Below are 60,948 nucleotides of genomic sequence, written 5' to 3' on the forward strand. Positions count from 1 at the left end.
TCGAACCATTGTGTTTTTGATAGAAGAAGGAGGATAAGTGTGTGAGAAGAATGTGATGGAAAGACTGATGTGAAGTGGTTGCTTATATAGGCAAGAGAATGCCAGGAGACGCAAAGATATTTAATGCTGACAGGTAGAATTAATTCTACCTCGTCTCCCTAGACTTTGAAAAAGAATAACAGTCATTGGAAAGAGGAAGCATGGTCTAGACCGCACAAGACACAAGAAACAGTGGACTGCTCAAGTACAAATACCATTAATCCTAATCATAGTGACTATTAATCTTCCACTTCAACATATTCTAGTTCGAACTGAGACTGTTATCAAATTTTATTCACAGATAAGCCAAGTAAAGGATTAGACTGAGAAATCAGAACTTAGACCTATACCAGAACTTAACAGTCATCAGAACATAATTTCTTAACTCGAAAAAGGAATGCTCATCTTAGTAAATACTCATACAAGTTCTGAGTTATGGACGTCAGAACTTAATCATCAGGACGTGTAACTTAGAACTTGTCCTCAGAATTTGTGCAATAATGACACAATGACTGTTTATCTAAAATAACACAGACCACCACAGAAATTTTCATCATTCAGATGGAGTGATTAGTGTGTGCATTAAGCTAAAAACAGACAAAGAGTAAAGTCTGATTCACTTCAGTACATCTTAGAAATAAGGCATAACTAAAATTTTGTTAAAGATCTGTCATTGTCCTGAAACCTACTGATGAATGAGTTCATACTAGAGTCCATCTCAACTGTTTTGTGCTAATTTTATGCATCTTTTGCAATTCTGTTTTACAGTGGCTTCTCAGTGTAAGTGAGTCACGACTGTTTATCAGAATTTATGCTATTTTCAGAGTATTTCTCCAGTAATCATGGAGTGTGAAAAGTCACCAAGAAAATATTTTGCTTTTCTGATGCATATTTACTTAATACCAGCAATGCACTTGGGTCGTCCCTTCCACATTTTTACTCTAGATCTCAAAGGAGTACCTGATTTTAATCTTTGATCTTTTTGCTTTTTCTTTTGATAAGAGAGGTTTATCAGCACTTAGTACATTCAGCAGTTTTACTAGTATCAGAACTTAACAGATGAGTAGCATTATTCTAATTTGTGACTTAGTAATAAGATATACAAAGTAAACTTAACTAAGCTCAGTTATCAGAATTTGCTAGTGTCATAAGATTTCCACTGAAATAATTACTTCTTCCATGGAATCATTTGTTTATTGAAGACTACTAGGTCAGTATCTAGCACAGTTATCCTCATAGGATTGAATAGGTACTAGAACAAACATATCACTTATCATAGTTTAGAAACATATATCAGACAACAGTCAGTACTTAAAGACATTTATCAATTAAGCACAGAATATATAATGAGATTAATTCTGTAAATACTGAGCATAAAGTCTGATTCATAGAACAAGTCTAAGCAGATTTAGAGAAAGAACCTGAAACCATTCCAAGTTCATTTACCAATCTTGTAAAAGTAGCTTCACATAATGGTTTTGTGAAGATATCTGCCAATTGTTGATCTGTGGGAACAAAATGCAATTCCACTGTACCTTCATCCACATATTCCCTGATGAAGTGGTACCTGATGCTGATGTGCTTTGTCATTGAGTGTTGAACTGGATTACCTGTCATAGCAATAGCACTTTGATTATCACAGTAAATAGGGATTTTGAAATATGTTAACCCATAATCCAGTAACTGATTCTTCATCCAAAGAATCTGTGCACAACAGCTTCCTGCAGCAATATACTATGCTTCTGCAGTTGATGTGGAAATTGACTTTTGTTTCTTGCTGTACCAAGAAACCAATCTGCCTCCAAGAAATTGGCAGCTTCCACTTGTGCTTTTCCTGTCAATTTTGCAACCTGCAAAATCTGCATCTGAGTAACCTATTAGTTTAAAATCTGATTCTCTAGGATACCATAATCCCAGAGCAGCTGTTCCTTTAAGATACTTAAAGATTCTTTTTACAGCTGTTAAGTGAGGTTCTCTTGGATCTGCTTGAAATCTTGCACAAAGACAGGTAGCATACATGATATCAGGTCTACTAGCAGTTAGATAGAGTAGAGAGCCAATCATACCTCTGTAGTCAGTAATATCTACTGATTTACCGGTATCCTTATCCAGTTTTGTTGCAGTGGCCATTGGAATGGATGCACTTGAACAATCTTGCATTCCAAATTTCTTTAGCAAGTTTCTGGTGTACTTGGTTTGACAAATAAAAGTGCCTTCCTCATTCTGCTTGACTTGAAGGCCCAGAAAATAGCTAAGTTCCCCCATCATACTCATCTGATATCTTGACTGCATTAGTTTGGCAAACTTCTTGCAAAGTTTGTCATTTGTAGATCCAAAGATGATATCATCAACATAAATCTGGACCAGAAGTAAGTCCTTTCCATGGTTGAGGTAGAACAGTGTTTTGTCTATTGTCCCTCTGTGGAATCCACTTTCCAGAAGAAACTGAGCTAAAGTCTCATACCATGCTCTAGGAGCTTGCTTAAGTCCATAAAGTGCTTTGTCAAGTCTGTAGACATAGTCTGGATGTTTGGTATCTACAAAACCTGGAGGTTGTTCAACATATACCTCTTCCTCCAATTCTCCATTTAGAAAAGCACTTTTCACATCCATTTGAAAAACAGTAAACTTTTTGTGAGCAGCATAAGCCAAAAATATCCTTATGGCTTTTAACCTAGCAACTGGTGCAAATGTTTCATCATAATCAATTCCCTCCTGTTGAGAATATCCTTTTACAACCAACCTTGCCTTATTCCTTGTAATTATGCCATCACTTTCAGTTTTGTTTCTGAATACCCACTTTGTACCAACAACAGATCTATTCTTTGGTCTTGGTACTAGGGTCCAGACTTCGTTTCTTTCAAATTCATTCAACTCTTCCTGCATTGCTTGCACCCAATCAGCATCTTAAAGAGCTTCTTCCACTTTCTTTGGCTCAGTCTGAGAGAGAAAAGAATTGTAAAGACACTCATTTGAAGTACCTGTTCTAGTTCTGACACCTGCATCAGGATTTCCAATTATCAAATCAGGTGTATGTGATTTTGTCCACTTCCTTGCAGATGGAAGGTTTTCTCTAGAACTGGATGCTCCCCCATGATCCATGCTATCTTCATTTTCATTTTCTGATGCTCCCCCTGAAACTATGCTCTCTGAGTTGGATTCTTCAGTATTTAGATTTTCAGCACTATCAGAACTTGGCTTATCAGAACTTGACGAATCAGAACTTGAAGAGCCAGATGCATGTTCGGATGTTTCTTGAGATGTGGTAGGATCTTGAGTATGCTCCCCCTGCATAGGTGCATCTTCCTTTAACGTAGTCACCACAGTTTCAATAACATCAGAGTTTAATCCATCAGAGTTTGCAGTATCAGGACTTAGACTGTCAGGATTTTCAGTATCAGAATATGAATCTTCATTTTCAAATCTCAGCTGATCATGGTCAATGAAATCTTTAAGACCAGTGATCTTCTTGTCATCAAAAGAGACATTGATAGATTCCATGACCACTTTTGTTCTCAAATTATAGACTCTGAAGGCTTTTGTGGAAAGTGGATATCCAACAAAGATTCCTTCATCAGCTTTTAGATCAAACTTTGATAGCTGTTCAGGATGAGTCTTGAGAACAAAACACTTGCATCCAAATACATGAAAATATTTCAGATTTGGCTTCTTTTTCTTCACCATCTCATATGGTGTTTTTCCATGCTTGTTAATGAGTGTTGCATTTTGAGTAAAACAAGCAGTCTGCACAGCTTCAGCCCAGAAATAGGTTGGAAGCTTTGCTTCTTCAAGCATTGTATGTGCAGCTTCAATGAGAGTTCTATTCTTCCTTTCAACAACTCCATTTTGCTGTGGAGTTCCAGGAGCAGAAAATTCCTGCTTTATTCCATGGCTTTTGCAGAACTCTTCCATTATCAAATTCTTGAACTCAGTGCCATTATCACTCCTTAAAATTTTCACAGAATCTTTGACCATTTTATCCAGCTGTTTGACATGATCAATCAAGATAGATGCAGTTTCACTTTTTGTGTGCAAGAAATACACCCATGTGTATCTGGTGAACTCATCCACTATGACCAACGCATACTTCTTCTTTGCAATAGACATGACATTTACTGGACCAAATAGATCAACATGTATAAGATGATAAGGCTCAAGAATTGATGAATCAGTCTTGCTCTTGAATGAAGATTTTCTTTGTTTGGCTTTCTGACATGAATCACAAAGACCATCAGGAGCAAATACTGTGTTTGGCAATCCTCTCACAAGATCTTTCTTGACCAGTTCATTTATATTGTTGAAATTTAAATGAGAGAGTTTCTTATGCCAATTCCAGCTTTCTTCAATTGATGCTCTACTTATCAGACATATTGCAGAACCATCAGTACTTGTTGAAAGCTTAGCTTCATAAATGTTACCACGTCTGTATCCTTTCAGAACAACTTTGCCTTTAGATTTACTCACAACTTCACAGTGTTCTTCAAAGAAATCAACATGATAACCTCTGTCACAGATTTGACTTATACTCAGTAGGTTGTGTTTAAGTCCTGAGACCAGAGCTACTTGTTTAATTATGACATTTCCAAGATTGATATTGCCATATCCCAATGTTTTTCCAATGTTGCCATCTCCATAAGAAACACTTGGGCCAGCTTTCTCCACAAAGTCTGATAGCAGGGCCTTATTTCCAGTCATATGTCCTGAACATCCACTGTCCAGAACTAGAATATTTTTCCTGTTGCCCTGCAATCACAAAGACCACTAATTATTAGTTTTAAGGACCCAGACTTGCTTGGATCCTTTGGCCTTATTAAGTTTGTTAACATTTGCAGCGGATTTAGCATCAGAGTTTATGTTAACATTTTTCTTATCAAAATTTACACTATCAGACTTTGAATCAGAATTTACACTAGAAGGAACAATAGAAACTTTCTTCAAAGAAGGTTTTATTTGATAATAATCATAGTACAAACTATGATATTCCTTACAAGTATAAATGGAATGCCATAAACTACCACAATAAAAACAAGGATTTTGTGGTTTGTATCTAACAGACTGACTCTTAACTCCTGATTTTGAAGGTAAGGAGTTAATATTCTTATTTTTCCTGCAAAAAGAAGCCAGATGGTTAGAACTTCCACAGTTATGACATGTTTTCCTAGGAGCATCAGGAACAGGTTTATAATCATTGCTTTTATTCACACCTTCCTTTCCATTCCTATTTTTCCTAGGTGATTTTACCTTGTTTGCATTCTTGACATCTTTCAGCTTATGCTTAAGCTGCTTCTTTGTCATTAAGCCTATGTTCACTTCAGCTGTCTTTTCCTGTTTTAGTTTGTCAGAAGTTAATTCCTCTTTAACTTCTGATTTCTCATTTTCAGACTTTACAGTTACAAACTTAATAGGTTTAAACTTTGGCTTTTGCTTAACAACAGGCTTAATTTCTTCAGTTCCTTTATCATTCTTATCTTCTCCATAACCTAAGCCCTCTTTCCAGTTTCCACTACTTAGCAAATTTTGAGTTGTTTTTCCAGAGTTAGTCCAAGTCCTGATAATCTCTCTTTCCTTTTCTAACTCAGTTTTTAGAGATTCATTTAATTTTAGCACTTCATTCCTAACATAAAAAGCATCATCTCTATCCTTCTGAGTTTGATGGAACATGACTAACTCTTTTTCTAAGAAATCATTCCTTTTCTTAAATGCAAGATTTTCAGAAGTTAATCTTTCACATGTTAAAGTTTGGTCTCTATAGCTAACAAACATGGTTTTAAGATATCTTCTCAACTCATTAATATCATCAGTATGAAAAGCATAAGTAGTCTGAGGTACCTTTGTTTCAGCAGCTTCAGAACTGCTCTCAGCACTTTCTTTATCAGCATTTGCCATCAATGCATAGTTCTCCTCACTTTCAGAGTCTGAGGTGTCTGTCCAGCTTTTCTGCTTTGTGACAAGAGCCTTGCCTCTGTCACCCTTTACCTTCTTGCAGTCAGGAGATATGTGGCCTTTCTCACCACAGTTATAGCATTTAACATTGGTGTAATCTCCTCTGTCAGACTTTCCTCCTCTGCCTTCAGATCTTCTGAAATTCTTCTTATCAGAACTTATGCTTTTCCTGGAAAACTTCTTTCCCTTCCTGAACTTCCTGTATGCAATCTTTATGATTCCTTTCACCATAAGAGCACACAGCTTCATCATCTCCTCATCAGCATCAGTCTCAGGCAAGCTTTCAGAATCTGAGTCATCATCACTCTCAGAACTTGATGACTCGGTATCAGACTTTATGAAAAGAGCTTTACCCTTGTCTTTCTTTGAGGAAGCTGCTTTGGGGAATTCTTCTTCAGCCTTAAGAGCAACTGTCCTTGACTTTCCTCCTTTCCTCTTGCTTCTTTGTTCCATCTCCAGCTCATGAGTCTTGAGCATTCCATAGATTTCGTCAAGAGTTGTTTCATCAAGATTGTAGTTGTCTCTTATTGTCGTTGCCTTCAAATCCCAGCATTCAGGAAGAACTAACAGGAACTTAAGGTTTGAATCTTCAAGATCATACTCTTTATCAACCAATGACAAATCATTCAAAAGTTTGACAAATCTATCATATAAATCATTCAATGACTCATTAGTCTTTGAGTCAAAGTGTTCATACTCTTGAGTGAGTATTGTCTTCCTGTTCTTCTTAATTGTGTCAGTTCCCTGACACCTTGTTTCCAGAGCATCCCATATCTCCTTAACAGTCTTGCAGTTGATTACCCTGTTTGACATTACATTATCAATGGCACTATGCAGTAAGTGTCGTACCTTAGCATCCTTAGCAATTGATGCTATGTCCTCAGCAGTATAATCACTCTTCTCCTTTGGTACGGTCGATGCTGCTTCACCTGCAACTGCAACAGCGAGTTTGGTTGGTTTGTGAGGACCTTCCTTGATTCTATCCAGGTATTCTGGATCTGTTGCTTCCAGGAACATGGTCATCCTTACCTTCCATATGGGATATTCAGATGGTCTCAGTATGGGGACTCTGATGGTCTCATACCGACTCTGAATTTGTGTCTTTGGTGGTTCCTCAGTTGTGGTAGGCTTAGTTGGAGTTTCTGTGTCCGACATGATTGTGTTTGGATCTTTAACTGTATGTAAGTTAACAGATAGGCTCTGATACCAATTGTTAGGTCACACACACACTATAGAGGGGGTGAATACAGTGTATAGTACACTCAAATCGAACTTTAAGATCTTAAGTAACAGAAAACAAACTTTATTGAAACAATAAACTCTGTTACAGTATGGAACTGTTACCTCTCAGTGATGAACAAATATCACGAGAGCTGCTAGGGTTACAATGAATAATCTTTTCTAATAATGATAACACTTATAGTGTAAACCCTATGTCTGTGTTTATATACTACACAGTTACAAGATAATCGCTAATTGATATGGAATATAATTCTGCTTCCTAAAATATATCAATCAGATATCTTTTCTTCCAAGTATTCCATTCTTCACGGAATTCCTTCTTCATGCATATCTCTTCTTATGTTTATCTCGATCTTCTTTCCTTTAATCAGCTACTGTCCTTATCTGATTGTCCTTCAGCACTTAAGTTCTGATATCTATCTTCTGATGATTATCTCCTGATAATATAAGTACTGATATCCTTAAGTCCTGACTTCCAGTATAAGTACTGATCATCAGTTAAGTACTGATTTATCCTGTTCACGTAACATCTGAAAGCTAAACATAAAACATATTAGCCATGACATTATCAAATATATCTAACAGAGTAGTAGGTAGTAATTAATTAGTATAAATCTCTTAAATTTCAATTATGCACTAGTGATGGTGGTTTTGTTTTGTAAATCTTACCATTTAAACACCAATATTTTTTTTTAATTCTAAATATTTTTTTTGAACTAGGTACTTAATATGAACATTCTGTTGTTGCTGACGAGATTGGCGATGAAATCGGATGCGTTGCAGAGACAAATTAGGGTTTTGTCGGAGTCGATGATGGCCATGCAGTTGCGAACGCCGTAAGTGTAGATTTTGAAGTGGTGGTTGGCGACGCGCTTGCCGAGGTGAGCGTTGGTGGAGAGGAGCTTTTGGATTATGCCGAAGCGGATTGTCATGGTGGCGAGATGTGGAGGAGATAGATACAGGGGTTTTGTGTGTATATAGTAGGGGAGGTGGAGACTGAGGAGTGAAATGAGAAATGTGATTTTGGTTTACAGCAATCAAATTTAAAAACAATCGGGCTGCACTGGATCCATATGATTGCTATCATAATTCACAAAGACATTCTCAAATCAACTATGTTCTCCTGCTAATTGCTTTCATACAAGAATTAATGCAAAGTCTGTGTGAATGAAGTCTGCAAATCAGGTATAAATTCTTGAAACTATATTCTGTATCTACAATTTAATTATTAAGAATGAGTATCTTTGCTCCAGTGACCATTAAAATTGTATGTTGTTACTTGGATTATTTTGTTCTAATTTTGATACTTGGTTGTTTTATGATCCTGTATTGAGATGGATAGAATCAATCTTTAAACTTGACGTGGGTATAACAATAATGTTTTAAATCTTTGATGGTTATTGCTTCTTTGGTTTAAGTGGTTGCACTGCTGTTTTATGAATGTGTCATGTATGTACAGAGACCAATTCTAGTGATTGGGGGCTTGGCTGAATAATAGCATATTACAATTTTCTCAAAATGCTCTTATTGATTTTACAATATGTTATTTTGTTTCTGTCATGTTCAATGTATTCAAGTATTAGATAACTCCCGGAGAAAGTATGAGGTATCTCATTTGGGTGTTGTCCGGTTGTTCCTCGTACTTCAGTTTTATAACCATAGTCATTGATTTGTAGTCGCTTGCTAATACAATATTTTTATTGTTATTGATTCTTGCTAATACAATATTTTTATCGTTATTGATTCTATGAATGTCATCTTTTCTTGGTAAGTTTTGATTTTAATTTTGATTGCTTTAATTATGTACGGTTACCAAATTGGTGCTAGTTTGTTTATTTCAAATATAAAACTTATTGTCCTTTTATTAGTTTTTAGCAGGGGCATTTAATTCTCAGTTTTAATTTTATATATTATAATTGTTTTTTAATGAAAGGTTTTTGTTTTCAAATTTTGAATATGAGTATTAATATTTATTTCTTTTATTGAGTATTGATTGTGTTATCTCCTAGTTAGGATTTTAAGTGATTGACTTGTTGCTATAATTTTGATCTAATTGGTAGTAATTGCTCAATTTAATTGTTGATATCATAATTGTTAGAGTAATTTTGGTATTTACTTAAAGAGGGAGTTACAAATCTAGAATCTATTTAATTATTTGTTAGATATTTTAATAAGTGTTTTGATTGAATGCTTTTATGGGTGGCCTATTTGTGGGCATAATTTTGGCCTTTAGAGGAAATCTTGTGCCAATTTATCGGGCGTGTTTTGTACAAATTTATGGGGCTTGTTTTGTGTCAATTTATCGGGCTTGTTTTGTGCCAATTTATGGGGCTTGCTTGTGTCTAACTAATATTTTTGGCTAGATTTTATGTTATTATTATGTATTATATATTTGTAGTTGTTTTATAATTTTAATAATCATTTTTTTAATTTTTTTTTGTCTCCTTGGTTTTATTTCCAGGATGGTAAGAGATTTAATGGGGGTTCTCATATCAGAGTTAAAGCTCAATTATCAATCAAATTTTCGGATTACAAGATAATGTTGAAGATATGCGAAATTGGCCGCGCAATATCAGATTATAGTTTATACTTAGTATTGTATAATATATTTTTTAGTGGTTACTATTTTTCCTCTCATGAGTTTTTTTCCAGTGGGTTTTAATCTTGAGGGGTTTTAATGAGGCCTAACTGTGGGTTATCTGATCGGACATTGAAGCGATATTGTCTAAATTTTCGGGAGCACTTGCTTGCTTTTCGGTTAGATAATATACTTTGATGAATGAAGGAAAATTATGTCCCTCCGAATTGTATTATTGATTTTTATCAATAGAAATATTTATATTTCTGCAAAAAAAAATTCAATATTGAATTAATGATATGTGATTTTATTTTTGTAAAACATATGGAATGCTAGTGACATTTAAATATAATTATTTATTATTATTTATTAAATAAATTGCTTTCGATTAATCACTGAAAGGTATTTTCACCGAACAATCCCGATTCCCGCTTTTCGCTTTTTAGAACAGTGCTTATAATTATCTTTTTTTTCTACGAGATTTTCTAATTAAAATTTTAGTATATGACGTGAACTCACTAGTTTTCTCTCTTTTTTATATTATATTTTAATGAAAAAATGCGCTTTTAGTAATATAATATTGAATGAGGATCGAGTATAAGAAATATATCTTAAGTACTAAAAGATATTTTTTATATTATATATAAAAATGAATAAGAATGTGTTGGACTTGTTCTTGGTAAACAAATACCCTATTGGCCCGTTTGGGAAACTAGATTTAATTTGAAATTCTGGATTTGATCAAATAAACTTTTTGGTAATTTGAATTTTATTTGAAATCCAAAACATTCAAATATTAGTATAAACATAAGAATTTGAAATAACAACTCAAATCCTGTCATTTGAAATCCCTCATTTAAAATGAAATTCAAATTTCCAAACGCCCTCTATTATTATTCTCAAGGTATTACAAATACTCTATTTTTATATTATATAAGAGAAAAGGGAGATTATCTCATAAAACTTAGACATATGTGATTTTTAGTATAAAATATTAGTGGCATTTTTATAAATGTACGTAAATTTTTACAAGTACAATAATGTCCTCATATTTTATATAATTTTTTTTTCCTTCCGAAAATTTAGATGAGATAACCTCATAAACATTATTCTCTAAACTATTATTAACTGTATATTAATATTAAACGGTATTCCTTTATACAATCGACATTAAGTGTATTAAGATTAAAAAAATATCTTTCTGTGATCCGTATCTTGGCAAGTAACAAAGCAACAAAGTAGTTCTGAAGGGGAATGGAATACTAAGAAATTGTGATCAAACATCAGCATCTCAACAAACAATTGGCAAGCAATTTCAATTTTCAAGATCAAGGGCTAAGGCTAAAAATGACATATATGTATTTCTGAAGGTATGAAAATTACTACTACTCCTATGTGGCTGTAGATGAAACCAATGTGCCACCTGAATTCTACTCTAGAAATTGTACAACAGTCTATATGTGTATGAGCCCAGTATGCATGTAGTTTTCATTTTTCAAAATACCAACAACAATCAGTACTATTGGTTTAGAAATACAAAGAAACCTACTCCTGGAATTACGACCTTCTAACTCTCAGATGTGAACATCTCTCTTACCGTCTCTTCTTTCCTCTGTACGTTTGCCTTGTATACTTTGCTCAGCTGTGACAAAACCCGTAAAAAACATAATTAGATGAGCATAATGAGAGTTCGTATTATTGAATTTCATACTAAAGGAACTACTCAAGCACACATAATCTTTAAACGTATATCATCTGTAACGAGTTATACACAGAGCAAAATCACAACTGCAGAAAAAATTATCTATTGCTAAAGTTATTTTGCGTAAAATAATTCTCTAGTTTTCTTCGCATTGTCTCCAACAAACAATGACTATATGCATGTCTAGGTATTAACTTAGATAACTAATACTCAAAAGATAATTTCACACTTCACATTATCTGAAAGAATTGAACTGTTTAACAAAAAAAAGGACAAGTTAGCAGTCTCTATTATCAAGTTTTGAAGATTAACTGTATCAAGCCTTATCCTGTTATCCACATTCCTCGCCATCTTCTCTGTCAAATTTCTCATAACCGGATATATTAAAGCAACATAATTTATAGAGAAGATGATGTGAGTACTCCGTGTCTTATAACTGATATTGAGGACCAACATGTGCTATGCCTTAATTAGGTTGTGTTGGTCTGGATATATGAGGTTATATGATACAAAGGGAAGAAAATTACTGAGAAAATAAGAGGATTAGCAGAGGAAGAGAGTAAATTTTGGTGAAGCGAGTGATGTGATATCGCAAAATGTCCATTAAAAATTTGTGAAAGTTTACCAAGAATTAACCAATAATCTAGTCAAAGTTTCATTCCATCCTTTAAGCTCATTAATTTACAAACAAAGCATTATTATGGTAATTACATTTAAAGAACAAAGGAAAATCAGAATTGTTTCTAGATTTTTACATTGACAAGAGATGCATGTATATAAGATAGAACTTCTCAGTAGTTATTTTGAAAGCTTTCAGTATCGCATTGACTAGTTTAGCTCAAGAAAAATGTTGCATTTAAGATACCAGCATCTTGATCACTTTAATTGCAAAGGAAGCAAAAGATAAGCAAAAATTGAATATTGCATGCAGAAGCGATAAATAGGGAATCAGGATTATCATAATTATGTTGAAGGTGTGTATCTAGACAGTAAAAGAACCATAATTCACTACAGAAGAATAATACTTAGTTCAAGTTAAGAAATGTAATACCAAAATCTTATTCCATAAATACAAATCCCAGAGAAAACAATCCTAATGCAGTGACCAATGTGGGTCATTAACTTTTAGAGGGGAACATTTTTATGAGCTCATGTGAATTTATGCATTTGCATTATCCAAACAAATATGTGGAAGGTAATTAAAATGCACACAAGAAAAGTGACTTGGTGAGCTTACCTAGTAGTTAACCAAAAAAAAGCTGAAATCTATCATGAAGGATCAGAGCTTCCAACCTCCTCTTCACTTCCATCTTTATGCTGCTGCTCCTCCTGCTGGGGTTCCAACTGTAGTGGTTGCTCCAGCGTCAAAGATTGATGTGGATCCAACTGTAGTGGTTGCTCCAGCGCCAAAGCTAAAGCTTGCAGCTCCTGTTCCTCGAGCAAAAGCTGGGATGTGGCCTGAAGTTCATGGTCGTGCTGGTGAAGATCAACTTGTGCATGTTGCTGAATCTGATAAGGGCTTTCCGATGAACCAAATGCCAATGCAGGCGACATACCAGCTTGAACACTCATCTGTCTCGACTCACCACAGGGAATGTGACCCTGGCCCTGGCCTGTGACATCATATCCCACCAGAAAATCAGATTGAGGTCCTTGCTGTTGCGACAATAACGCCTGTTGCTTCTCACCATAAGTCCTAAATATCAGTTCATCTTCTCTAGCAGCAATCTGTTGTGCCATATAATTCTTATAACGCTCCTGTTTTCTAGAAATCTCCACCTCTTCTAGTTCGTTGTTCCTTAACAATTCCTGTTCTTTAGCAGTGGCTTCCTGGCCCTGGCCCATGATATCATATCCCAAAAGATCAGACTGAGGTTCTTGCTGTTGCGCCAATGCTGCATGTTGCTTCTCACCATAAGTCCTAAATATCAGTTCATTTTCTCTAGCAGCAATCTGTTGCGCCATATAATTCTTATAACGCTCCTGTTTTCTAGGAATCTCCACCTCTTCTAGTTTGTTATTCCTTAACAATTCCTGTTCTTTTGCAGTGGCTGCCTGGCCCTGGCCCGTGATATCATATCCCAAAAGATCAGATGGAGGTATTTGCTGTTGTGCCAATGCCGCCTGTTGCTTCTCATGGTAAATCCTCAAAATCACTTCTTGTTCTCTTTTAGCGATATGTTGTGCCATAAAATTCTTGTAATATTCTTGTTCTCTAAGAATCTCCAACTCTTCTAGATCATTATTCCTCAACAGTTCCTGTTCTTTAGCAGCAAACGCCTGTTGGGCCTCATAACTCCTCAACATTTCCTGTTCTTTGACTGCTGCCACAGCTGCTGCTACTTGCTGAGCCTCCATATATTGCTGATACTGCTGCTGCTGTTGCATCGCCAACAGATTCGGGTTAGCCACAGTTTGCTGTAATCCCCCCATCATCTGAACCTGCTGCACATTATTAGGCCTCATCTGAGACTGTTGTATATAATCTTGAGGCCTCATCTGACTCTGTTGCATACGATAAGGTACCAACTTCTGAGACCGTTGCATATTATAAGGCGGCATCATCTGAGACTGTTGCATATTGTAAGACATCATCTGAGCCTGAGCTTGAGCCTGAGCTTGAGCCTGAGCCTGAGCTTGAGCCTGAGCCTGAGCCTGAGCCTGAGCCTGAGCCTGAGCCTGAGCCTGAGCCTGAGCCTGAGCCTGTTCCTGTTGATACCGGGGCAAGAAATTCTCCGTACCCTGGATTATAGGTAACATAGCAGAAGGCCCAATATAACGTGCGAGTTCTTTCTTAGCAATATACAAGTCCCTCTGAAGATGCTCCAGTTTATTCTGCAGGGCCGAGATTACTCCACAACAGCCATAAACAGGGTCCCTAATACGAGCATCAGCCTCGTACACTAAAGACTTAACAGCGGCCTCACGTTGCTCCACAGGCAACTCATTGAGTAGTTTTGATACATTACTAGCACCAAAAATTTTGTGAACACTAGAAAATTTTTGAGGCTGGTCAGCTCGAAAATACGGTGCAAACACACAATCTTCCGTACATTTTCGACGAAGCATCTTGCAGGCTGCACATGGGGAACTAGATGATGTGTATGAATACATTTTTTTTAACCCTGTCCTGCATACATTAATTGGTTTCCATTAAAGAAAGAACAGATAATTAAATGTAATTAGAGGGTAATTAGAGGGTGCTAGAGTTGACCCCCAAAATATATAAAAATAGTAAAAATACAAACATTTAATCAAGAAGAATTTATATGTGCAATGCAATCAAATTAATAAGCACCATTTTAACCTATTGCAGAAACAAAATAAGCACCATTTTTACTATTCTTGAATCTTAATAAGTCAAGTCAAGACTGTTGCGCGCACACACACACAAAATAAACTTATGTTCATATATAAACATGGTGAATATATAAACTTGAAATGCAAGAAACATGGATTTGTGCACAGAAGAATAATGTAAAATTAGAAAGAAATATAAACGTCTCAATTCTCATATATTTTTTTTTACAAAACAAGATTGGAAAAATGAAATAAAGCGGTGAAAGATAATGACCTTAATATTACAAGTTCATCTGAATCTTGATTAAGAGAATGAAGCTAAAACGACGACGTCTCTCCGGGAAGAATCTGCAGAAAACGGTTATTTAGATATTACATACGAATATTGCGTAAACGTAACTGTAATGGACGCTAAATGAGAGGAACAGAGTTAAACCTTTTGTTTGGAGAGAGAGGGGGGAGAGAGAGATAGAGAGCATGAGAGGGAGAGAGAAAGAGAGAGAGAGGGAGAGAGGGAGAGAGGGAGGGAGAGAGAGAGAGGGAGAGATAAACCTTTGGTTAAGACTTGGGAGGGAGAGAGAGTGCAATGGTGCTTGATCCGATATTTTAACAATTTATGATCCCAATACACAGACGAAGAGAAGAAGCAAATGAGTAAACTCCTGTGATTCTATTTGTACGTACTAAATGGAGAACAAGGACAGCGAGAAAGTTGAAATTGAGATTTTTAGTAACAAAAACCCGACGCCAGATCGTGTGTGTATTTATAGGCGTGTGTGTGTATTTGTTTGGGGATGATGGGATAGTTATTATGAAATGAGAGAGAGAGAGAGAGAGAGAGAGAGAGAGAGAGAGAGAGAGAGAGAGGAGGGAGAGAGATTGTGTGTATTATACACGTACTGTCCAGATAGAAATTAAAAAAGATGAGTACAGTACTGAGTTTGTTGGCCTCTCTCAAATATCTGTACATTCTCAACTTCCTTTCCAATTTTAAGTTGCATTTACTAATTTTTTTATAAATAATAAATGAGAAAAATAAGTACTAATAAATTTAGTCAAAAAGGTGTTATAATGGAGGCCCTCTAATTTATTATCGTAAATATTAGTATAAATATTTACATTGATTAAAAAATTCGATTAGTAGCCATGGACACCTAGATTTTGGTGATCTTTGATTATTGATGAGATTAGAATAAGATCTTTGTAATGTTAAGTATGAAATGAGTCACCACCGTATGTATAAAGATCTTCTGATTTAGAAATCCGGTCTCTATATTTTCTGCCAAATTCTTCATCTGAAAGCAATGCCCAAACTCTATGAAATACCCCGAAAATAGTTTCAAAATTTTTTCTCAACTGACAGGTGACGTGTTTTTAATTACGAGTTGGGTCTATCGCAGAAAAAATAAGAGAAGGTCGATTGCGTTGGTTTGAGCATATTAGGCGAAGAAGAATAGTTGTTCCAGTGCGCAGGGTGGAGAATTTAGTAGTATCGGGATCGAGAAAGAGAGGGAGGCCAAGGCGGACTTAGGTTGATCTGCTCATGCTGGACTTAAGGGCCCTAAACCTCAGTGATGACCTCGGATAGAAGATCTTGGCGCAAGAGAATTAGGGTGACAGATTAGTTTGGACTTTCGTAGTTTACATGTGTAGCTTGTAATTTAGTCCACTTTTTGGTAACTTGTAATAATTTTCTTTGTCTATTACTTATGCTTAATAAGTTTGGTAGTTTGTTCTCATAGTTATTAATAGTCTTAGTTGCTGATGCAGGTGCTACAATTTCGCTTTTTAAATCCATATGGCTAATTGCATGATATGGTAGATGGGTTGTGTTCTATTTTAGTTTTTTTGACAGGTTTGTGCTAATTCAAATATTTAGTTTGGAGAGTGATCTTTAAGGGAAATATTGAGTTTTGGTCATCAAAAATAGTGCAAAATGAGAAATTGAAGGAACTTACGACAATGAATCAATGAACGAAATTTTTTATGGTAAGTCCCATGTGAAAAAGACCATGGACTGAGGTATTGTATCATTATTTATTATTGTCTCGCTTACTGTATTTACTTTTATGAATCATTATTTACGCGCACACACGTCGGGGGTCTTTTCAGGAAACAGTCTCTTCATTTTTTGGAATGAGAGTAAGTTTGTGTACGAATTACGATATACTCTCCCCATACACTATCCTAGGCGGTATTATTGCATATGATTGATTGATTGATATTTATTGAGGAAGGCTCATGCCAGTTCTTATGAAAGAACCAGTAATATTGATAATTAATCATTTGGGAACGGTTTTGAAAACTATTTTAGGACTCTTGCATTTATCTTTTATGTGTACATCCTTTTCTGAAATTAAAAGACCAAATTATCTTTAAAGTAATATTAGGTAAATCAAAATTTGTACCAAAATATTTACAAAATTACATGACATGACACGTATTTAAATTTAATTCGTGGGCGCATATGAATGCACGCAGGTTCTCATATTATTACGAGAAAATTTATCCTTTATAAAATATTTGAGAAAAAAATTCTAACAATTTTGTGGTTTTTAATATTTTTATTATTCTTATATATCTCAGAATAGTCTCAGTGCGCATCCGAAAGGTAGCGGCTTAGGCTTATTTATGATAAAAATAATAGTTTAAAATTAAATATATACATAAAAATGTTTTAGTCACAATATTAAAAAAATTGCGTACGAAGCTGTGTACATATCAACTCTCAATAATGTTGTTAATGATAAGCATGGTTATATATGATAATTGATTGAGTTTGTTGAAGAACCAACATTTTACTTTGGATAATTCGATAAACAACAGGGAAATTCAGTCAACGTTTCGTTCAGATGACCACCACAATATTTTGTTAAGACTTAAGGTTGACTCTAATTTAGATAAATAAGCACGGTTTGATATTTGAAGTGTTTATAAATTTATTTTATCATAGTTTATTTGAAAATTTTATTAAAATAAATATTTATTAATAAAATTATAAATGCTATTTGTCAAAGAAAATATATTAAAAAATAATAAGTAATAATTTTATTATATTAAAAGTATATTGGTAATTATTAATAAGTGTTATCTCAATCATCTAACAAAAGTAGTTCTGGAACGGGTTAAATCTGCCAAATTATGTCAAAATATTAGGGTTCTACTGTTTTTATAAAACTTTAATTTATATACATGAAATTAAGTCAAAATGGGCTAAGGTACTGTGACTAAATTTTTGTTTGTTTCTAATTCTTTCTTAGTTCTTGTCGAGTATTTAATATATAAATTTTTTATTTTTTATTTATCATATATACACAAGTCGAGGGTATTTATAAAAAAATAGTCTTTTCATTTCATGCTATGGATAAAAATAAGATTGTATACATTTTACTCTTTTCGAACTCTATGTTTAATTACATGCTACTCCCTCCGTCTCTATATCATTTTTCCCATTTATTTTGGACACGTTTACCAATGCACACTTTTGATTATTATAGTATTTTCAATACTATAAACCCTTATCTAAATAATTTAGTTGCATTTAGGTGTCAAGTATGTGGCATATTTATATAATATGTAAAAATAATTATACTCCAGCCATGTATTCCCTAGCAAAAATCATAGACAATCATTTTTAGTTAGCTATATTTGGCCAACCAAGAAAACCCTTAAAGTATCTTCAATGGTGTTGGTTATAATTGGACCGGTAGAATAATATGTAAAATTTGTTGAACCTATAAGATATTATACTTCGATGATATTGGCTATATTAATTAGCTATATTTTAAAAATATTATGTTATTAAAATTTATGTTATTATAAATAGGATATATTATTTCGATATGCTAATAAATTATTAGAATTTTTTTTACAAATTCATTACAGGGTTCAACAAATATAGTTGGTTGACTATATTTATAAATAAGGGGAATGTAATATTGGAGATGGATTTTTTTTTACATAATCTCTATATTTTTTATTTATAGTATGTATTAATGATTTTTAGTTAAGGGTTTTACATGGTTGAAAATGCTATTAGGTATAACTTTATATAATCATAATATAGATAATACTATTGGAGTATATATCAAACCATTTAGCTAAAATTTTACAAAATGGTGATAGCCAACCATTATAGTCAACCATTTTGCATTTTGCCATTGAAAATACTCTTAATATCTTTAATTTCGTATTAGTATTAAATATAAAATTTTATTGTATTAAAGTACTCGTAAATATTAATCCAACAATATCACTCATAACTATATTTGATCTTATAGATTAGAAAATTATACGTAAATTGGTAGTTAATCGTTAACCATGAATAGTGTAAAAAGTCAAAACGAAAAAAGTTTTTAGGGACGGAGGGAGTAATATATAACCCGTGTGATGCACATTAATTTTTATCATTATATATTGAAATTTATAATTTTAATTTGTTGTTGGTTAGATTCGAACATTATACCTCTTTAATAATAATTTTAAGTCTGTATCTAACGGTTCTCATCAATTTAATCTAACTATTTTAAAATTGAATGACCAGGAACCAACAACCAAATTTTTAATATTTCGTATTTAATATAACATCATGCATACATAAAATTGTGCGGCTCATTTTGGTGACATAAATACTAGGAAGGTGACTCAACCTTGGTTTAAATAGACTCCACAAAATTTGGCTTAATAATAGGCTTTAGATTTTGCCTATAAGATTTTGTTAAAAAATGAGAGAAAGGAGCAAGTCTTTGTCTTATCCAGGCCCAATTTGGGAAGCTCCAAAACGATTTGAAATACTAATTGGGCTAGGCTGCTTCTTTCCTCTCTCCAGCACCTTCTTTATCTGTTATTACAATCTTCTTTACAAATTTCAATCTCCTATATTTTTAAATTTTATCATTTTATAAAATTTATAAAAAAAATTGAATCTTAAAACATCATCAAATTTAATTAAAATCAAATATGAATATTACATATTTTAAAATACATATTAAAATTTGTTGAACTCCATTTAATTTTAAAAGAAGTATTAAATTTAAATTAAATACAAAGTGCTAAAAATCTAGAATTATAATTAAATAAACAAGAATTTTCTTTCGAATGCATCCCTAAAAAAACATCTGATGTCCTTTGATGCTCCGGCTTACAATATCGTCAAAGAATATTACTACTATTTTTAAATCAACTCTCGGGATAGCTATAACTTGAACATGGAAAATATTTTTCTTTGACATTTTCTTAAAATTTATTATATGTATATTTTCGGTTATGCTGGATTATATGGTTTAGGAGTAGGCTGTAAACGGATAATTCGGATATGCTTATATCCGTATCTGTATTCGCAATCATCGGATTCAAATACGGATAATATCCGCATTGATGATGATTTTAGATCATTTTTTACGATTAAAGTCAAATAATATATTCATATATGTATAAAGTATTTGTACAATCATATAAATTTGTATAAATGCATTATTTAATGCATATACACACAATATAAACGAATAGAATAAATTTTAAATTATATATAATTATACATTTATATAATTTAAATATCATATATGTGTTTTAATTCAGCTTCAAATATTCCAGATTTAAATACTGTTAATATTCGTTTTATTTCAAATATGAATAATATCCGTTTTTTCTCGGATACGAATGCGAATTTTCCGAACGGATATCAGATTTTTTGAATTTTTTTGACAAGCCTTATTTATGAGTTTATCTAGTATGTAATTATTGGCATGTTAAGTATTAAATTTATGAATTTGGGTAATTTTAATGGATGAAATTATTGTGAATAGAGAAATTTACTATTATTAAAAACCGCAAACTAATTAAAATAAATTAGATTAATAAACTACTCCAGCCAGAACCCGGGCATGTGTGATTTCCGGAACCGGCAACTCTGTATGACTGTACTACATAAACCATTTTGCGTAGACTTTTTTTTCTTTTTTTTTTGGGCAAAAATTTGCGTAGACTTTAGGTGTATGTTATTCCAACTTTTTTTTTTTTTTTTGCCAGAAAGGAATATGATTTTATTACTCTTTCAAATCATCAAGCAAAACATGAAGCAAATCGGGATGGACTTTTTCCCTATCCCAACTACGATCGGCTATTGAACTTGAGTATCTCGCTAAATAGTGAGCTACCATGTTCGCGGACCGTTTTACAAATTTTAAAGACACATTTCGTGACTCTAAATCATCAAGTAATTTTCTGCATTCATCAACTACTCGACCCAAGTACGAGAGATTTATTGATGAACACCTAATAGCCTGAATTGCTCCCAGACAATCAGACTCCACAACCGTCGATGACCAGTTTTTATTCTTTATCCAACTCAGAGCTTCCCTTATACCAATGATTTCTGCAAGTTCTGGATGTAAGCTTCCTGGTCGACAACTTGAGGCAGCCTCCAGCATTGTTCCTTCATGATCTCTAGCTACCATTGCAAAACTGAAACAGTTGGAATGCTCAAACAAAGCCGCATCAGTGTTCACCTTAACAGTTCCAATCTGTGGAACTTGGTGGCTGTGCATTATTATACAAGTTCAATTGCAAATCTTGTCTCGTCTTATATATTCAACATTTGGGGAAACATGTTCGTTTATTTGTTTTTTACGGAGTGTTGGATAAAATTCAATAATAATCACGAAATTCTTAAAAGTTGAAATTTTAACTCCCTGTAGAGCCAAAAACTTAAGCCCTGTACCGGAAAAGGTATTTAAATTTTTTATAATAGCTAGCTTTAAATCCCGTGCGATGTACGGATTTCCGTTAATATTTAAATTTTTTATTTATCCCGTCATATTATAATTTTAAAATTATTTATCTAAATATATAATAATAATAAATTTATAAAAATAGTAGGATAACACGTGGTCATAGTTTAGTAGGATAAGTATATTATATTTAGGAGTGTATTGAATTAGGATTCTTAGGGATTTTTTTCATTCATGAAATTTAGGTGTATTCGACTGAGATTTTAAAAATGTATCAGAATTTTATGGTATTCAACTAGGATTTTAAATTATGCTACAAAATCTGGTGGTATTCAATCGAGATTTTAAATTATGCTTAAAAATCTGGTCGTATTCAACTGGGATTATTTAAAATTCATATTCATTAAAATCTAATGATATTCAAATGCTGACGGATTTTTTTGGATTTCATAAAATGATGGATTTTGTGGCATTGTTCAATTTATTTTATGGTTTTTGAAATCGCACCATAATTCATGAGATTTTGAGGGATTGTGTTTAAATCTTAAAGACTCTTCATTAACTTTACGACATTTTATCTAGAATCCGCGTAAAATCAAAATCTATATAATCCATTAAAATTCATGAATTATATATAATACATTAAAATTTTAGTTAAATACACCCCCTTTGTAGTTTAAGGATTCAATAGTTTAACATATATATAATACTAATTTTTTTTTATTTTTTTAATAATAGGATAAGCTGTGACTATAGTTTAGTAGGATAAGTAGACTATATGAGTAGTAGTTTAATAATTTAGTAGTTTAGTGGATATATAATACTATTTATTTATTTTTTAATAATTAAAATTAAGGAACAACCGTTATTATAATACATTCTGGTTATTATAATATAGTATAGGTAGATTGTGTATATGTAAATACGGTTGATCATATAATATATTTTTAATATTATTTTTATTTCTTAATACAAGTAAAAAAATGCAAATTTTATCATCAAATCAATATTGAAATATTTTCATTTCTCTAATTCATTTTTTTTGTTAAAAAATTATTTTACTTTACAATTTATTTTTAACCTTTAATGGTACAAGTCAAAAATGAACTGACGTACATACTTGTGATTTGTGAACTGCAAGTGTACGGTCTAAAACATGTTTCCATGAACTCGGGGGTTAAGCGGCGGCAGAGGCGACCGGGAAGCAGTACAGATACGCATCAGAGTGTGACAAGTTGTCAATCCCCCAAGACCCTTCTTGCGACCCTTACAGCAGCTCCAATGTTGGGTCGCCTAATTTAACTTTTTCTGGGGTCCGCATGTACCAGGTCAAATTGGGTTGGTCAAGTGAAATAATTGGCCAACTTACTTCAATGTTATGCCCACTTCCTTTAATGTGTAGGATCCAATTTATTCATATTATATTATATTTCAAATAATTTAATTTTTATTAAAGTAATTAATTATTTTTATTCGAATTTAATTTAATTTTATTATGTTGCAATTATAGTAATAAAATTAAAGTAATTTAAAAACATCTCACACAAAAATATTAAATTTAAAGATTACATAATAATACCAAAAATGTAAAAACAACACATGAATGAAAAACATAATTATCAAAATACATCACACAAAGCACTAAATTTAAATGTTACAAAATAAAAATTAACGATTATTAGCGAACCGGGATATATGCTCAACCAAATCATTTTGTAGCTGACGATGTGCCCGTTTATCACGCATCTGTATAGTGTTTTAAATATACGTTTCATATGCGACAAAAGGTTCTTCGCCCAGGTTTGGTTGTGATAAACCATTTATTGCATCATCGTAAGTTGGCAGGGGACCAAATTGAGTGGCGTACGTGTTTCTCTCGTCTTCAACAATCATATTATGTATTATGATGCATGCTCTCATGAATCTTCCAAGATCGTCTTTGTCCCAAAAGTGTGTCGGACCACGTACAATTGCGAAACGGGCTTATAACACACCAAATGCTCGTTCAACGTTTTTTCGCTGACTTTCTTGAAATTTTGAAAATAATTTTCTTTTCTCACCTTGTGGACGTGGTATTGTTTTAAAATATGTTGTCCATTCAGGATATATTCCATCTGTTAAGTAATATCCCACATTATAATTATTTTCATTGATAGTATAATTTACCTCTGGAGCACGACCTTGCAGCACTTCGTCACATATTGGTGACCGATCTAAAACATTTATGTCATTGTTTGATCCAGCAACTCCAAAAAATGCATATCATATCCATAGATCGGATGAAGCAACTGCTTCTAGTATAATTGTTGCAACTCCTTTGTGACCACTCATGAACATTCCCTTCCATGCTTTTGGACAATTTTTCCATTGCCAGTGCATGCAATCAATACTCCCCATCATACCAGGAAAGTCACGAGCCTCACCCATTTGTAGTAGACGTTGCACGTCATTTTCGTTCGGCTTTCGTAAGTATTCACCTTCAAATAACGTATTTATATTGGAAACGAATTTTTTCAAGGCTTCAACCGCGGTACTCTCTCCAATACGAACGTAATCATCAACATCATCAGCAGATATACCATAAGCCAACATACACATAGCTGCAGTACACTTTTGTAAATGTGATAAACCTTTTCTTCTCACTGCATCAAATCTTTGTTGAAAGTATGGATCAAAATTTGAGACAACATCCACAATACGAAGAAAGACATGTCTCCCCATACGAAATCTTCGTCTCGAAATATTTCTTCTGGATATACTGGATTCGGTGAAAAATAATCATTCACGAGACGTTGATGACCTGCTTCACGAACTCTGTAAATACTTCTTCGAGGCGTGGATGTTGAGCTAAGCCCAAATATTTTATGAAAGAGCTCATCTCGAAGATTATTTTTAGTGTCATCGCAGAACTCATCAATAAATTCTTGAGTAAATTCTTCTGTGAAGCTTTCTCTTGTGGGTGTTTGATTCATGTTGGTGTGAATTGTAAGGACTGATACAACTAGTTTATATAGATGGTAAAAACGAATATATTCTAACATCCAACGACTAGTTTACAAACAAATAAAAACAAACAAGTAAAACAAGTACTAGCTTCTAACGGCTAGTTTACAAACAAATAAAACGAACAAGTAAAGACAAGTACTATCTTCCAACGGTTAGTTTCTTGCCCTAATTTTCTCGAGCATTGTTGCATGAATTCTCCGTTGAGCCTCATTCATTTTAGTAGTATCCGCCAAAATAACTTGTAAATCGAGCTCAGTTTGCTTCGTCTCAATCTTTTTTTGTCGAGTCTCAATTTTTTTTTGCTTCATCTCATTGATTGTCTCCATTATTTTCATTTTCCTCAAGTCATTAACTTGAATAGCTTCATACTCTTCAATTTCCGCAGTTGTTGCCTTCCCCTTGCCCTTCCTTTTAGCAGTTTTTGTACCTTGTGGACGACTAACTAGTTCAAATTCATCAGATGTTGGTGTTTCGTTATTTCCCTCTGATGAGTAAGCTCCGGAACTACTTAATTTTGTTCTTTTAGAACTTGCACTAGTTGTAGGAGTTCTCCATTTGGGATATCTACGAAGCTCACGTCAATGATTATCAAAGCTGATCTTCTTCTTGTATTGAGCGAAATGAAGACTATGAGTTTTCTCAATTATGTTATCCAAGTTTGAACCACTCCCGATCATTCGTTGAGCCTCATCATAACATGATCCAAATTTTTGAGCACCTTCATTTATTCGTTGCCACCTTTTTCTCATAGCGACAACTCCTCTTTTGATTACACCAGGATTATCTTCTTCACAATATTCCTTAATTCGCTCCCAAAAAATTTCTGCTTTTTGATCAGTACCGATTAGTGGATCGATTGATTCATTCAACCATGCACTTATTAAGAGCTTATCTTCAACCCACTTCCACTGACCAATACTTTCTCGTACATCTTCGACTTCCACACAATCATCATTTAGATCAACAAAATTTGTGTTGCCAAAGGCCGGCACTTGTGAATCTGGAGAATTTTGGGTATTATTAGGCGGTTGTTGGGTTTCAAATTGTGAATTTGAATATGGAGGAAAAGGAAAATAATGTGGAGAATTTTGTGAATATGAAAATGGAAATTGTGAATTTTGAGGATGTGGAAATTGATATTGAGAATTAGGAGGTGGAGAATTAAAATTTTGAGGGTTTGTAAAATATGGATTTGGATATGGATATGGAAATGGAATTTGAGGATTTGAATTTTGAGAATTTGGAGGTGTAGGTTTATTTGGATTCATTTTTTGGTAGAGAAAAAACTAAATTTTTTAAGAAGATGAAAGTATGAAAAATGGGATATGAAAATATAAGATATATATAGGAACAAAATATATCCGTTAAGTTATATAACCGTTGATTGTTTACGTTGTTAATTAAACGATCATATTACTGTAGTGTATGCATGCCAAGTTATAAAACAAAAAGTAACAAACACAATATAAACAACAAAAGTAAAAAGTAAAAGTAAGGCAAAAAGACATTAAATTATCATAAACAATTGAAGTGGCCACTGCCCGGGAAAGTGGGCGTGCCCATTTCATTTCAATTCCTCCAATGTATATATTATGTGCCCGTGTCAGTTTGCCTGGCCCAATGGGGAGTTGGGCACTCCATTGGGACTGCTCTTATTGTATTGCCTCTGCAGCTATTACAATACCCGCCGCCTGGTTTTCACCGGTGCGATTTTGTCGGGTTTTTTGCGATTTTAGTTTCGGTTTGAATTTTTTGTCCGGTTTTAAGAATTTTTGTATTGTGGAGTAATAATCCTTGTATTGTAATAAAATATTACAAATTTAATTAAATATAAATTTTAAATTATAATATTCAATATTAAAGTACATTTTTAATTAACTTTGCTCCTTATAAGAATATTAGACTAAAACCCGTGCGATGCACGGATTATTTTTAATATTATATTTTTTTTGAATTTAATTTGAAGTGAAAATTTTAACCTCTAAAATTTATTTATTAGATTTTTTTGATAATATGATTTGATAATTATTTTAAATATACATGTGTATAGTTTAGTAAAATTTTAGTTTTTAAAGAAATATCACTGATCGTAAGATTTAGTTTTTTTTTGAAATTTATAGATATGTTTACAAAAGATAATTATGTTTTAACTAGAAGTTGAAATCTAGCCTAGTAAACGAATTATCTTTATTTTGGTATAGTGAATAATATTCAATATTAAAGTACATTCTTAATTAACTTTGCTCTTTATAAGAATATAAATAGCTAAAATTAATTATATATTTATACATCCAATAAATATAATCTTATTACATTACCATTCAAGAGAACTTAAAATAATTTTCTAAAATTGTTGGTGACCATAATCATCATCTTGTTATGTTCAAAATAATTTTACTTTTCTAACATTTTTTAAACTTTTTGAGTCAAAACCTTTTCTGCTTGTCATCCTCGCCTATTGCATTATCTTTGGTTAAGACATAAATCACTTGTTGAAACACTTACTATATCCATCTAGTTAGTGTAATAAAATTATTTATTAATTATTAAATTTAAATTTTATGTATTAATATCCACTTAATAATAATCTCTTTATGATAATACTTTTTCTTAGGATGAAGAATATTACATGGAGATTTTACTGTATTTCGATTATCTTATTCCTAATACTAATGGAATAGTATATATATTTCCCAACTGGCCAAAGAGGTCCCCTGTTGATCTTTTTTATCCAAATTAGTTTATGTTGGATTTGTTTGTTGAAAGTAATCTTAATCTATAATTATTTACTTTGGGAAAAATAAAAGTTTCAAAAATATGATCAACACGTATTCATATTATTAAAAATTATAAACAACGTGCAATCAATCAATCAGATCCATTAAATATCGTCTAACATAGTGTATGAGCAGAATATACCGTACGCAGTCTTACTCTCGTTCCAAAGAATGAATAGGTTGTTTACTCAAAAGACCCACGGCTTGTTTGTGCAGAGATACGTGTGCTTTAAGATATAAACAACATTCTTTTTTCGCAGCGAAGATTTAAAAGGTAGTTAATTGAAAAAGGTTAAGAACGTATGTAAACTCAAAAAAAAAAAAATCTTTTTACAATACATAGAGGCATTATTGAAAATTTCACAACAATTTTTACCATCAATTTTTAAAAAAAATTATTTTACAAACATAATATTAATCACCGCAAAATCAAATTTGTTTCAAGAAATCAATAAAATAATATAAAATCATAACATATAATTTTTTTTCTCAAATAAATAGATTCTAATTATACACGACATAACTTTTCCTAAAAATAATCCCCAATTCTATTATTTAAACACTTCAACTAAGAGATAATTATCAAATTGTCCGGCGTATTTGCTGTTTTCATAAAATGGGGTGATGCGCATGACTGTTATTATATAGGGTGATAAATAAAGAAAATAATATTAAAAAATGGGAAGCAGACGGTTTGACTAATGAAGAAAATATAAGAAGGAGAAGAGAGAAGAAGAGGCCTCGTCGTCGTTCCACAACCACCTTCTTAATCTCTCCATTTGAAAAAACCAGAAACATTCTTCTCCCTTCCCTTATTTTCAATCTCGTCATTTATATATGCGCATCGAAACAAATTTAATTTCGTCATCTAGACTTTTAACAATATATAATTGCATTCAAAACACTTTCAACATTTTTTCTCATGCAACGTCTACGCGTGCATGAGGCCATCACATACATTGTCGTAATCTCAGATGTACTGGTGGCAGAAATCATCCCTCGGTGATTCTCCGTCTCTTTCGATATCTTTCTCCGACGACATTCATCGTAAATCCTCGGGGTTTCGTAAAACATGGTCATTTAAATCTCGAGATTGCAGCATTTTTTCTTATGCTAAGAAACTACGTTCTGATCATTCTGTTAACGTGACTATTCGATCATCTGACGTTGTTAATTCGCTCAATAATAACTTGCCTCGTACGCGAAGCGACGAATACTCCATGGCTCCGCAACCTTTGCCTCTTCCTGAGGCGGCGACTACGCGTCAAGAAGGTGCGCATCCGTCTAGTAGTAGTACTGCCAACGTGCGCCTCCCGTCCCCTCCTGCGTTGAGAGAGGAGAGGGAGAAATCTGATGGTCATCGTCGTGATGCTAATGGCGACACTTTGAACTTAATCTCCGGAATTTCTAGGTAATAATCTTGTGATTCGAGCTGTCACAAATTGCATTCGTGATATTGATGTGAATACAATGTGCACTAATAGTTTGTACTTTTTCATTATTACTCCATGGCTCCGCAAGTGACTATGTTGCGGTAAAATTAAATTATGTTTGCAAGAGCTGTTAAGTCTCTGTTACTTGGATTACTCTTCACGGGTTTGTTTTTGGGACATTCCAAAAAACCTCATACTAGTGAAGTTATCTGTTTATTTATATTCTAGCAATCTGCCCCTCAGACAAACGATATGTGACAACTCCTAACGGTTTATGAACTCTATATATTGATTATTAATCTCAATGCAATATTCTATGCAATGACAATGCTGCTAACATTTCATTGTTCAACTTGTATAATTTTGAAAAAAATTCTGCTTTAATGTCTTAGTAAAATAGCCAGCCAAGGTTCTCGGAGAAACACAGATCATGCTGAAACTCTGGAATCCAGGAGGTTGCCAGGTAGACGATTTGGCGGAGAAATGGCTAGGAACCACAAGCTCAATGTCCCTATCAGTATTCCTGTTAGCTCTTTCTCAAGTCCTTCTCTCAGCCCTAGCCCGGGGAACAATGCTTCTGATGCTTTTACATCCCATCACTTGTCGTCTCCATCTGCGTTTCAAAATTGGTCTGCGCCTGAGCTTCCTCCTCCAGACATGATCCTAGGTCATGAACATCCTTATCATATTTACGAGAAGACTGCAACTAATTCTGATAATTCCCCGCTCCCTAATCAAAAAACGAGTTTTTGTCACAATGCCATTAGTCCTCACGGAGCTGTGTCACCGTTGCATAGAATACCACCTGATACTTCAACAACACGACGTGATGGTAGTAACCAGACTAATGTGCATCCTTTGCCGCTCCCTCCAACTGCTTCGATAGCTTCACAACCACTTCCTAGTCCCAAAGTTTCAGCTAAGCCAGGAAAAGGAAAAGGTCATTGGAACAAGGGAAAACTTATTGGACGTGGGACATTCGGTAGTGTTTACGTTGGCTCAGACAGGTTCATAGTACTATGCTTCTGTTAATTATATACTTATCGGGAAAGGAAGTTAATACTGATTTTGTTTCTTCTACAGAGAGACTGGAGCATTGTGTGCAATGAAAGAAGTTGAATTGGTAGCGAATGATCAAAAATCTGCAGAATGTATAAGGCAATTAGAGCAGGTTGGACTTTATATTCCTCTCCTCAGTTCTACAATAACCAAGTTTGTTTTTTAAAGTTCTTATCTCTATCTATAATCGCAGGAAATTCAACTTCTGAGTCATCTAAAGCATCCAAATATTGTACAGTATTATGGTAGTGAAACAGTAAGTGCTTTACTGTTGCAGAATGTCGAATCTTGTCAGTTAGTAAAACCAGATTATATATGCTAAAGAATTTAATCGGTTACGTGCAGGTTGGTGATCGGTTTTACATATATTTGGAGTATGTTCACCCTGGTTCATTAGTTAATTATATTCGCGACCACTGTGGAACAATCACAGAGTCTATTGTACGCAACTTCACACGCCACATTCTTTCTGGTCTCGCTTACTTGCATAGCACAAAGACAATACACAGGTACATATCTTTGTTTAGACACTCTCGAGTACATTTTTGTTGTTGTTGATAAAGCTTGAGGGCCAAACTTAAAGCAAAACGAATATAGTTTTAAGATATATTGAATTTTTAATCTTAATCGTGAAGTTGTGTGTCTGAAATGTGAAGTTTGACACTAATCTTGCATATAGGGACATCAAAGGAGCCAATTTGCTTGTTGATGCATATGGTGTTGTCAAGCTGGCAGACTTTGGAATGGCAAAGCACGTAAGTTCCCTAAAGCGCTAATCACTATAATTGTCAATGGAGAACTTAAGATCACTAAATCAATGCATGATAGAGTTTTAACCAAAAGTGTCTCGAGAATTATTTTATTGGTTTCTATGATATTTCATCAATTTGGGATTAAAAGATGAATTGGTATACAGCTGAATGGACAAGCAGCAAACCTGTCACTGAAGGGAAGTCCATACTGGATGGCTCCGGAGGTATGTAGCTTATAGCAACCCTCCTCTTCATTGCTCTCTGTAAAACTCTTTATACTGACAATGTATTGTTCTCTGCAGCTCTTACAGCCTGATATGCAAAATGATACCGGTCCTGACCTTGCTCTGGCGGTTGATATCTGGAGTTTGGGTTGTACGATTATTGAAATGATGGACGGGAAACCTCCTTGGAGTCAATATGAAGGGGTTAGTACTTGTTCTTGCCTGATGTTTCTCATAAATTACAGTTGTCTTTACTTAAAGTACTAGTTTTAATAAGATCATTTTCACTTTAAAAAGGTTCATACCCTAGCATAATATCAGTTGCATACTTGCATTAATCACGCATTTCTCTCTGTTGTGTAAATTGATTACCTGGTTCTGTCACTACAGCCTGCAGCTATGTTCAAAGTTCTGAAAGAGACTCCACCGATTCCTGAAACATTGTCACCTGAAGGCAAAGATTTCTTGCTATGTTGCTTTCGAAGAAATCCAGCAGAAAGACCGTCAGCTAGAATGTTGCTAGAACATCCATTCATGAAAAACTCACAGCAGGTAGTTCTTTTGTGTTTCTACAGTTATTATAATGTAGCTTGGATCATACTTAAAACCATGTAATTTACGCTGACAGGATAAAGCACATCCCGGAGCAGAACATCTAATTCACAAGCATGACAAATTTCAAGTATCTACAAGTGCAGAAAGCACAAAAAAGAAGGTTTCAAATAGGTCATTTCTCTATCCTCACTTTCTCACCCCTAACACCCAAAATAAAGCACATTTAAAAATGCATCCCAAGTTGCAAGTTTTGAATGATGGCTTAAGCATAAAGCTGTGAATTATTTTCTTCTCCAGTGAGACGATCCGTAAAACTGTTAGTGATATTGCTGATTTGAAAGTACCCCTTAGTCAGTATAGTGGTACTACTCTTGAAGCTCTTCTAGCATCAAACCAAACAGGTTTTGGCCATAGCGCGGATCATCCCAGTCCTTCAGCTTCCCCTTCTACAAAAAAGGTTGTTAGAATTTACCGGACACAGTGATGTCAGATAAACAGCCATTTCCACATGACATGGTTTTGCTTTCTCTTTTAATTCAAGATTTGGTGCATTGGCTCACATTATATGGGACTAGCATGGAATTGCAGCATGTGGCCTTGCGGCGATCTTCCAAAATCGTCGTGTCAACAACTTTTGGGACTGAGAATTTCGAATCAGGCATTGTATACTAATAGCTTGCTTTGCTAATTTTGAGGTCCAGCAATTATAGATTCACTTGTCTTGTAATTTAGATGAAAAAGTGCAATCTTTCTGATAATTGATAGTATTATATTTTGTAAATTTTGAGAGTAAAAGAAGAAAGTTAAATGAAACTTGAGAAAAAAACAAAACAGGGAAAATTAAAATTTTAAGCCTAGAACAGCATTCACGTGATTACATTCTCAGCGACCTTTTTGCTCCATACACTCGCAAATTTGTCTCATCATATAATTTATTGACATCCATCCAAACAATATATAATAATCCTTAGTCCATTTGCCTAACAATAATACAATCAACAAAGGGTCGGTGTAGTGATCGAGATCTTGGTCCTCACAGTTCGACTACTGGCATGCGCGTGAGTTCAACTATATAACAAAAGCAGTAATCCAGTAAACTGGTATACATAAAGTGTTTCTATAGAGAGAAAATGGAGGCACCCGAAATACAGTCGATAGATAATTCAAGAACTCTTCCCCAGGATGATCACCAAGACAAGGTCACAGATGAATGGTATTCACTATCTCTCCATACCCTTATGTTTTAAACTGCAATCTTTTTTCTTCTTTGATTTGTGATTCTTGTATTTATTATTTGTGCAGTTGTTCTTGCTTTTACAACTGCTGGGACAGCTGTTTTGACTACTGGTGCTGCTAATTTAGTACTTGTTTGTTTATGTTTGCGGAGATTAATAAACTAGTTGTTGTCTTGTTGATCGTTGATCGTTGTTACACTTACACTTATAGTTATGTTGTTCTTGTTTGTTTGATACAGTTATGCTGGTAATTCTAATGCTTGGTTGAGTTATTTTTCTTGTTTCAAATTATAGTTACTTGTTGTAGGCTTGTTTTCCCAATTCCCAGTCCTAGCGATTTCAAGATTTCTCATCCAAAACTAGGAGCAAACATTATACTATATGCTATACGAGATTTAAACTTAAGGATGTTTGTTATTTAGGTGGACTCCCAAGAGATAACGCTGAAATCTGAAAACTACAGATTCATATTCTGAGAAACCGATGTTCACGACTGCAAATTTGTTTCCAAGTTCTGTGATTATAATACAATTAAATTAAAGAGTTACTAACTAGCCTTCCTTACTAAATAAAACTTCATTCTGCACTTTCAATCTGGTAGAAAGATTCATATCAATTAAGTTCTTGTATCGAGTCCAAGAACCATTAGGAGTATGTCAAAATGACGAATAGCTGCAGGACATTTTTTAGATCGAATTGAGGCTTAGTGGAAAAGAATAGAATCTAACTTTGAAAAGTATTGAACATGAAGCGAATTTGAACTGTTTGATCTAGGACATAACATTTAACTGAGGTAGAAAATAAGTGGTTCCTACTAAATTTTGAAAGGTGGAGACTGGAGTCTCTGGAGAGGATTATAGTCAGAGTAACTATTGATCTTAAATCAATCTTGTATCATAAGTTTTTCATGTCACTAATATAAGACACTAATATATGAAATTTAAGTTTTTCACATGGACTTTGCTAGAACGGATAAATTTAAAGAAAAAACATATGATGCTGAGGGATTAATTCTCTTCCGAGAAATTAGATCACGAAAAATAGACACTTTATTATCAGATAGTTGTGTAGAATTCATTTAGTATCACAAATCACCAAGTTAGCCAAAGTTTTCCTGAGTCATTTGTTTCGCTTGTTCTCATAAGAACATTCTCACATTCATCCATATATTCTGTCCAAAAAGCCACAAGGACCATTAAGGAATCATCTTATACGTTATATGAACATCATCCTAGGTTCTATTTAGATCTATCTCAACCCGAGAAACCTCGTAGGGCTTCTGTCACACTTATTAATCAACACCAGACAAATAATTGACAGAATCTCCAATTAGAGTCATGGTTTATATGAAGAAGCAAAACCGAAACATTTCTCTGCATTTTAATGCCACAACAACCGCCCCCATATTCGTATTGGAATTTTATCTCACTTTACCTCCACCAGTTTATCCTCACCGCATCAAGTTGATGTCTGCTATGAATATTCTAGGACTAGGATTTATCAGATTCATTGTATACCTATTTCCACTTAAACCAGAACGGACATATAATAAGTTGCCACTTCTTGTCCATTCAAAGATATCATTTGTGCTGATGTACATGATCTAAGGATATGCTCTAGATGCTCACGTGCTTAAATTGTGAATGACTTTCTGAACTATCCGATCTTAAACTAAGGCAAAAAGGAGGATGCATGGCAACATCTGATCACAAAATTCTAACAATCAGTTCCAGAATTAAGATTTGGTACACTAATTGATTTATCGCTTGTTGACAACTTGATCTTTTTCAAGTGAATATCTCATCATTCCACTCAATATATATGTAAACAAGTCTTTGTATAAGCTAGTGAGGCTGACTGGTTTCTTCACTTACTTGAAACTATGGAACTATACCAGAAAAAAGTCAAGAAATCCAGAAAAAACACAAGTTTATAGTGGCTCTGCCACTTTCAAGATAGATAATAATTAATTTTATAGTTGCAACATGCATCTCCTAGGCACTTTTTCTGGTTATAAATTGCGTTGACACACTGCTACTCCACTTAAGACATTCCATTGTACTTGTGCCACTCGAAAAATGACTCAGTGTGCCTATAATCTCTCAGCTGTGCCATTGATTTTCCTTCTGTTTCTAGGTCATCTTGCCGAGAGTCAACTTGATTATAGGTTTTATGATTCCACTTGCCCAAACTTGACAAGGATCGTACGATACAGCATCTGGCCAGTCATTGCAAATGATACTAGAATGGCTGCATCTCTTTTGCGACTTCACTTCCATGACTGTATTGTAAATGTAATTAGATTTTTGAACTCTTTGTTATTTAACAAATTGCACAAATAATTACATTCAATTCTCCTTACTGAATTAATTAAAACATGCTTGATAAAATTATTTGTGGGCCTGAATAATGCATGCAAGACTGCATTTGCCAAACCTACAGTTGAATATATGAATTTTCTTTGTGTGCATACTAATTTTTATTGAACAGGGATGTGATGGCTCCGTCTTGCTTGATCCTACCAGCACATCTGCAGGCGAGAAGAATGCTCTTCCTAATAAAAATTCAGCTAGAGGTTTTGAGGTTATTGACAAAGTGAAGGCAGATGTGGAGAAAGCTTGCCCCTCCATTGTTTCTTGTACTGATATATTGACACTCGCAACCAATGTGGCTCTTAGTCTAGTAAGAAAATTTATTTATACATATGTGTTCTTTTAAACTTCTTTCCTATATCCTATAGAACACTTTTCATCTTGACTGAACCACTATTATTTTCTCTTCTAATTAACATTTTTTTTTGGTTTTTTAGGTTGGAGGGCCTTCCTATTACATCCCCTTGGGGCGTCGCGATGGACTCACAGCAAGTGAAAGTGCAGCAAACAGTGACATTCCATCACCATTTGAACCTTTGAAAAACATTACAGCAAAGTTTACATCTAAAGGTCTAAACTTGCAAGATGTGGTTGTTCTTTCAGGTAATCAGCATACTAGCATTCATGATCTTACGGATTAATTTAATACTTGATATAACAGAATTAATTCTTGTTTAATGTTTCATGACAAAGGTGCACACACTATTGGTTTTGCTCATTGCTCTACATTCAAGGAAAGGCTATTCGATTTTGATAATACTGGAAGTCCTGATCCAAACCTTGACACATCACTTCTAAGCAACCTTCAAAGTGTATGTCCAAATCAAGCTTCTTCTGATACCAACCTAGCTCCCCTGGACCCTGTAACAATCAACAAGTTCGACAACATATATTATAAGAATTTAGTAAACAAAACGGGGCTTCTACGATCAGACCAGGCACTTATGGGGGACAATGCAACTACTACCATGGTCCTCAACTATAGCAAGTACCCCTACTTGTTCTCCAGGGATTTTGGATCATCTATGGTGAAACTTGGCAATGTTGGTGTTCTTACAGGTCAAGATGGGGAGATAAGGAAGAATTGCAGGGCTATAAACTAAAAATAGCTGTTCCCTCTGTCCAATTTTCTACCTAAATAAGAATATGTATTGAAGTTGATTGAAAGTCCTTTGATATATTAGAATCTCGTGCCAACCAAGTTATGTAATATTATGTTAGTGTTCAGGGGTAAAAGCTTTAAACAGTTGTGTTTGTGCAATTTTGCTTGCAGTGTAATTTTTATCAGTATTCAACTAGTCAATCCAAGTTATGCATCATTAATTGTAACTTTGGAGCTTGCTTGGAGTTCGTTTTTTTTAATAATTATACTTGTATACCTTACAATTTTAGTACATGTTCTAATAAACTTGGGGTGAGTGAATGGAACTAGAACAAAAAATAAAGAGTAGTCCTAGATACCCTAGGTCTATTCCCAAAACTTATACCTAAATGACATGTCGAGGGATGCAATATCGGACACGGTTTGAAACCTGACTCGATCCTTAACCTGGTTTACTGAGAAAAAACCCGAAAGTGATACGAACATGACCTGCTCAACCCGAAATGACCCGTGTTTAAGAATTCATTTGTTTGCATTTCAATATTTGATTTCATTAATTTTAGTAATTTTAATTTAACCCGACCCGTTTACAAACACGAACATGACCCGAAATCCCAAATTATCATTCCTAGACGTGTCGTGACATTTATCATCATATTTTAATTTGGGGCCGCATATGAATACACACAAATCTCATCGAAAATTATCTAAGTATGTCCATTACAAGTCAGCGAACGAATTCAAAAATCATTCCGAAAGCTCTACACATTTGAGAACGGATTCGGGAACAATTCGGAGGCTCTAACTTTTCTTAATGATAAATACTATTTAATGACCCCGCACCTGGGCCCTTAAAAAGCCCAAACCAGTATCAGACAAAACTGGTGGTGGGCCGCATAAAATGATTAATGTCGTCTACTTGTTACAAATAAGTCAACCTTTCATCCAATAAAGTCAAACATCTCCACATAAACAATAGCGTAAAACATAAGCCATCAATCAAATCAAATCCAACGGCTCAAAATCCCGCATCCCCACCACATATCCTACACCGCCAATCCACCAAATAAAAACCCACCCACCTTCTTGATTACACTGTTCATCTCCTTATAAAAAACCAGGGTTTTTACTTTTTATTAGGGTTTTAACTCCTTAATCAATATATACAACAAAATTGTATCTATAATTTGATTGAAATGGCGAATCCAAGGGTTTATATGGACATAAGTATAGGAGGAGACATTGAAGGGAGATTAGTTATAGAGCTTTACAAGGATGTTGTGCCTAAAACTGCTGAGAATTTTAGGGCTCTTTGTACTGGTGAAAAGGGTATTGGTCCTATTACTGGGGTTCCTCTTCATTTTAAGGTCTTTTCTTGAAACCCCTTTTTTTGTTTTTTCGATTTCGAGAAATTTAAATACCCACGCACTCGTAATTAGGTATTAGGGATATGTACATTGTAAAGTTAGTATCTTTTTTGATTTTCTTGAAACTCCTTTTTTCTGTTTTTTCGATTTGGAGAAATTTAAATACCCACGCACACAATGTAATTATGTACTAGGGATATGTACATTGTAAAGTTAGTAGCTTTTTTAATTTTGATGGATTTTAATGTATACATGCACCCATATGGGTTTTTAAGGTCATTTATTGAAACCCCTTTTTTTGTTTTTGTAATTAAGTACTAGGGATATGTACATTGTAAATTTGGTATCTTTTTTAATTTTGAAGGATTTTAATGTATAGATACAGGGTGCCCATATGTTTTTAAGGCCATTTTATAAAACCCTTTTTTTTGTTTTTTCAATTTCGAGAAATTTTAATACTCACAGCACTCGTAATTAAGTACTAGGGATGGTACATTGTAAAGTTAGTAGCTTTTTAAAAATTTTGATGTATGTGTGTCTTGATTTTTGTTTAGATGGATTTTAATGCATAGATACAGGGTGCCCATATGTTTTTAAGGAATTTCTTGAAAGCCCTTTTTTTGTTTTTTGGATTTTGAGAAATTTAAATACTCACGGACTCGTAATTAAGCACCAGGGATATGTACATTGTAAAGTCAGTAGCTTTTAAAAAATTGATGTATGTGTGTCTTGATTTTTGTTAAGATTAATTTTAATGTATAGATACAGGGTGCCCATATGTTTTTAAGGTCATTTCTTGAAGCCTCTTTTTTTCGGTTTCGAGAAATTTAAATACTCACGCACTCGTAATTAAGTACTCATATATACATTGTAAAGTCAGTATATAGGTTCTTGATTTTTGTTTAGATGGATTTTAATGTATATACAGGGCACATTTTTATATGTGCGTGTATGTGGTGTTAGTTTTTCGAGATGTCACATTGTGTGTTTTCGGGTTAAAGATTTAAACTTTGACTTGTGATATTCTTGAATTATGTTGGGTCATGGAATTTTGGTGAGGAATGATAATGAATAGTAATAATGATGATTTTTTTGTTAATAATAGAAGAGATTACAAAGATGTTTTATTTATTATTTGATCCTGGTTCTAGGTTATATTCAATTAGGATTAGAAAGGTGTGTAGTGAATTAGTGATACATTTATTGCCTTCTGAAGTTCGAATTTTACAAATTATACTTTGTATTTGGTTGTGAAGCAATTTAAGCTCATCGTATCCATGCACTATACAGTATTTATGTAACTATCTGTAAGGAGTAGATTGCATGCATTGTATTCCAAAAAGTTAATTTAAAGTGTTGGTAAAGATTGTATATGAATATGAGATTTCCTCTCTTTTCTGTTCTAATTTGAAGCCCCTTTTCTATATAATGTTGCTTTAGAAGCTGTTTAAGCGAAATATGCTTAACTGTGGCTACAGTTGTAAATATTTAATTATTCCTTATGGTCGTAATTAGAGGCTAAAGAAACGGTGAGGTCATAAGCTCCACCACTTGAGGGTTTTTGCAAGCTGTCTTTTAATATTTCGGAAGCCATTTTTTTCTTAATTTGATGTCAAAGGTTTTTTTCTTGTAATGTTAATGTCAATTATGTATTGGTACACATGACAGGGTTCCTGCTTCCATCGCATTATCAGGGGCTTTATGGTACAAGGAGGTGACCTATCTGCTCGAAACGGAACTGGTGGGGAATCCATCTATGGGTTGAAATTTGAAGATGAAAATTTTGAGTTAAAACATGAGAGAAAAGGAATGTTGTCCATGGCTAATTCGGGTCCTAATACCAATGGTTCTCAGTTTTTTATAACCACTACCCGTACATCTCATCTGGACGGGAAGCATGTTGTGTTTGGCAGAGTAATCAAAGGAATGGGGGTTGTTCGTTCAATGGAGCATGTTGTTACTGGAGATAATGATTCTCCTACTTTGGATGTTATAGTGGAGGATTGTGGTGAGCTTCCTGAGGGAGCAGATGATGGGATATGTAACTTCTTTAAAGACGGGGATATGTATCCTGATTGGCCAGCCGACCTAGAGGATAAATCAGATGATGTTTCCTGGTGGATGAGTACTGTGGACTCCATTAAAAGTTTCGGGAATGAACAGTTCAAGGTAGCTGCTGTAGCATGTCTTCACTTTTTTACATGTTTAAGCATAACCATGAAATGTGTACATTTATTTAAAATCTTAATTCCCGTTTGTTTCCTTTCTTTTTTCTTTCTGATGAAGAAATTTTGTTGTAGAACTTTTGTTGGGGGTAGCTACTGGCCAGACATATAATCTAACTGCTTGACAGAAAATGTATCTTATGAATGGTCGTCTTCATGTAACTGATTCTTGATGTCTATTCTGTTTTATTACAGAAGCAAGACTATAAAATGGCACTTAAAAAGTATCATAAAGCTCTTCGCTACGTGGACGTGTGTTGGGAGAAGGAAGAAATTGATCAAGGTGAAATGCACTATCATCAGGATCCACTATAGTGTTCCTTGCATATGTTTGCTGTTAATCTCTAAACTCTAATGCATATTTGTGCTATTGACAGCTAAAAGCAATTCTCTAAGGAAAACAAAGTCTCAAATATTTACAAACAGCTCTGTAAGTTTCTTATACCTGCAGCTCCATTTTTAGCTTAATAAGTAATTGATATAATGTTCTTCAGTCATGATATAGATATAAGGTAGGCTCTTTAAGCGCCTTACGTAAGCTTTCTTCTGGTAATTATAAACTCTATTGAAATTATCTTTATTAATAAAAACAATAGTCATTCTGGCAAATTGCATATGGCTGGCAGTCACTTAGGGCTACATTTTACGATGTTGTTTATCTGCATAATGTTTTTCTGATATGTTACTATGTGAATGGAACCTTTTACTTCGAAGTTTCTGCATGTAATTTAAGCAATGGTGAGGGAAATTACAATTGAACAATTTCGAAAGTCTCAGATTGAATTTTCTTTTGAAAAAAATCCTAGTTTAATTAGAGATCTATACATCATTTCAAATTGAAGGGTCAGAAGGAAATCAAGATCTAAAATGGCCTGGAATAGTTTGGAATGAGATGTGAAGTTGATTAAATAGCACCCTTATCCTTTAGTGTGACATTACTCTGAGTATCTGATAAAAACTATTATGTATGTATAACATGATAAATCTTCTGGTTTCTATGCATATCTATGTTGCTCTACCCTGCTCTTGAATTACTATGCATATCTATGTTGCTCTATCCTGCTCTTGAATTACTGGGAACTGATCATGTTTGTGTGATCTGTACATTTGACAAAACATATAAGAAATCTCTAATTTAGGCCTGCAAATTGAAATTGGGAGATTTGCGAGGAGCATTGTTGGATGCAGACTTTGCGATCCGTGATGCAGAGGATAATGTAAAAGCTTATTTTCGCCAAGGCCAGGTTTGTTAGTTTACGTGATTCGGGTATTCTATTGAGTAGGATATGTAGCATTACTGCATCATTGCTCATGTTAATGGAATAATTATCAAATGATCTTTGTTTGCATTGTTAACATGATACAGCTGCACGTAAGGTGAAACATTTATTCAATTTAAAATTTGAGAAAGTAATTTTTTTGGAGTTCTAAATTATTATCTTGAGAGTTGAGACTGCTTCCAATACTAATATATATATATATAGGGGAATGATCAAATACAAACTAAAATTAAAATAGAAATTTAGAACTAATTTAAGCCATTAGATCTATCCAATCTAATGGTCCCCCTAAATCAAACCACTCAACTACCCTGCACTCTCCCACACTCAATTTCAGTTTTCCCCCTCCGTTTTTAATTTGATATTTCCCGTCAAACCGTAATTTTTTTTAAAATCCAATTTCACTGTATTTTTCTACATCTCTCAACGATCGATTTGCATATCATATGTGTTATATTTCGAATTAATCTTTAAAAAAAATTATTTGGTTTCTAGTTTCTATTCTAAATTGGTTTGTATTGGAGTAGCCCCCTATATATATATATATATATATATATAGAGAGAGAGAGAGAGAGAGAGAGAGAGAGAGAGAGAGAGAGTACACACACACACACACATATATATATATAGAGAGAGAGAGAGCTTCAACCATTAGATTAAATAAACATATGACAACACTATCAAGTTAAGTTTATTACTGCCCCGAAAAATAAGTTAAGTTTGTTACCAATAAATTTATCTTGATATAATGTTATGTTGGCAGTGGCACATGATAATTTTGACAACGGTATCAAGTTAAACAGCGGACACTAGATGGAGCAAAAGTTTAACATAATGTAAAATTAACTTAATTACAGCATAATCCTTTTTTAATATAATGATATCATTAGTAAACATCTACACGCAGTGTGTGGATCACTAGGAGGCTGACAGTACTAAAAAAATAGATGTGGATGGTTAAGTCCAGGATGAGCTGTCCTGAGCTCTAATGAGAAGTAAAACATAATTCAAAACCTTTGATCGGTAAAAGCTCGGGATGTTGGATACCAGAAAAGAATTTTTTCAAGTCTGTCCATAATTTTGTTGAGCTCTTCTAACAAAAATACATGTTCGGACTTGTGAAGTTAAAATCTATTGAAGGAGTTCTCCACTTCTCCAGTTCTTATTTTCTTAAATCGCAGGGCTAAGAACTTTATGCAGTTCACCTATCCTATTATTCCATTTTCGGCATCTAGTGTTCACTGCTTTAGATGCAATGCGGACATGTGGTGTATAGGAATTTCGTCCCTTTAGAAAAATATTTAGATAACCTGTGTTGTTTTCATTTTTTTGGTATATTGTTCTTGCTTTAGTTGTCCAATGATTGTCAATTACGTAGAATTTCCCTCATACTCGTGAGTAGAAATTATCATTCATTTTGACATGTCTTAGTCATGTTTGTTACTCCATTTATCATTTTGCTTAGTTTTCCACCAGTTATGATGTTATAAATATGTTTCCGATGTCCAAGTTGGCTGAGTTGTTATTTGTTCCTGTGAGCTGTTTCTTAATGTACTGTTTTATTGTGAATTCACCAGGCATACATGGCACTTAATGACATTGATGCTGCAGTTGAAAGTTTCAAAAAGGCTTTGGTGTTGGAACCCAATGACGGTCAGTTCATCAAATCATCAATTGTATTCTTGTCATATATGTCGTTGTTTCTCCTATGTTTTTATTCTGTCAGAACTGGTGAAATCGTGAAGTTTAAACTCTCTCTAATAGCAGTCTTGTAGATATATTCTTTAGTAGTGTTGAACCTGTTACCATGTTTATTAAGTTTGTGATTACCTTACTACAATGATAAAGGTTTCTGTTATGGTAGTCGCTTGTACGAGAACTTGTTTATCACTTGTATTGAAGTTGTCTAACCACTTGTTTGTTTGTACAACTACTTGTTTATTGTTATAAAGGACATAGGTTCAGCTTGATACTTTAATCTGAAATTTCCTGAATAAGTAGCACCTTTGTCCAGATATCGTGTAACTAAGTTTTGTATATTAATATATAAAATCTAATAATACACACTGCTAATTGTTTATTAGTTAAAATACTTTAATTGATTGTTGGTAATTAGTAGTGTGACGAAAAACTGAAATTTACTAGGCTCAAAGATGAGATTTGAATAAAAAAAATGTAATGATTTATCTGTGGACCACCAGTACCCTGTATTTCTGTATTGTATTAGTTCCATTAGCTTATCCGTCTTCCACTGAGCTAAGAGCTGATCATCAACTGTATTAAAAAAATGTGTGGATGTTATGGTAAGGGGCTAGCCCATTTGGTGCTACAAAATGCTGAGGAGCCCTCTTGTCTTGTTATTGTGCAGGTGGCATAAAGAAGGAGCTTGCATCTGCCAATAAAAAAGTAAGTGGCTCCAGTTTTTGAAACTTCAGTTTTCTCCTTGAGCTATATTTTGTCAGACAAGAATTTTAGATGAGCACTACTTACAAATGACACAACATTTAAATTAAGGAGTTCAATTTATACTTTGTAGTACAAGAGTTGCATGAATACTCTTTTCAGAAGCTATATCTTTGCCAGCAAATATAGCATTAGATCTTAATGTTACATTTTTACTGAACTTCGAGGTGGGGTTCTCTAATTTGTAAATATGTGCAGATTGCTGATAGACGTGACCGGGAGAAAAAGGCCTACTCCAGAATGTTTAAGTAGAGATCAGGTAGTTTCTGTTTACCGGAGACCTGTGTTTGTACTCTGAAATCACGCCACTTGGTTTAGTGATATCCTTCCCAAAGTACTTTCCAAAATGAATTCCTATGTTACTTCGAAATTGCTAAAAAAATTGAAATTTCCGGTCACTTCCCGATGCATTGTGTAGGAAGGAGGTTTTTTTCCCCCTTAATCAACATTCCAAAGTCATGGATGTTAAATTTGTTATTAAGGGAGTATAATTTAATCTCTTTATTCCATATATGACCCTAAAAGTAGATTTTATACCATGTGAATTTAGTCTGAAATTTCACATTTAGGCAGGCTTCTTAAATTTACCCTGTGAGTGAATTTGTGTCCGAAATTTTAAATTTAGGTTACTGGATATCGGCAGGCTTCTCAATTGCACACAAATCGGCTTATAGAAAGCATCAGGTAACAAATTTAATTGACTGTTTTGAAAATATGTTTTAAGCTGATCAGATCAAGAGCTACTTGCTCTTTTTTTTTGTAGTATTGCTTCTGTTAAAATTTACTTTACTTTCATTTTGCAGGTTTTGTGGATCATTGAAACATGAAGATGCTTTTAAGACAATACGAGAAACTCAAAGCTTGAACCCAATTTTGTTCCAAACATTTTGTCAATCTAGGTTGTAGCCTTTATTGCTAACTTTGAACTAAATTGCAGTTATTTGTCAAACATCGGAAAATTATGTGATGGTGCACGTGAAAAATGTTCTCCTGTGAACATATATGGATAATTATTTTCCCTGCAAAAATCCTATTTTACTACTTCGGTCTTGCTTATATTTCGATCTTGATCTCGAGCTGTCACTTGTATTTGTGTTTTAGCTCAAGTGGTCTAATTACATAAGCTGAAACTACTGTTTAATAACATATTAAACTGCTACTTGCAAATCAAGGTCAGGATGCTAATCATACAGTTAAAATACGACTTTAAGGTTTTTCGAGACAAAAAATAACACATTACTCGTGATAAAGCGGATATTATCATATTAATGCATGGTAGCGAGATATCGAGATTATACTTTGGGACCTTCATGGGAGCAGGGCTATAATTTTAAGTTTTTCACCAGAAAGAAGACCTGGTAATACCTAGTTACCTACTACCAGACTTGTTCAAGCCCCCAGCCTAAACTTCCTTTCATCTGAAAGCATCTCAGCAAAATGAGCCAATGCCTCAGAATTGGTACCCTCTCCGGCCACTTGCTCAAACATGCCGGTATCCAAGTTCACTCTTGACACCGGCTTCTGTAGAAGCTCTTCCCCGATTTCAGAAAGTCTGTCCATGTTCTTGGTGGTTGCAACATCAACGGATGATTCATCACCAGTCAAGCTATCTTCCTGAACGCGGAGATAGTTCTTCTCTGCATGAAGGGCTTGAAACAGCGAAGACACGTGAATGTCAACCATGTCCTGGCTTGCAGCACCATAAGCATCAAGGATGGGAGTGTTACCATTGTCGAAAATCCAATTTAGTATACCCCATTTTGAGGCTTTTTCTGCGTCGTACTTCTGTTCATACTTGGCTGAACCGGTACCAAGTGATATAACTAGCATCCTTGTAGGGTTAATTGGTGTTGTATCGTCAACATACTTAAAGTTCCCGTTCAAGATTTCATTGGTAATGTGAGTTATAGCCACTTGAGTCTGAGGAGGAATTAACACTAATTACTCTTCTATTAGCTACTAAAATATTTCTATTATAAAGATTCATATACATCTAATATGTAGGAAGCATATGTTATGAACTACAGTAAGCATATGTTATGAACTACAGTAAGCATCAAAATAAATTGCCCTGTTAATTAGCTTGTGTTTTTGAAATGTTTGTAGATATTCAATACCGGATTGTTTGCAGCAATACCGCCATCAATGAGATCGAAAGTGCGTATCCTTCCATCTTCATACGTGGTTGCGAATTTGTGTGCTGGGAAGTAGGTGGGAGCTGCAGATGTTCCGAGGCATACATCAAATAAGCATGCATTCCTAGAGGTATTTGCTCTTGCCTGCAGTACGAATTAAAGTTATACTCTTGTTATTGTGTTTCAGAAACTTTTTTTTGAAAATCGTTATATATTTGTCTCCAAAATCTTCTTCCCACAAAACGGAGCTTGAGGATGGAGATTGATCATTGTAATATGTACCTCATCAGAACAAAAAATTATTGGATAAAGGCGTTTGATATCAAATGATGGTATGATAACATCTGTGAGGGTCTGGTTCAATGTCATGTCGCCTACTAACGCTCTCACTATTGATCTAAGTTGTTCACCATTGTACTTAGGCCCTGTTAAAGTAACAAATAATCTTCTTATGTTCCGCAGAAAGCCCCGGAAGCTGGTGAAAACAACATAACTGACTAGTTAGTTTTAGTGATCATGCATTTTTGGAGCAAATTTAATCAACTTACCAGTCCTATATGTTAGGTTATCTATATGTACCTGGCCCTGGGGAATATTTTGGGTCCATTCTCCTGGTAAAATGCATTAATGTCTTTAGCAGCGAAGAGAGGGCGATTTTCATCATTAGGAGCGGTTAGCATGGTTGTTACCAGCCCGCCGGTGCTGGTTCCAGATATCACATCGAAGTAATCTGCAATTCTTGCGCTTGGCCCGTCTAGTTCCTTTGTTATCAAATAATATTACTCTCAGTTATATAAGAAATCTTTGACATTGCAGCACAAGTGTATGATGAGTTATATAAGAAGTGTTAGAATAATATAAGATCTTGAAAAAGGTCATTCTCTAACACTCTCTAACACTTTGAAGTTTTAGAGTAACTGATACCATGTTAAGGAACCAGTTACTCTAAAACCTTAGAGAATGGTCTTTTCCAGGATCTTATATTATTCTGGAAAGGGTCATTCTCTAACAAGAAGTCTATTGTGAGCATGGTCACCTGGAGCTTGGATTCAAGAAACGCGAGAATGGTTCCAGGGATGATGCCTCTGATGCCACCGCCATCGATGCTCAGCAATGTCACCATCTTCCCTTTTTTTGGAGGTGATGCTGTGGAACCTAAACATCCATATGTTGTTAAGAGTACTAGTAGTGATACATGGAGAAAGATATGTGTTTTCTGCATGGCTTTTACATTGAGTTGCAGAGCTAGTGCACTATACTGATTTATACTACAGCATATGTTAGATTAGGAAATGAGTTGATTGGTTACGTAGCTTCAGTTATTAAACTACAGTTATGATATTTCCTAATGTTAGGCACGAGTATGATCATGTGATCAAAAGTCAAATTAGCCCAATTAGCATGTGATCAAAAGTTAAACTACTTCGTTTTAACTTCTTTTTTTGGTCAGTTATGTACTTATTTGTTAATCAAGACTTTAAAACATTTACCAGTTACAACTTTTAAAGTGACTTTTTAGCTTGATGTTGAACCAAAATGTGACTTTTTAGCTCAACGCCATGTTTAGAGCAACTCAATGACTTGTGTAAAATGGTTATAATCATCATAATTCAGAAACTAAAAAGTATACATTTAGCTTAACTAAACTAGTATATGGTTGATGTTACTTCATTTCAAATTTGAAACAAATAAATTTCATCAAGTATTTAATCGGTTTTTTTATTGTGTGTCCATTAACACGTGATAAGTGTAGAAATTTATATTTTTAGGACAAATTTATTGACGCAATTGATGTGAATATAAGGGGATCCACCACTATTATAAAAAAATCAAACAAGATGCACTAAAATTATAAATTTCTGCGTTTACCAAGTGTTCACGAGCACATAATAGAATAAAAACCGTATTTTTATACATACTTGCATTTTAATTTGCCACCGCTTTGGAGTTTGCATTTTTTGACAGGGTTCTTGTTCCCTGACAATCATGTGTCAGGGAACCTTTAACCAACACATTATTTTCTGGTCGTTGGATGAACAATCCAACGGCCAGGATTTTTAAAAAAAAAAATCGTCCTTCCGCGCTTCTTTTCCGTGGAAAGGGTTGGCTTCCGCTTTTATTATACGTGGAGCGGGTAAAGACCAAAAAACCCTTCATTGCCTTCCGCTAATAATATACGCGGAAGGACGGGTTCTCAGTTTTACCCAGAAACGAACCCATTTATCAGTTATTTCACAAAATCTTCCAAGCCAGTTATATTCCAGGCGATTTTAGCGACTTTGAGGCGATTACAACCCAATTCAATCCTTCTTCGTTGATTTCTCGTTCCAAGGTTTGTAAATTATTTGCAATTAGGGATGATTTCGGGTTTTTAGGGTTAGGGTTCTTCAACTGTTTTGATTGTGAATAATTATATGATTTGTGCGTATATTGTGTGGGTTGATTTCGGGTATTATTGTGTATCCCTTGCTTCACATTATTGTGCGTATTCTGATTCGTTTGTGTGTATAATCAGTTTCGTTAATCCGTTTGTGTGTATTCTTATTCGTTTGTGTGTATTCTGATTTGTTTGCGCGTAATCATATAATTAATTCGTTTGTGTGTATTCTGATTTGTTTTGTGCGTATTCTGAGTTGTGCGATGTAATGGTTGATCGTGATTGGGTTGATCGTGATTTGTTCCAGTTTTTGTGTGTATTCTAATTTGTGCGTATTCTGATTTACAACTGAGGGCAGTAAAACAGAACAAGTACAAGTTATACACACAGTAGCTATCTGATTTACAATTGAGGGTAGTAAAACAGAACAAGTACAAGTTATACACACAGTAGATAGGTTAATGGTGATGATTGTTTCCGCTTGATCGTGATTAGTTAATCGTAATGGTTGCGTTTTGTCGAATGTTGATGGTTGTGGTTGTGTAGGAATATGTAACGTGAGAATGTCTTGGTTGCGTTTTGTTCAATGTTGTTGATTGTGGTTGTGTCGTATTTGTGAGAATGTCTTGGTTCCGTAATGTTGTTGATTGATTGATATGTGTTGGTTGAGATTTGAATTAACAAGGTGAATGTGAATGTGATTATACGGTCAATTTTAAATGTGGAAGTATCTAACGTTAAATTGTGTCTTTATTCCTTCTCTTCTTGAAGTTGTTTTTTGACCCGCGGAAAAAATGTTACGTGTATAAGCATCGATCCACTTATGCTTCAAATTATACAAGCCTTGCAACCAAGTATTATCCTCCAACTTGTACTTCAAGATCAATGCTTTCCACCTATCCTCAAAAATTTCTTCGGTCAACGAGTGATATATGCAATTATTGAAGTCACCTTTAAATTCCTCTTTTGCATAGTAGGTTGAGAGCTTCTCCGGAAATTTGTTACTAATATGCCACGTACACAACAAATGTGTCGTGTTCGGTAGTTGAGATTGAATTGCCCCCGCCATCGCTTAATCTTGATCGGTGATAATAAATAAATGTGTTTTTCTTCAACGGCCTCTAAACAAGTACCCAAAACCCACTCAAATGTAGTATTCAATTCATCACGCATTAGTGCAAATCCAAAGAGAACCGATTGATAGTGATGATTCACCCCGGTGAACGGCACAAACGACATATCATACCTATTTGTTCGATATGTTGTATCAAATGCAACCACATCACCAAAATTTTTGTAGGCCAACAACGACCGGGGGTCAACCCATAAAAGACACTTCAATCTTCCTTCTTCATCAATTAGAGTCCGAATAAAAAAAATTCATCCATTTTCCTCTTCTAACCTATGTAACAAATCCAATCCCGCTTGCGCATCATTCACACACAAATTATCTTTTCTAAAATCTCGCACAACATTTCTCAAGTGTTGGGCATGAAACCCCACTTGCTCCTCTCCTCCGTGCATTTTTCCAAATATATTCGTTTGTTGTCTAGGCGCAATACCCGAAACATGTAAACTCTTAATTAAATTCTTTTGGGCGGCGGTTACATGTCGCTCCCTTTTAATCAAATTTATCTTGGAAGGCAACACAACATCGTGATTGTGATTTAACTCCAACGATGTTATCTCCCAATACCTTGTATTTCGCCTATTAATCACATAGATCCTAAACTTACATCCACTTCTAGGAAGTTTATCTCTACGCCTTTTCTTCTTCTCACTATCGACACTTCCTATCAAAACTTCTTCATCCTCTACGGGTTCTTTATCGCGGTTTTCTCCCGCTAAATTACAAACATAAGTACGGGCATATATTGTTTTGTCCACACGCTTTTGTGTATTTTGAATTTTAATTACAAACCCGTTTTTCCAAGCGTAGGCCCTAATTACATTTTCGGCGTCTACCAAATTAGGAAAATTTTGACTCAAGAAAGAAATTACAATATATTCTTCCCCAACAACACTCTTATCCCTACTTTCACTACTCTCATGCATAAACTCGCTATTTTCATACAAATCTTCATTTTTCAAATCTATGTTCACTAACATAAACATCGTCAACGCAATCATCAACAAAGTTAACATAATTTACATTATCATCACGTAAACAATCACCACTAATATCAACAACCTCACTATTTACAACATTATCACTTTTTTCAAAGTCTTTCTACCTTCAAACCTAACAAATATCTTATCCATAACTACAACAAGAAAAAAGTAAGAAATTGAGCTTACCAAATTTAATTAGTGAATAAGGATGAACAAAACCAAGAATTCCCCCAAATTTGCTCTCCAATTTGACAAATGCTGCACAAAAAGGAAAGTGTGATCGTTTTAGGGTTATAAACTGCAAGTACAGTCGTTCCGCTAATATTATCCGCGGAAGGGAAAGAGGTTCCGCGATAAATAAGTGCGGAAGGAGTCACGTTCCGCGGAAGGGCGAATTTTTTTTTTTAAATCCTGACCAACGGCCAGGAAATATGTGTTGGTTAAGGGTTCCCTGGCACATGATTGTCAGGACAGGACCCTTTTGACATTAGTTTCAAATTATTGCACTGGACTTGCTCTTAGTTTTTAAAGGCTGTTTCCTGAATTCTACGAAATATACTCATGAATCGTGTTAATGAGTATAATATCATATTCGGGCCTTTTGATGACACTTAAAAACTCGGGTTTGAGTCTTTCCACTCCCATTTATTAAATTAGATATTTGTTGTTCGTGTTAGTATTAGTATCGATTATATTTATTGTTACTAACAGTAGAGAAATGTATCGGAACGTATCGTACAAGGGGGAGAGACTGTTAACATCATGACCATTATAGTTCATCAATAAATTTTAAGAAGAACATATTGCAGTCCATTTACACATCGATCATAGATTCTAGCATTATACGTCGTATACAGTTCTGCTCCATTTACACATCGATCATAGATTATAGCATTATGTTTCATATACAATTCTGCTCGAAAAAAACTCTTATCTGAGAGAGGACAGATGGTTTCTTTCGTATTGGAACTAATTTTGTATCATCGATGTGTTCTGCAACATCAACCAGATGTTGCGGGCTTCTTGTTGGACTTGTGATCTCTGCATTTTCTTCTTCTTCTCCAATAACCTGTAAATGCTTCTTCATATCTTTGCTTCCAGTACTTAAGTCTTCTCTTATTTCATCTTCTGTTTTACAATGTTCCGAATCGTTGTCAGGGTAGTAAAGCCCTTCCAATATCTTAAAGGCCATGTCTCGACTGTCTTGTGCAGCAAGTCTTTGTTCTGTGGATACCAAAACTCGCCAATCGTTAAGAGAAATCTCTTCGTTAGCTGCTCTTCTTAATGCATTATATTCTTCCACAGTTAGTTGGATTGTTGTATCGTCGTTCTGTGACCTTAAAATATGTTGATGTGCTTGTGCAGCGGATGCACGGGAAGCTTCTGTTTCAAACAATAATGCTCTGTGAGTTAGCTGCAACGCCCCAAGGGTCTGCTTCCTCATTAGTACTACTTGTTTCAGTTCTGACTTTTTTCTAAATATTTCGTATATTTTCATCTTGAGTTGCTCAATATATTCTCGCGTATTATCCAACTTGTCATATAATTCTTTAATCGATGTTGTGGCTTTCAGTTCCTCCTCCTGTTTGGACTTGATTCTCGCTTTGGTGGCTTCGAGTTGCAATTTAAGCCCCGAGGCAACAATGTTAGACCTCGCGGACTGGTACTCTGCAATCTCGTCAAAGAGAGGCCTGGAGCCCAACCACCACGCTAAAGCATCTTCTTTTGCTTGCTTCAAATCTTCCTTAGTGTTGCGTATTTCCATCTTCTTACCCTTCAGTTTTTTACCAGTAGTTCCAACTATGCATCTTCTTCTTCTATTATCCATTTCTATTTCTATGTTATGATGTCCACATTGTTCCTACTATCTGATACTTATCTTAACCTGTTTCGAGATTCTTATTTGTATTATACTTGTCAGTTTGTTCTGCTATGGTGGATGTATCAATCATGTTTTAGTTAAATATTGGCTAGAATTATTCAATGCATTTTATTATATTGTTGATGTTATTATCAATCTGAATAGCTGGTAAATGCTAATCATTTTTCGAACGGCTACTCCATGTAATGCATATGTTTAATGTTTCCTCAGAGACCAAATCAGACACCATGAACTAAAGTCAAATATGAGCCAAGGGACTATTTGTTTCTTGGCCTGATATCATATAGGTAACTTATAATACATTTCAGTTGATTATATATTCTGCTCGTATACAAGTTATAGGGTTGATGTATTTAGACTTTTGTTCTCTTCTTTTTCTGCAGTTTTTTTCTCATTCCTAGCATCATTAACACGTTGAGGGTCGGAGCCTCAGTGAACTCTACACGCCTTTAGAATAAATTGAAAAAAATGTTTTTATTCACTGGTATAACAGAAAGATACATGTAACATGTTCTGATCTTTACAAGGGTCAAAAACCATAAAATTGAACCAAAATGTCAAGCTCTTAGGGGAGGGCAGTCAAGGAACAAGAATTGCAGCCTCTGATTACATTATTATTGTTAAATGTGAAATAGAAGCAAGGAAGGTAGAATAATTAGTGAGACCTTAATTACATGTTATGAGATCAGACTGTTCTTATTAGCTAATCTGATCTTCCTTTCATCAGAAAGCAACTTGGCAAAACGAGTTAAAGCATCTGCATTAGTCCCCTCTCCGACCACTGGCTCAAAGAAGCCAGTATCCAGATTCACCCTTGACACCGGTTTCTCTAGCAGCTCGTTTCCAATTGCAGCGAGTGCCTCTATGTTCTCGGTGGTTGCAATATCAACCGAAGATGCATCTCCAGTCAAGTTATCATTCTGAATCCTGAGATAATTCTTCTCAGCGCGGAGGGATTGAAATAGAGACGAGACCTGAATGTCAACCATGTCTCCTCCTGCAGCACCATAAGCATCAATCAGCGGGGTGTTACCCTTGTCAAACACCCAATTGAGTAAACCCCACTCTGCGGCCTTTGTTGCATTATACTTCTCTTCATGCTTAGCTGTACCCGTGCCAAGTGACAGTACTAACATATTTCTAGAGTCCATTGGTTTAGAATCAACAAACTGAAAGTTCCCTTTCAAGATTTCATTTGTAATGTGTGTTATAGCTGCTTGAGTCTGAAGAGGAGATTTACAAATAATTCTTGGTAAGCTGAAGTAACATATCAAAAAACATACTCTTGAAACTTGCATATGTTCAAAGTGACTAAGCTACAAAATTACCGGATTGTTTGCTGCAATACCACCATCAATGAGATCAAAGCTTCGATTCCTTCCATCTTCATACTTGGTCTCAAAATAGTATGCAGGTAAATAGGTGGGAGCTGCAGATGTTGCTATGCAAACATCTGACAAGTACGCGTTCTTTGAAGCATCTTTTCTTGCCTGCACATAACAAACTTCAGTCCGTAAACACATAAATTCATCATCTCCCATTAATTCAAAAACATAAAATCAAAGGGGCGTGTGATTGATTAGCTAGCATACATCATCAGTAGAAAAGATTACAGGCTGAAGGCGTTTGATGTCAAATGTTGGTATAATAACATCAGTAAGAGTCTGGTTCATTGTAACGTCACCTAGGATCTCTCTTGTTATGGAATGAAGGTATTTCCCATCATACTTAGGCCCTGTTGCAGAGACAATCATATTTCTCACAGCCTTTAAGAAGTCGGGGTTACTGTAACAACAAAACAAGTTATCTTAGCAACATTTACGAATCACAATTATCCATAACGAAGCTGGTATTCGTTTCTGAAATCATTTTATGAACCTGTTTTTCGGGAAAATCTTGGGTCCATGCTCACTGTAAAATGTATAAATGTCTTTAGCAGGAATGAGAGGGCGGTTGTCTTTGTTAGGAGCCGTGAGCATGGCTGTTACCAGGCCACCTGTGCTTGTTCCTGATATCACATCAAAGTAATCTGCAACTCTTGCACTTGGTCCATCAAGTTCCTATATTATCATTAGACAAGATAGAAAAATAAGTAAATATAAAAGATCTGTCAAGAATGAAAAGATAGACTTGACAAATTTGGTTATAAGCTAGCTCCGATAATTATTTAAATTTACATAATTTAGATGTGCGCAGACCTTACCATACTACTCCTATACTACTCCTAGAAGTCTAATAAGATGAAAATTAAGTAATATAAAATTTAACCTACCTGAAGCTTGGATTCAAGAAAGGCGAGAAGGGTGCCAGGGATGATGCCTCTAATGCCACCACCGTCGATGCTGAGCACGGTAACGATCTTTGCTTTAGTAGGAGGAGGTGACGGTGAAGGTGACGGTGCAGTTCTGCATAAGGATTCATGTGTTGTGAAGAGTAGTATTAACGAAATGAGGAAGATACTTGGTTTCTGCATAGCTTCAGTTGTATTTAGTAAGTGATGGACTTGCAGATTATGTGAATGAAAAAAAATGATTTAGGTAGGTTGAATTGTTTAAGTCTATTTATATGTGTAAATGTTAGGCAGAGAATGTTTACTTTATAATATACTTGTTATTCTTCAAATACAAAAGGTTAGAACCCGTGTTCGCATTTGAAAGTTACGAGAGATTTTCTAGATGTTGAAAATGGTGACTAGCCTTGCGACCTTTATAATATGCTTCAAATTTGTCATGCATTGACGCGTCTGCTTTTGTATGTGTTCACTGCCTTTTATGTTCAGTTCAAAATTTGTGTCTTTTGTTTCGGGTAACTCAAGTGGTTGAACCCGTAATTTTAGAGATATATCATCTCAATATCGTAATTTCGATTTCAGGTGGATGCACGGACTTAAATTGGAGGTAATAACGGTAGGATTATATGAACTTTTTACTCTTTTCAAGATTAGTCGAAATTTGCATAAGATAAGTTGGTCATTGTATGTTAACTCTCTTTAAGATAAGTCGAGTTACACGTAAATTAGGTCCGGCACTTGATTACGAGAAAATATGTCTCATTGTGAATTCAACTTGTTATAACTAGACCGACTAGTAACCAGAAAGTAATTATAAGAAGTTTGTTTTGTTTAGTTCTAATTGACAAAAAAATTGAGTTATAATATGTGGAACCAAACTTGGGCAAAAGTCTATCAAATTGATCCACAACCGGAGATGGTGACCTAGTCGTAAGAAGGCAAGTGCTACGAAAATTTAATACATGACTAAATGTTGCTGTGGTCTTCAAACCATGCTAATTTTAGCTAACTTATTTTCAACCTCTAGTGTGAGCAAAATATGTTACGTATTTCATACTTATCTTCAAATCGTAAATGTTAGCCATTTTATGCAATCAGTAACGGAGGCAAGGGGTGGCTAGAGAATGCCTCGACGCTTCATAAATTTCCTTGCATCATACATGTTCAAATATAAAAATTTATGTATTTCAGCTGGTCCGGAACCATATTTTCTTCCCCAAATTTCATGTTTTAAGTCGTACGTATATTTTTTTGGCTAATTTTTTTCTTTATTTACAATTTTTGCAATTTTTTTCCCGGATCCCTTCAAATGTTGCTTCTGCTTTTCGTCACGGTAATACAGCACTTCTGAAACAGGAGTCGATCATTTCATACTTTTTGTTAAATATATATTCAATTTCAAAATTTTCTTGGCCGAAATCCGAAATGATTCGAAACAATTATCAATAATATAATCAATCTCACCAAATATTACCCGACACAGAAAATCCGAAATGATTACAGAGGATATTGTTATTACTAACAATTTTCTAGAACAAATCAGAGTAACAACACGTGAAAATGATTCTTCATGTGGCTCTCACTATTATTACTTTGTTTCTGCTGTATATATTACTATGAATTAGAGTACCTTTTTCACTTTTTGTCAAAGTGCATACGCTCTCTTTTAACCCAAAATGTAAAGGCACTTGATAGAATAATAAATTTTATAGTCGATGTGTTTTGTACGGTGGTTAGGGCTGTAAACGAATCGAGTCAAACCGAGTTTTGACATAAATGAACTGAACTTTGATTTTTTCTTAACGATCTCGAGCCGAGCCGAGCATCCTTACCGATCAAAATTTCTGTTCGAGCTCGAGCTCGTTAACGAAATTAGCCGAACTCGAGCTGGTATCGAGCACTAACAAACCGAGTCGATTTCAAGTTGTTATCAAGTAGCTCGTAAAATAGTTAAAAATTGTATTTTTTTAAAGATTTACATGCCCAATCCAAATATATATTACAGGTCTCGTAGCTTTCGGGGGAGTTCACGAATTTGATCTTTGGTGTTCCTGTGTTCTCAACTAGCAAAATAAATAAATAAATAAATAATAATAATAGACTTTGTTTAAAAAAACAGACTGAATATTTTCTTCCAACAGTAAGACTATGTAACCGGCCAGTAGTTTTCTTTTTCCTCCAAAATTCTAATTAATTTTTGATTAATTTTTTAGAAAAATTGACATTAAATTATAAATTACTTTTAAATAAAATATAAATTATTTTAATATAATTAAATTATAGTTTAGTGATAATTGATAACTCAATCCCTTAATTCGACTCCCGAATTTTATGGACCCTGTGAGCTGGTAACTATTCCGCAATGAAATTTAACAAAAAACCAAAAAAAGAAAAACTATTCTGAACTTAATATCATGCTATAACTTGTGTAAGTGTAAATAAATAAGTTACAACTGAGCAGGGTAGATAGCTCATATGGTTAAGAGTTTATCCCAGTCCTGAATTCGCACTTGACTCATCTCGAGAATTTATGATTGTAATGGTATAAGTCATAATCGTCAAAAAAAATAAGTTACATCTACTACGGGCTTAGAAACAAGTCCAAAACTTATAGCTAACAACTTTCATATCTATTTGGGCTGGCCCAGTTAAATGAAACTCTGTTTACTGCACCACAGTTAACACCTGGGCCTGGCCTACTATAAACCACTCTAGCTTGGTGATTTCATCTGTCAAAGTTTCATCCAATCCGAACCATTTTTCATCTCCAGTTAAAATTAAACGACCTTACAATTTTCCAATGCAATTATGAATGCTCGTGTGTGTACAGAAAATAATAGTTCTCTTCGGAGAACTTTCCTGAGCTAATATTAAAAAAAGTAATATAATAGCATATGCACTCACAGATGGCTTTGATTCATGATTCATCAATTCATTAATTAAATTGATGGAGTTAATTACTGTTCATAATGAATCAGTTTTTTTACTCAACTTTTATGCAGTCATATAACTCAATCAATTCATGAATTATTATTTGATGGACCTAAAAAAGGATTTTCAGGAGAGATGATGGAATGAAGAGGTAGGCAAAACCTTAAAATAGATTAAAAATATGTTAGTTTTGGTGTGAATAGTAATTGAAGTCCATTGATGACTCCATCAAAATCAAACAGTGGAGAGTTTGATGAATTGATAAAGCATCACAAATTGATGGAGTCAATTTACTCCCAGGATATAAAGATTATGTTAAACTCCATTGATTCATCACATGAATCAAAGTTTTAACCTTCTCGGTGCATATGCTCCTACTAAGAAAATAGAATAATTAGAAATTATGTTTTAAGGAGAGTGAATAATGTTTTGATTCGATATGGATACATATTTATGGAAAAGTTCCATGAGATAACCTTCTAAAGTAATTTATCTTCTTATCACTTAATTCTTTCCCTTAAAAAAACTCGTGAGTAAGGTCTAAGTAATATTTTGTGCCGGTTGGAGAAATCTTTTTTTTATCGTAGGTAACCCGCAGCCGCTATCATTCGGGTGCGCACGGGGTAAACTCTACGGGCTCACACAATAGCCTGCAAATCACGTGAACCACGGTAAACCGCATTTAAGCAACATGTTCTGACTCATGAGACATAATTATAAATTCTCCTCCCGTGGGATTATATTAATTCGTGAATTTTAGATTAGATTAATATTTATAAACATCTATTACTATTATATAAAAGATGAAACATTGAAAGTTTTGGTAGTTCGGTACCTGTTTTTTGGTACACGCTGAATTTACTGAATTATCCTTATTTTACTTAAAAGTTTTATTAGCCTTAGGAATCGAATTATAATAGAAAAAGAAATAAAAATCGTTTTCAATTATAACATGTTATCTTTTTAATTTTTCTAAATTAAAATAGTTTCTTTAAATATCACACCCTTGGTAATCAAATTATAATAGAAAAAGAAATAAAACCCGTTACCAACTATAAAACGTTACCTTTTTATTTCTCTCAATTAAAACAACTTCTCTAAATATAACAAACAAGTTTATTTAATAAAATTTACTATTATATAAAAGACGAAACATTGAAAGTTTTGGTACGGTACCTATTTTTTGGTACACGCTGAATTTAAAGAATTATCCTTATTTTACTTAAAAAAATTATTAGCCTTGGGGATCGAATTATAATAGAAAAAGAAATAAAAATCATTTTCAATTATAATACGTTACCTTTTTTATTTTTCTAAACCTGTTTTTTGGTACACGCTGAATTTACTGAATTATCCTTATTTTACTTAAAAGTTTTATTAGCCTTAGGATTCGAAATATAATAGAAAAAAAAATAAAAATCGTTTTCAATTATAACACGTTACCTTTTTATTTTTCTAAATTAAAACAATTTCTTTAAATATCACACCCTTAGTAATCGAATTTTATTTGAAAAAGAAATAAAAGTCGTCACCAACTATAAAACGTTACCTTTTTATTTCTCTCAATTAAAACAATTTCTCTAAATATCACAGACAAGTTTATTTAATAAAATTTACTATTATATATAAGACGAAATATTAAAAGTTTTGGTACGGTACCTGTTTTTTGGTACACCCAGAATTTACTGAATTATCCTTATTTTACTTAAAAGTTCTATTAGCCTTAGGAATCGAATTATGATAGAAAAAGAAATAAAAATCGTTTTCAATTATAACACGTTACCTTTTTTATTTTTCTAAATTAAAACAATTTCTTTAAATATCACACCCTTAGTAATCGAATTATAATAGAAAAAGAAATAAAAGTCGTTACCAACTATAAAACATTACCTTTTTATTTCTCTCAATTAAACAACTTCTCTAAATATTATAGATAAGTTTATTTAATAAAATAGAATAATAATAATATTATAACCACCAATTACTAATAAATTACCTCTTTCAACTACTTAATTGTTTATTTTATTTAATTATTATTTTACTTAAAGACTTTGTTAAGCTCCTTGACTTTAACAATCAATAAATTCTTAACTGTTTTACAAAAATAACTTAGCATCATCATCCTTATTACTCGACAACAATAACAATCTCATCTCATAATGCAAAACCCTCTCTTCTTGAAACAATGCAAAAGTCAAAATCATCAGCAGCTCTAACCAGTAATTGTCGCAGATATATTTTTTACGGGGTCCTCATTAAAAAATATTTATTTTATATAATTTTTAGTATTAATGTAAGACAAATATACTTAAAGTAGGTATTATCTTACAATTCAATTACATAAACAAAATAGGAAAAAAAAATATTTGATTTTTGAAATCGAATTATTTATCTATCTATATTATTATATTAAATACGAAATTTTACGGTACTTCCTTCAATTACATAATTTCCATTTTTTAATTTTTTTAAATATTTTACTCAAATGCCCTTACTTAATTACTATCTAACCAATTACCTTTATAAGTAAAATGCGTTGTTTTTTTTATTTTCACCAACTAAAACAACTTTTTCTCTACAAATATTTTAGACAATTCTTTTTAATCTATAACTTTTTTAAATAAAACATGTTATTCTATATTGTCTATACTATTATATTAAAGACGAAACAATCTAAGTTTTGTTGGTAGTCGGTCTGGTCACCGTAATTATAGTATTATTTAAAATAAAACACTTTCATAAATAGAAAAATATTCATGACAAAATTATACTATTGATCAAATTTTAAATAAAATATTTAAAAAAATTACGTATAGATATTTGGATTTGAAGAATCGGACTAAAATAAAAGAATAAATATTAATGATTCCACTAAAAATATTATATTATTGGACCAGACCTTAACAAGAATAAAAATTTGAAAGGAAATTTGTAGGGTCGATATAATGTCATCAAACTAAAATAAAATAATACATATTATCCATTCGGTCTAAAATAAAATAATAATCACCCTGGGCTAAAAAAACAAAAATAAAATAGTAAATATAATTATCTGGATTTGGTTAAATATAACGGGACTCAAACTAACATAAATTTGTTGCCATTGATAGATAAAATTTTAACATGGATTCGGGTTTTAACTTATTAAACAAATATAAATTTGAATATAGTTAGTTGGATTTGATCGATAAAGAAAGTAATGACAGTTTATATACTATTGATCTCAACTAAAATTTACCTTTTAATTAAATATAATAATCTTTCGTAAACGCGCTTATAACTATTAATAAAAATATAAATTTCAATCATTAAATTATTTTTAAAACTGTAATATCACTAACTTATAACTTATACAACTATGTGTATATTAATAAGCATTATCAAATCATATTATGAAAATTTCAAATAAATAAGTTTCAAAACTTAAAATTCTTACTTCAAATTAAATTCAAAATAATTATATAATATTAAAAATAATTCGTGCATCGCACGAGTTTTAGGCTAGTACATTCTAAAACCTAAGTTAATAAAAAAAGTGAAAAATCAAAATAAGTTGAGCAAAATTACGTTGATACCAACATTTGACTAATCTGCTTATAAGTTATATATTCAACTTATAAATTAGGTTCACAAACACTTGTCAATAAGCTGTTGCGGACTTATAAGTGCTTGTTTGGTTAGTAATGGGTATTAACTTCCCATGTAAATAGAGTTCCTAGGAAGTGCTATAATATTGTTTGGTTGACAGTGACAAGTTAAACTTAGGCCTTATTTGTTTTCCTGGTTTTAAGTTACACAGGAACTTACAAATCCAAGGAACTTAAAAATCCATAGAACTA

At 33.8% G+C, this 60,948-nt stretch overlaps 9 protein-coding genes and 1 long non-coding RNA gene across 12 annotated transcripts; 4 read left to right on the top strand and 6 right to left on the bottom strand.

The window, feature by feature from the left end:
• Positions 1-11,082: 11,082 nt before the first annotated feature.
• LOC141661354 (uncharacterized) lies at positions 11,083-15,738 on the bottom strand. Of its 2 annotated transcripts, none has more exons than XM_074468344.1 (4): positions 15,357-15,738; positions 15,079-15,152; positions 12,742-14,629; positions 11,083-11,444 (listed from the first exon to the last, which is right to left on the bottom strand). In XM_074468344.1, exon 3 carries the CDS (start codon positions 14,616-14,618, stop codon positions 12,774-12,776), a length of 1,845 nt encoding a protein of 614 aa, XP_074324445.1. In that variant the 5' UTR covers positions 14,619-14,629; positions 15,079-15,152; positions 15,357-15,738; the 3' UTR covers positions 11,083-11,444; positions 12,742-12,773. The 2 variants fall into 2 exon arrangements, with proteins under 2 accessions (XP_074324445.1, XP_074324444.1); XM_074468343.1 differs by having other exon boundaries at positions 12,742-14,634.
• Positions 15,739-20,848: 5,110 nt separating this feature from the next.
• LOC141659673 (uncharacterized) lies at positions 20,849-21,349 on the bottom strand. Its single transcript, XM_074466598.1, has one exon. The coding sequence runs from the start codon at positions 21,347-21,349 to the stop codon at positions 20,849-20,851; it is 501 nt and encodes a 166-aa protein (XP_074322699.1).
• A 2,445-nt stretch (positions 21,350-23,794) lies between these two features.
• LOC141659674 (uncharacterized) lies at positions 23,795-24,253 on the bottom strand. The gene has a single exon (XM_074466599.1). The coding sequence runs from the start codon at positions 24,251-24,253 to the stop codon at positions 23,795-23,797; it is 459 nt and encodes a 152-aa protein (XP_074322700.1).
• Positions 24,254-24,690: 437 nt separating this feature from the next.
• LOC141659676 (uncharacterized) lies at positions 24,691-25,806 on the bottom strand. The gene is made up of 2 exons (XM_074466600.1): positions 25,277-25,806; positions 24,691-25,102 (listed from the first exon to the last, which is right to left on the bottom strand). Exons 1-2 carry the CDS (start codon positions 25,804-25,806, stop codon positions 24,691-24,693), a joined length of 942 nt encoding a protein of 313 aa, XP_074322701.1.
• A 2,214-nt stretch (positions 25,807-28,020) lies between these two features.
• Positions 28,021-32,145, top strand: LOC141662031 (mitogen-activated protein kinase kinase kinase 5-like). Its single transcript, XM_074469082.1, has 11 exons — positions 28,021-28,726; positions 29,141-29,755; positions 29,832-29,919; positions 30,001-30,063; positions 30,153-30,316; positions 30,487-30,562; positions 30,724-30,783; positions 30,862-30,987; positions 31,174-31,335; positions 31,412-31,509; positions 31,636-32,145. Exons 1-11 carry the CDS (start codon positions 28,290-28,292, stop codon positions 31,820-31,822), a joined length of 2,076 nt encoding a protein of 691 aa, XP_074325183.1. The 5' UTR covers positions 28,021-28,289; the 3' UTR covers positions 31,823-32,145.
• Positions 32,146-33,240: 1,095 nt separating this feature from the next.
• LOC141662034 (peroxidase 10-like) lies at positions 33,241-36,310 on the top strand. Its single transcript, XM_074469086.1, has 4 exons — positions 33,241-34,867; positions 35,064-35,255; positions 35,383-35,548; positions 35,639-36,310. Exons 1-4 carry the CDS (start codon positions 34,652-34,654, stop codon positions 36,046-36,048), a joined length of 984 nt encoding a protein of 327 aa, XP_074325187.1. The 5' UTR covers positions 33,241-34,651; the 3' UTR covers positions 36,049-36,310.
• An 865-nt stretch (positions 36,311-37,175) lies between these two features.
• Positions 37,176-44,423, top strand: LOC141662033 (peptidyl-prolyl cis-trans isomerase CYP40-like). Of its 2 annotated transcripts, XM_074469084.1 has the most exons (10): positions 37,178-37,414; positions 39,083-39,583; positions 39,835-39,922; positions 40,017-40,069; positions 40,779-40,883; positions 42,497-42,572; positions 43,288-43,325; positions 43,581-43,641; positions 44,008-44,066; positions 44,186-44,423. In XM_074469084.1, the coding sequence occupies exons 1-8, from the start codon at positions 37,244-37,246 to the stop codon at positions 43,632-43,634; spliced, it is 1,086 nt and encodes a 361-aa protein (XP_074325185.1). In that variant the 5' UTR covers positions 37,178-37,243; the 3' UTR covers positions 43,635-43,641; positions 44,008-44,066; positions 44,186-44,423. The 2 variants fall into 2 exon arrangements, with proteins under 2 accessions (XP_074325186.1, XP_074325185.1); XM_074469085.1 differs by lacking the exons at positions 42,497-42,572; positions 43,288-43,325; positions 43,581-43,641; positions 44,008-44,066; positions 44,186-44,423 and having other exon boundaries at positions 37,176-37,414; positions 40,764-40,883.
• A 147-nt stretch (positions 44,424-44,570) lies between these two features.
• On the bottom strand, positions 44,571-46,683 carry LOC141662032 (patatin-like protein 3). The gene is made up of 5 exons (XM_074469083.1): positions 46,554-46,683; positions 46,097-46,278; positions 45,800-45,992; positions 45,500-45,661; positions 44,571-45,302 (listed from the first exon to the last, which is right to left on the bottom strand). Exons 1-5 carry the CDS (start codon positions 46,638-46,640, stop codon positions 44,772-44,774), a joined length of 1,155 nt encoding a protein of 384 aa, XP_074325184.1. The 5' UTR covers positions 46,641-46,683; the 3' UTR covers positions 44,571-44,771.
• Positions 46,684-47,657: 974 nt separating this feature from the next.
• LOC141662036 (uncharacterized) lies at positions 47,658-52,408 on the top strand. Its single transcript, XR_012550225.1, has 5 exons — positions 47,658-47,849; positions 51,372-51,436; positions 51,580-51,756; positions 52,099-52,175; positions 52,272-52,408. It is a non-coding gene; the product is annotated as an uncharacterized LOC141662036 (long non-coding RNA).
• LOC141662035 (patatin-like protein 2) lies at positions 52,344-54,466 on the bottom strand. Its single transcript, XM_074469087.1, has 5 exons — positions 54,161-54,466; positions 53,767-53,948; positions 53,481-53,673; positions 53,217-53,378; positions 52,344-53,111 (listed from the first exon to the last, which is right to left on the bottom strand). Exons 1-5 carry the CDS (start codon positions 54,359-54,361, stop codon positions 52,566-52,568), a joined length of 1,284 nt encoding a protein of 427 aa, XP_074325188.1. The 5' UTR covers positions 54,362-54,466; the 3' UTR covers positions 52,344-52,565.
• Positions 54,467-60,948: the final 6,482 nt, after the last annotated feature.

This window comes from Apium graveolens, chromosome 5 (genome assembly GCF_009905375.1).
Source record: "Apium graveolens cultivar Ventura chromosome 5, ASM990537v1, whole genome shotgun sequence".
In the NCBI taxonomy this organism is placed as follows: domain Eukaryota; kingdom Viridiplantae; phylum Streptophyta; class Magnoliopsida; order Apiales; family Apiaceae; genus Apium; species Apium graveolens.

Bases quoted from the DNA above. Each gene is read 5' to 3' on its own strand.
- LOC141661354 (XM_074468344.1), bottom strand. From the start codon at position 14,618: ATGTATTCATACACATCATCTAGTTCCCCATGTGCAGCCTGCAAGATG.
- LOC141659673 (XM_074466598.1), bottom strand. From the start codon at position 21,349: ATGCACAGCCACCAAGTTCCACAGATTGGAACTGTTAAGGTGAACACT.
- LOC141659674 (XM_074466599.1), bottom strand. From the start codon at position 24,253: ATGGGGAGACATGTCTTTCTTCGTATTGTGGATGTTGTCTCAAATTTT.
- LOC141659676 (XM_074466600.1), bottom strand. From the start codon at position 25,806: ATGAATCCAAATAAACCTACACCTCCAAATTCTCAAAATTCAAATCCT. The intron at 25,103-25,276 runs GTGGCAACGAAT...TGAGCTTCGTAG, and splicing joins GTTGTCGCTATGAGAAAAAG to ATATCCCAAATGGAGAACTC.
- LOC141662031 (XM_074469082.1), top strand. From the start codon at position 28,290: ATGTACTGGTGGCAGAAATCATCCCTCGGTGATTCTCCGTCTCTTTCG. The intron at 30,988-31,173 runs GTTAGTACTTGT...CTGTCACTACAG, and splicing joins CTTGGAGTCAATATGAAGGG to CCTGCAGCTATGTTCAAAGT. The intron at 31,336-31,411 runs GTAGTTCTTTTG...TTACGCTGACAG, and splicing joins TCATGAAAAACTCACAGCAG to GATAAAGCACATCCCGGAGC.
- LOC141662034 (XM_074469086.1), top strand. From the start codon at position 34,652: ATGACTCAGTGTGCCTATAATCTCTCAGCTGTGCCATTGATTTTCCTT. The intron at 35,256-35,382 runs GTAAGAAAATTT...TTGGTTTTTTAG, and splicing joins CCAATGTGGCTCTTAGTCTA to GTTGGAGGGCCTTCCTATTA. The intron at 35,549-35,638 runs GTAATCAGCATA...TTCATGACAAAG, and splicing joins AGATGTGGTTGTTCTTTCAG to GTGCACACACTATTGGTTTT.
- LOC141662033 (XM_074469084.1), top strand. From the start codon at position 37,244: ATGGCGAATCCAAGGGTTTATATGGACATAAGTATAGGAGGAGACATT. The intron at 37,415-39,082 runs GTCTTTTCTTGA...TACACATGACAG, and splicing joins GGGTTCCTCTTCATTTTAAG to GGTTCCTGCTTCCATCGCAT. The intron at 43,326-43,580 runs GTAAGTGGCTCC...AAATATGTGCAG, and splicing joins TTGCATCTGCCAATAAAAAA to ATTGCTGATAGACGTGACCG.
- LOC141662032 (XM_074469083.1), bottom strand. From the start codon at position 46,640: ATGGTGACATTGCTGAGCATCGATGGCGGTGGCATCAGAGGCATCATC. The intron at 46,279-46,553 runs GTGACCATGCTC...TTGATAACAAAG, and splicing joins TTCTTGAATCCAAGCTCCAG to GAACTAGACGGGCCAAGCGC. The intron at 45,993-46,096 runs GTACATATAGAT...TGTTTTCACCAG, and splicing joins AAAATATTCCCCAGGGCCAG to CTTCCGGGGCTTTCTGCGGA.
- LOC141662035 (XM_074469087.1), bottom strand. From the start codon at position 54,361: ATGCAGAAACCAAGTATCTTCCTCATTTCGTTAATACTACTCTTCACA. The intron at 53,674-53,766 runs GTTCATAAAATG...TTGTTGTTACAG, and splicing joins AAGATTTTCCCGAAAAACAG to TAACCCCGACTTCTTAAAGG. The intron at 53,379-53,480 runs GTATGCTAGCTA...TGTTATGTGCAG, and splicing joins TAATCTTTTCTACTGATGAT to GCAAGAAAAGATGCTTCAAA.